This window comes from Sphaeramia orbicularis, chromosome 24, assembly GCF_902148855.1.
Source record: "Sphaeramia orbicularis chromosome 24, fSphaOr1.1, whole genome shotgun sequence".
Classification (NCBI taxonomy): domain Eukaryota; kingdom Metazoa; phylum Chordata; class Actinopteri; order Kurtiformes; family Apogonidae; genus Sphaeramia; species Sphaeramia orbicularis.
This window is the reverse complement of record NC_043979.1, coordinates 40,988,452-41,060,540: the sequence shown is the minus strand read 5'-3', so window position 1 is coordinate 41,060,540 and position 72,089 is coordinate 40,988,452. Positions and strand designations below refer to the sequence as shown.

The 72,089-nt window shown below is 37.1% G+C and overlaps 3 protein-coding genes across 6 annotated transcripts in view; 1 reads left to right on the top strand and 2 right to left on the bottom strand.

Moving 5' to 3' along the window:
- The window catches only part of wasf1 (WASP family member 1), a 247,721-nt gene extending 229,382 nt beyond the window's left edge, over nt 1-18,339 (bottom strand). Inside the window, exon 1 of one of the 4 annotated variants that reach the window (XM_030127872.1) lies at nt 18,086-18,339. The gene's annotated coding sequence lies outside the window, so the exon portion shown is untranslated. The remainder of the gene's footprint in view (nt 1-18,085) is intronic. The other 3 variants (XM_030127871.1, XM_030127873.1, XM_030127874.1) reach the window with 3 other exon arrangements.
- A 5,886-nt stretch (nt 18,340-24,225) lies between these two features.
- On the top strand, nt 24,226-62,158 carry cdc40 (cell division cycle 40 homolog (S. cerevisiae)). The gene is made up of 16 exons (XM_030129073.1): nt 24,226-24,408; nt 24,777-24,863; nt 25,466-25,595; nt 25,698-25,784; nt 25,903-26,042; nt 26,575-26,671; nt 26,791-26,930; nt 27,738-27,812; nt 28,404-28,449; nt 36,372-36,473; nt 38,335-38,450; nt 41,856-41,989; nt 52,032-52,108; nt 57,509-57,653; nt 60,648-60,887; nt 61,859-62,158. The coding sequence occupies exons 1-15, from the start codon at nt 24,226-24,228 to the stop codon at nt 60,823-60,825; spliced, it is 1,737 nt and encodes a 578-aa protein (XP_029984933.1). The 3' UTR covers nt 60,826-60,887; nt 61,859-62,158.
- An 8,802-nt stretch (nt 62,159-70,960) lies between these two features.
- The window catches only part of mettl24 (methyltransferase like 24), a 169,795-nt gene continuing 168,666 nt past the window's right edge, over nt 70,961-72,089 (bottom strand). The window contains exon 5 of the mRNA XM_030129322.1: nt 70,961-71,468. Within this exon, the coding sequence (XP_029985182.1) occupies nt 71,148-71,468 (321 nt within the window). The 3' untranslated portion in view covers nt 70,961-71,147. The remainder of the gene's footprint in view (nt 71,469-72,089) is intronic.

Below are 72,089 nucleotides of genomic sequence, written 5' to 3'. Positions count from 1 at the left end.
ACTTCAGGAATCTCCACCAGAGCTTTTGCCTGTGAATTGAATGTTCATTTCTCTACCATAAGCCATCTCCAAAGCTGTTTCAGAGAATTCATGAAGAAGACTGTGTGAGGAAAATGGTGGTCACACCAAATACTGACTGGTTTTCTGACCCCCCTGGACCACCCACTACAGTAAAAGTGCACATTTTAGAGTGGCCTTTTATTGTGGCCAGCCTAAGTCACACCTGTGCAATAATCCTGCTGTCTAATCAGCATCTTGATATGCCACACCTGTGAGGTGGATGGATTATCTCAGCAAAGGACAAAGGAGAAGTGCTCACTAACACAGATTTAGACAAATTTATGAACAATATTTGAGAGAAATAGGCCTTTTGTGTTCGTAGAAAAAGTTTTAGATCTTTGAGTTCAGCTCATGAAAAATGGGAGCAAAAACAAAAGTGGTGTGTTTATATTTTTGTTCAGTGTACAAGGAACAAATGATTAAATTTTGGTGGTGACTGGGGGGGTGGGGGTGGGGGGGACTGATCTGCCTTGGCGGAGGTCTGCGCTCTCTGAGTGCTTTTCTAGTTACTAAACGTTCTTTTATTGCACAGGTGTCAAACATGCGGCCCGGGGGCCAAATCCAGCCCGCCAAAGGGTCCAATCCGGCCCGCGGCATGAATTTGTGAAACGCAATAATTACGTACACTGAAGATATTAACAATCAGTGGTGTCAAAATCACTTTAACTCAGGTTCCACATACAGACCAATTAGATTTGAAGTGGGTCAGACCAGTAAAATATTATCATAATAACCTATAAATAATGACAACGCCACGTTTTCTCTTTGTTTTTTTGGTGTAAAAAAGTAAAAATTAAAAATGTTTACATTACCAAACTATACTTTTACAAAAAAAAAATGTGAATAAGATGAACAAATATGAACAAATTGAAATGTCTTAAGAAAAGTAAATGCAATTTTACCAATATTCTGCCTGGTACTAAAGGTTTTGTGTGATTGTAACGCACATGTTTAAATTATAAACTGATAAACTGAGGCAGAATATTGTTAAAATTGCACTCGTTTTTCTTAAGACAATTCAAATTGTTCATGTTACTCAGATTTTTAAGGAAACTTTGTAGATGTAAACCTGATCATAATAGAATTTTACTTTTTTCACTGTTATTATTTTACTAGTCCGGCCCACTTGAGATCAAATTGGGCTGAATGCGGACCCTGAACTAAAATGAGTTTGACACCCCTGTTTTATTGATTTCAAATGTTCACTTGTTTTACAGCTTTCCAAAAAACTATACTATCATAACCAAAATACTAGCGCTTTTCCTTCTGGTTGAAGATATTTTAGGTCTTCAAAAATGCAAAAATGCAAAATACAAAGGATTATTTCTTAATAACTGGTGACAAATCCCTTAACCCCTTTAGCCCTATCAGCCCGCCCGTGGGCCGCAAAAATTATATTAATATTAACCTACTATAAAAATATAATAAATCAGGACAATGGATGTTTTTTTCAACTTTTGCTCAAAGTTTAGACCCTAATGTTAATAAAAGTACATCAAAAGTGTATTTTTAGTACAAACTTTAATGTTCAAACATGATTTTTAATATTTGTGCGGTGAAATATACGCTATTAAAAATCTCCGACACGAACATTTAATTTATGCATATCATCGTCAATGCAGCCAAAAAAACAAACAGGCGAGGATAAAAAATTCCAATTTCTCTTTTAGTTTGTTACAGTTTACTCAGGCATAGTAATAGATACAATATTTTAGACAATGGGAATAGATTCTGTGAGGTCTGTAAATGTCCACAGACACCAAGAGCATCCATATGAACCTTATTATTGTGGAGTAATTCATTTACTTTGGGTATGTCTTAGGCGTTTTTCCCCTGAAAATATGGTTAAACAGGTTAAGAAATGTTAAATATAGAGAAAAAAATAATAATTTGGGAAGTACCATAAAAGTAGCACTGGGTCTTTATGGGTTAAATAGGGGATAGTCCGCAACTTTAAAAAAGGGACACTTACAAATCAGTTCCTAGAAGCAGATACTCTTCTTAGGAGTATGATTTATTTTGACCTTTAAAAATCAGAAAACACTGACAGACATGGCTCCTACAAAACAAGGTACAAGTATCTATTCAAATCAGCGAAAGCATGAAAAAATAACATCTGCCTCTGCTGAGCCCTGACTGCTTCCCATGCGAGGTCTGTTTGGGACTAGTTGAAAACCATTAGTGTTGCGGTTCATGAAAGCGGTGCAGCAGCTCTAGTGTGTTTGTCAAGCAGAGGACGGTTCACAGGTACAGCTGGTTGAATGGCTCAAGGGCCTGACTTTGACCTTCAGGGCAACGAATCGCATTCACACATCCACCATCTTGTGGTCCAGTCAACTGCACCGGCATGAGAAGAGAAAAAAAAAAAAAAAAAAAAAAAAGCAGAGCGATACACATATGATTTCACACTCCAGAGCTAAGCCTACACTCCTATACTCGACATGGTCTACACGATCGCTAACTGCACATTTTATTATCATTACTAACGTGCAGTATGTGAAAGCAAAATTTAATTAACAGACGTAGACTAGTGCTTTCATCCTCTTATATAATTGTGACATAGATGGACTCTACGCTCTAGGCATGTGGCTATAAATGAAAGCGTTATGTAAGGGACTGTTGTGTCTTAGACCATCTCCCTAGAAATGACTAAACCTGTGATGTTAGCTTTTATTTCATTATTCTCCATTATTTCTGTTTTAACCCATAAAGACCCAGTGCTACTTCTAAAGCAGTTCCCATTTGATATTTTTCCTCTAAATTGAACCTTTCTCAAGTAATTTATCACCATTTATCACAATATTATCCTCTGTGTTCTGCCTTGTTTCAGTAAAAACCAGGTATTTTCCTATATTTAATTTATTGCTTATGTAGCTGGCAGTTCATAAAAGCTCAGATTAACCCTTTCATGCGTAGTGGTCACTACAGTGGACAGCTGTTCTCTTATATATTTATGGATTTTGTTGTTTTAGTTCCATATCAGCCAACACAGTGGATACGCTTATGCATCGTCCCATACACTGTATTTCACACCATTACTGTAAATTTGCTGATCTAGATAAATCTGATCTGCAGAAACATGTTTGAATGTAAAAAAAAAAAAAAAGATAATTGTTATTAGACTGTGATTAACTATTTTGTTTTTTAAAGAAAACGTTTGTTTTGTTTTTTTTTTTGCAAATTATCTCCATGCAGGTATGTTTAAATGTGAAAAAACATCAGATTAGCAGCATTAAAAATGGTTTTTATTTCATAGTTTTCATGCAGTATATCAGTAAATACATGTTTCTTTGCTTCTTCAGCTGAGTGGACATTTTTGCAACTCCATGAAAAATAGACTCGTAAAAATTTTCCTTTTTTGTCATGCCTAAAAAGGAATAAAATGACTCAGGAAAAATATCTTGATTAAGGTTCTCATAATTAATGCATGAAAGGGTTAAAGTTGAGGGTTATTACCATACTTTCAAGACTATTGGCTGCTAGGGCTGTGTATTCGCAAGAATCTGGCGTTACGATACGAATCATAAACTAGAATCACAATACGATATGTCTAGATATATCATGAAACTGTTCTTTTTAAAAAAAAAATAAATAAATTCCTGGATGAATTGAATTACACCAGAAAAATGTACAAACACTAAACACATTTTTATTTGATCAGAACAGAAACTGATGCTATATCACAAAATTTTTCTCATTCTCCTAGTTTCCAAAAGAACTAACATCTGCCTCTCAGACGGTAAAAAGTGCTTTTCGGATGCTTCAAAGAACCATTATTTAATAAAACAGTTTTACATAATAATAAATAAGATATAAACAATAAAAAAAACCAAAAAACAAAAGTGAACCTCCGCCATATCTGCATTTGAATAAATACCTAAAAATATCAATACAGTACTTTTTAATATCAGTACAGTATTGTGAAATGAAATATCGCGATATATTGCGGAACACCTCACACAGTACTGTGGCAGTAGCAACTGCCTCATTCAGGGTTCCCGCGGGGTCCTAAAAAGTCTTAAAAGTCTTGAATTTCCAAATCTGCATTTAATACCTTAAAAAGTCTTTAAAAGGTATTAAATTTAAAATGCTGGGTCTTAACTTCTGTTGTCATAAACTTGTTCACTGTGTTGTGTTTAAATGTGTCTGTTAAATGTCCAAGCTGCAAAGGAAGTAACATTAGTCGACTCAGTTCCACCTGTTCCAACAATTTATATTGAAATTAGGAACCAGTTATCGCTAACTTTGCAGCCCCCAGTGAAAAATGACTCAGAACAGTGGGAATCAAGGCATAAATCAATACATTTTCCTAAATTCTAGGATACGATATATCACGATATATCATGATACTGTTAAAAAAGCATTTTTTTGTTTTTTTTTAAATGATTATTTCCTCGAAGAACTGAATTACACCAGAAATATGCACAAATACTAAACACAATTTTATTTGTTCAGAACAGGATCTGATGCTATATCACAAAATTTTCCAGTGTTCAAACTTAAATTATGTTTTACAGACATTACAGTTTAAGATCCTGTTCAAATGTTCATATTCTATGAGTTCAGAACAAACATCAGAACATTTTTTTGTGCAATTCCAACAACGGAACTAACATTACTTAATAAAAGAGTGTTAAATAATAACAAGTAAAATGTAAACCAAAAAAAAACAAAAATGGACCTCCACAATATCTGTATTTGAATAAATACCTAAAAATATCGATACAGTACTTTGTAATATCAGTACAGTATTGTGAAATGAAATATTGCGATATATTGCGGAACACCTCACACAGTACTGTGGCAGTAGCAATTGCCTCATTCAGGGTTCACGCAGGGTCTTAAAAAGTCTTTAAAGTCTTGAATTTCCAAATCTGCATTTAATACCTTAAAAAGTCTTTAAAAGGTATTAAATTTAATATGCTGGGTCTTAAGTTCTGTTGTCATAAACTTGTTCGCTGTGTTGTGTTTAAATGTGTCTGTTAAATGTCCAAGCTGCAAAGGAAGTAACATTAGCCGACTCAGTTCCACCTGTTCCAACAATTTATACTGAAATTAGGAACCAGTCATCGCTAACTTTGCAGCCCCCAGTGAAAAATGACTCAGAACAGTGGGAATCAAGGCATAAATCAATACATTTTCCTAAATTCTAGGATACGATATATCACGATATATCATGATACTGTTAAAAAAGCATTTTTTTGTTTGTTTCTTTTTTTAAATGATTATTTCCTTGAAGAACCGAATTACACCAGAAATATGCACAAATACTAAACACATTTTTATTTGTTCAGAACAGGATCTGATGCTATATCACAAAATGTTCCTGTGTTCAAACTTAAATTATGTTTTACAGACATTACAGTTTAAGATCCTGTTCAAATGTTCATATTCTATGAGTTCAGAACAAACATCACAACATTCTTTTGTGCAATTCCAACAAAGGAACTAAAATTATTTAATAAGAGTGTTAAATAATAACAAATAACATGTAAACCAAAAAAAACCCAAAAATGAACCTCCACAATATCTGCATTTGAATAAATACAAAAAAATATCGATACAGTACTTTTTAATGTCGATACAGTACTGTGAAATGAAATATCGGGATATATTGCAGAATCGATATTTTCTTACACACCCCTATTGGCCGCACCTGACTATAAGCCACACCCACCTCGTCTCCAACGTCTCACCATCGATTCATTGATGCCAAGCTAATGCGCAACAGCTCCATTTCATTCTTCGACAGCCAGATCGATTGTTAGCCCGGAAAACATAAATTAGCCGCATCATTTTTGAGCTGCAGGTTAACAGTGTGCGGATAAAAGTAGCGGCATATAGACTGGAAAATACGGTACATCAGAAACAGAGAAAACTGAAGAAAATAGTGACTTTTTCAGTAAAATCTATCATTATCTGAACATTAAACAAGCGTCTCCATCTACTGTCATTGATCCAACTCTATGGGTTTTACTGGTGAATCAATGTTGTAGAAGATGACGGTGTTTCCACGTTCACTACGGAGCCTCTGAACGTCCGAATGGGTCATATCTGATAACCATGAAAAGACGAAAAACGGCATTTTACACCAATTATTTGCATGTATTGATGAGATTAGTGAATCAGTCGGTATTAAACAGTTTAGATCAGTAGATACTTCTGGTCGCTGGTGGATGTTTGGGTCTTTATGGGTTAAACATAGTTTTAATTGGCTCAAACTGCTACCATCCCTTTTCTCTAGCACAGCATGTAATAGAGAAATAGTGATATGTAGTCTTTCAGTGAACCACATCCTCCCACAACTGAAAGTCTGTCTTCAGTACATCCTTCTTTTGCCAGTGAGAAATTTCCTTGCCTCAGTCTGACCCCTGTTCTGCAGCGATGATTCATCCTGGTGAGCCGAGAGTATTGCTTTGTGATAAGCATTAATGATGCAGATGAACTAACTGTTTAATAAGACGGTTAAGAGTAGTTTTCCTGCTGAGAATGTAAGTGAATTTGGCATTTCCTGCCAACCGTCGGAGACAAAAGGAAGGCGATCTCGCATTCACTTCCGAGCTTCGCATCGGAAATGGAAGAGAAAGCATAGACTCAAGGCCACTGCTGGGACTCGATCCAGCACAAATCAGACAAGCTTTGTACTCAGGACTCATGCAAATCCAAAGCGGTGCTGGATCCTTGCTGTGAGCTGTAAATGAACAGCCAAATATTGGCTCCTAATTGAAGGCAGCAGTTGTGTGTGTGCACAGGAAGTCCTGCTGTGAAACTGTGGACAAACACACTAGGACACTAAGAGGCTACTTCCCAGATCACTCTCTGTTCTTTTGTTAGCGCTTTTGTCGCTTCCCTTTAAGTGTTCTTATTAGCCTTGGCATTGCTCTTTTCATTTCTAAATCATGTCTAGTTTGTTAATCACTAAATGGTAAAAATATATGTATTACACAGTTTCTAAAACAGAGCTAACTGGCAGTATCTTCATGAGGTGGATAAAACCTGATGAGTGTAAGGCGTATAATGTGCCTAAAACGCCGGCTTTCATTTTCTACTTTACGCTCATCTCTAGTCCTTCACTGTTGCCACTTTTACACAGAGATCCCGGAAAAAAGATGAGATGGTGATCCCACCTTTTTGCCACCATTGACCGATTTCCACAGCCAAACCAAAGAGTAACAGAAGGTGAGAAAGGCTGGACTTCTACACAGCGGACCTCAGAGCTGCACAATATATTGTTGGAGCATCGTCATCGCGATGTACGTGTGCGCAATAGTCACATCGCAGGTACTGCAATGTAGAAGCCAAATGAACTCAGCGTGTTCTCATCTAATGCCACGTTTCCACTACGTGGAACCAGCTCGACTCAGCTCGGCTTGGCTCGACCGGGTATTCCTGGAGAGCGTTTCCATTATGAGATACTACAGACTTTACAGTACCTGGTCGTCATAGCGATGCAGCGTGTTATTTCCGTGTCATCTGTTCAGAGAGTTGCTGATAAACTCGCTCGTTGCATGTTGTCTCGTCTGAATTTTTACGTCGGCCACCTAAGACTGAATCTCCTCGACCGACCATGGTGTAGTTTTGGGCTGTTATCATGTAGATTAATGTACCACTATATTTACTGTCAACTTCCACATCTGTTTTTTGTAAAACGGCGGGTCACAGAGGAAACTCTCTGACCAATCAGTGGTCTGCAGTGTTTATACGTCACGTTTTAGTATCTGGTCCCCTGTCCTGGAACCTCGGCCGAGGTGATACCAAAAAAGTAGTACCAGGCAGAGGTCGCGTTAACCGAAAATATTCCGTCATTGACAGATTTTTTTTTAAAATGACGGAAAATTCTGAAGGCTGTCCGTCATTTTGACAGATTCAAATACTGAGGGTAATCTACTGTTAACCTTTCCTGCTTGGCTCCTCCGACCGTAGTCAGCGAGCACAGGGCAGATTTCCTCCAGGGCCGATGTCGGGTTAACTCCCTTGCCGGTAGTGGAAGACAGCTGCTTTTATTTATGCACAGTATATCGATGTTTGTACACTTTTTCCCTCTGTCCTCTTACACACTCATACTCAAAACTGCCACCTTGCTCCTTGCTCGACCACTCACACCATACGTTCACGCACGCACCACACACCGCTCTCGCACTTAAAGGAACACACACACACACACCAGTCTCATACTACCAAAGAAAGTTTTCACACAACACTGTGAACAGAACCTGTTCGCAGAATCGCTGGTCTGTCTGTCTCTCTTAACGAGGCATCAAACAGTCCATAACAGCATCCACCTGTATAGAACCAACAGCACCACTGTTCACAACTACACTGAATACAACAGCGGTACTTCTGTCACATGACTCACCGTTAGTCCACCTGTAGTAGACCCCCTGTCCAGTTGATGGTGAGTGTGAACATTAATCAGTCAGTGTCCAGTCTTGTGTCGTTGTTTAGCTGACTTTAGCCAAAATTAGATGCTACTTCTCTAGCGCAAACTGTGAAGACAGCCGAGTCTCCTTAGTTATTTTAGAAAGCCCAGTAAATATGATGGCATTGATAAATGCAGTGAAAAAAGAGGGACGGATGCGGTAAAGGATGACGGAAAAGCAAGGAATACGCCAGTGGCATTTGGTGTGCTATATATATGCATTTTCTACCTTTCATGTGTTATTTGATGGCATGTCAATTTGTGCGTAGATCTCTGGTTCATATAACCTGAACTCTAACCCTCAGTGCATAACACACCAATTATAAGTGGCGTATATAATTATGCGAGTCTTGATATCACGTTGGTTTATCAGCCAGCAGCAACTACAGTTGCTGCATCATTGAAATGTTTTTGAACATTAAATACTACTAAATATATCTCTTTATCATTAAAAAATAAAAATTTGAAATGACGGATAATAATATGTTATGAAGGAATTTTTACGACCCTGTCCGTCAAAATGACGGACAATAAAAATGTCTAGCGCAACCTCTGGTACCAGGTACCAGATTTCAGGTCCCTTTTCGTAACGGAAATGCAAAATAGGCCGAGCCGAGTCGAGCCGATACCACGTAGTGGAAACGGGGCATAATTTCAACCTGGCTACCTGACACACACTGCGCACAACGACCCACCAATCACAATCATTCTTAATCAGCTTGCCAAAGCAGACGACGCCCCCTGTACACAGAGTGAGTCACTGGAAACAATATTGAAAAATGAGCAATGAACAAGAGAAAATCACTGAAAACGAAGACTTGGTGCCAAAAAGAAACCAACGTCAGGTATCTGGAATTATTTCAGCAACAAGAAGGATGATATTAAAACACGTGTTTTGTGTCGATAGTGCCTTGCAGTTGTTGCCACAACAAGAGGTAACACAACTAAAGTGTTTGACCATTTATGTCAGCACCACAAAGCTATTTCATATCGCAATATAGATTGCATGGTTTAAAAAAAACCGCAATGTCAGTTTTTTCCAATATTGTACAACCCTAGCAGACCTGCTTTCCAGAATCAAAGGGGCGGTGACGTAACTTAGCGTATAGTGTAACGTATAATTTGCACGTCGGAAATACCCCAAGCATAGCGGCGTTGTTAACCTCTTCAGAATCAGCCCGTCTTTCACTGTTCCACAAATGTTAGCGTGGATAGAGTCCTCCACCCGAAGTGACAACAACTCGCGGATCTCGGCGTCTCCCCAGTTCAAGATCTTTCTAGTCGCGTTGGTGTGTTTGTTTACTGTACACAGCCCACGCTCATTTTTAAATCCTCTCAGCGCAGGGGTCGCACATGCAATACGTCATCAAAACGTCACACCTTGGTTATGGAATGAGAGGTGATCCTTTTACATAGCGTTCTGGAATCATGATTCCACCTTTATCAGGGCTCTGTTACTACCTCCAGAGGTGTTACAGAGGTGGGACCACATGATCCTACAATTTCATTTACACAGACATCATTCTGGAATAAAGGCAAAATATCCCCGTAACAGAAGCGCTGTATAAAAGGGTCTTGTGTCTTCCCGTCAACCTCATCCTTACTCTTCCATGCAGTGCAGTCTAGTGTACAGAGAGGAACCACAAGAAAAATGACAGCTTATGAATATCCTAATGAAAATACAGTGTGTCTGTGATCGAATAGGAACATTTAAGTCTTGACGAGTAGGAATCAAGGTGCGGATAGGATAAGCGTACCATGTCTCCAATTTCTTCAACCTCTATCAATCAACATCACCACGACGACTGGAGCATCGGGCGTTCCACCTCAATAAGAACCCATCAATGAAAGAACAGCGTAAAAAACAGAGTGAAGGAAAAGAAGAGGCAGACAGATAAAAGGAGTGCAGTATTTTGCTTAGCTTTGCATATTCAAATGTAGTAAAAATATACACATGCACCTGCAGAGATCTTTTTTTTTTTCTTTTTTTTTTATACATACAGGCACACACTCTTACTCTCAGTCTTAGGCCCGAAGCCACTGAAGAGATCCCTATCCAGTTTTCTCCTGGAGCAGACCAAAGCTCTGTTGTCCGAAGGTAGGTATCAGGCTACATTTACCATCCAAACATACACATGACACCAGGGGAGTGGCGCGACCAGTCCTTAGGTTACCCCATTGTGCAGCTTATTTTGGCTTTCAGCTGAGAGAATATGCCAGGTCAGTCACAGGACACCACGCTGCTGTGAGCCCGAAAAAAAAAAAGAAAAAAAAAAGAGGGAAAGTACTGTAAACAATATAATTTAAGGCTGTATTACAATGTTTTTCCCCCCTGCGTCCCTGGGTGTAATCATTAAGACTGTATTACCACTAAAGTCCTTACCTTAAACAAATACTACTTCCATTTCCTGTCAGTCTCAGTTTCTGTTGTCGACACGTAAAATACTGCAAGGCTTAAGAGCAGGAATACAAAACAAAGCCTGCACAAAATAGGATCAGAGGCTAACATTATGCGGTGAGTGACAGAAATCAAACACAGCAGTTGTGGTTCTGGGTGTTTGGCAGTAGAGGTGTTGCATCATACCCAGCACACTATATGATACAGATGGATGGAGACAAACGCTTAAAAAATATCAGAGAAGTGACAGGGAAAGAAGAAACAGAAGCTGCTAAGAGAAAGGATAAAGTACAAATATAATGGAAAAAGACAGAGAGATAACGCTAGGAAGAGATCCTCCAGGTACAGCGAGTAGGGGTTGAAATGGGGCTGTTTTTGCCTTGTTGGCAGAAGAAGAGACACCGTCGGACAGGTCTATTTCAGAGACACACTAGTTGCTTTTCCATTGGATATATATGCAACATTTTACAGATATTTACTAAATGTTGAAAAAAACAGAAGTGCATAATGTCGGTTTTCTCTTAAATCACTAATGCGATAATTTGTTACGAGTTGTCATTCCATAAACATGGCGACGAACATAAATATCTGTTGTTTTGAATCTAGAATGCTCGTTACCCCTCAATCCTGTAATAAATTAAAAAATGATTTGGTTTCCTCGTGTGTTTGTTTTAAAACTCTTTTTCTTCACTTGTTGTAACATCCATCAATATCTGGGGTTTTTTGTTCACATGACTCTAGTCTAGAGGTTTTCCTTTCTTTTTATATAAATGTTTTTGTTGTTTGGTTTTAATGTTATATTCAAAATAAATAAACAAGCAAACAAAAAGATCTCTCCATTGCAGTTTTGCAAGACACACCAATTTCGCAATGGCTGAAAACCACCTCTTGCAAACCCAAAAACTTTTCATCAAAAAAACAAGAGTTTTGGTGAAATTGTCGTTTCCCATTAGGCAAATTTTTATGTGCAAGTTATATTCGCGCAATTTCAGGGTCAATGGAAAAGCAACTAACTCATAGAAAGACCTGATGTTAACCTCTCATCCTTTGGGTGATAGTAAAAAGTAGACAAGGGGAGGAAGGGTCAATGGCATTAATAAGAGAAAACGGTAAAATATAGGGAATAGCGCAGAAGGAATATTGAAGGAAGAAAAGAAAAGAATAAAATAAAGATACACACAAGTGCTTGAAATCTGTGGACAATTTAGGCATACAAGTGTGGGGGGGTTAGGTATCCTTCTGCTAGAAAACTATGGTTTTTCAATTTAAAACAAAGGAAATTTTACATCATCGTGGACAGCTGTTATTAGTACTAAGATCTGTGTACAAACATTGGAAAAGCTACGACAAAAAAAGTCGGACAAACCATGATGTCACCCATTGGTTTCTGAAATGCAGTTTGAAGTAAATAATGTAGGGATGCACCGATAACCACTTTTTTCCAGACTGAGTACGAGTATGAGTACTTACATTTGGGTACTTGCCAATACTGAGTACAGATACGAGTACTTAATAATCCCATTCCAGTTCTTAGTTCCTTTTGTAAATGTGCTTTATTGTCGTTGTCATTAGTCTGACTGGAACAAAAGTGCTGCTACTGACATTTAATGTGTTGGAATGAGCGTTTGTCAATTAATCCACCAGGGGGCGCTGCTCTGAATTAACCATAGTGGACAAATACCACAAAGAAGAGTAAAGTTTTTTTTGAGAAGAAGAAGAAGAAAGTCAGTAATAACAAACATGGAGACGACAGAGGCAACACTAATGTGATGCTAATATTGCAGCGTTTTCGCTGGTAAGGTTTAACAGCTTAGCTTCAGCAGGAAGAGAAAAGATAAATGAGTGATAAGTTTCGTGTTCACTTCCGCTGGCGGCGGTCCGCACCGCTCCGTACTCCCAGTGGTATTCTCTGTCTCCACCAGCACCTGGAAAACAGGTGGAATGTACGCAGAGGACGGACAGAACGCTGCATCTGTATCTGTAAAGTTACTTGCAGTCGGCGTTACTTTTATCACCGTCGCTTATTTTGAAAAATCTCCACACTCTTCACATTCCACACACATTATTCCATGTACCTGCTGCACTGAACTGTGAACGTCACACGGCCGTAAGTGGTATCGGTGCATTTGTATCAGATTACTTGTACGAGTATGAGTACACACACTGAGTATCGGAGCCGATGCCCGATACTGGTATCGGAGCATCCCTAAAATAATGTATGATTTGGCCGTCATCATGTTGGGTTTTTGGAGCTGGAAATGACTATATTTGAACAAAAGGGGCAGAGAGAAAGGTTCATTGTAAGTTTATGGGGGCCAAGATTTTTTATGGGGGCCAACTGTAGCGGTCGTCATTGGTATTACAAATTTATTGACTGATACTGGCTTCATTTTGGAGATGAGGTGTATGAATAAACGATACCTGAACAAAATTTGCTCAAAGAAGTCCACTAGTGACAACGATTACACCTTGGAAATGTTATATATGGTGCCAGGAATGTAAAAAAAAAATATATGCACAAGAAAAACAAAGACGCAAATGATCTTCAATTAAAACAGTGGTTGCATTGGATGTTCGGGAATAAATAAAGACAAGATAGTCCCTTTAAAAAATACCATGTATGGAAACAGATAAAGGAGGGACGGAGGTGGTGGAGGCAGAGGCAGTGGGGACACAAGGAGCACCAGTCAGACGGGATAAACTGAGCCCTGGTGTCCCTCCGTCAGGCCAGCTCAGTTAGACAGAAGCAGTATTATAGAGGTCTGGGCTTGGCCAAGAGGAAGAACAATAGTCCCAGTGTGCCGGAGCCTCTGGAGCATCCTAACAGCTGGGAGATAGGAGGTCTGTCAGTGGCTCCTCTAAATGGCATGTAAAACGGACAGTACACGTCGCACAATCATAAATTCTCCCCACCATTCCCAGAATCCCTCCCACTTTCCGCTCAATGCCAAGCACCTACCACTCATTTTACTCTCATCCTTTTCTCCTGTTTTTTTTTTTTTTTTATATTCTCTATTAGGATGCCCTCAGTGCCCTCCTCATCCCTCCCAACCTCCGAAAAGACAAAAAAGAGCAAGAAAAAGAGAGATATTCTTCTAGCTAGCATGAGAAATTCAGAAACTGGCAGACGATCAGAGCAATGTCAACAAATAATGGGGGTCCAAAAGCCTCAGCAGGAGGCATGCCAAAGCTCTTCTATCACAAGGGCCTCTGAAACACGAGGAAAAAAAACATGAGAACTGCAAACTGTGCAGGAATGTCACCACTTGGAGCAAAGAGTTCAGAAACAGCACCAGAAAAAAACTGCGACGATACGTTCTGTTCTGCTCTATTCTGGGTATACGTATCTGTAGGTAAAGCCGTGCGCTGAATAAAAACAAACCACTATTTGTGTAACAGGGAGCAGGTTTACGTCTGGACCTGTTAACATTACACCTGTGTTTAATGATTTCCTGCAAGCGCTCAGTCCTGGCAAGAGTAGAGGCGAGGAACACGCCAACAAACTTGCAAAAAAAAAAAAAAAAAGAGTAACCCTCAACCATAACGACTACTATTATGAAGGCAACTTTAAAAATCAACCAGTCGCGGATATTTTACGTAGATATGCGTGATCCCTCTGAGCTGTTTTGAAACTTACCCTATAGTTTCCACTCAGTCATGTGATAGTTTGGATGCCACTGTTGCACACTGATAAATTTAACAGCTGCAAGGGAAAGGGCCTCAGACATGTTTTGTTCAAAAAGGCTGTGCTGCTTTCACATATAGTCTTCTATGCACACATAGATAATTAGGCTTTTTGCATTTCGTTATATAACTGCCCAGAAAGCATACGAGCAGAGACGTGTGGCTAATTTGTAACGCTATAGAATCTACGCTTTCTTGTTTAATTATTATATGATCTGCTGAATTTCAACAAACTCCCTCCCATGAGACAATTAATTTTACAGTCTTTTGTCTTTAACCTCACTTAAAAGTAGGTGAGGATGATTACAAAAAAAATACACGTACATACACACTGCCTGCAGTCACTTCAACATCATCCACATCTACATCCCTCTTATCCTGCGTCTCTCAAGAATTAGCATCAAATTTGAATCTTGTGTCGGTACTAGAGAGACGCCGACTGAAGTTATACCCCACTAGGAACACTCAAAACAGGAACAAGACCACATGTAGACTTTAACTACAGCTCTAAATGAAATGCATGCGTTATAAACTACTGAACTGAACACATATATCCATAATGCACTGCTCTTTTACCACTTCTGTGTTTAACCCTTTCATGCACAGTGGTCACTCCAGTGGACAGTTCTTCCACGGCTGTTCTCTTGTATATTCATGGGTTTGGTTGTTTTAGTTCCATATCAGCCAACACGGTGGACGCTTACGCACCATCCCATAATACACTGACATTCAGACCATTACTGTCACTTTGCTGTTCTAAATAAACCTGATCTGCTCTTACATGTTTGAGTGGAAATCAATTGCTAATTGTTATTAGACTGTAATTAACATTTTTCTGGAAAAAAGTTTTTTTTACCTCCGCCAGAAGGTTTTGTGATCGCTTTGCTTTGTGTGCGTGCGTGCGTGGGTGTTTGTTTGTTTGTTTGTTAGCAAGATAACTCAAAAAGTTATGGATGGATTTTCATTAAATTTTCAAGAAATGTTGATACTGGCACAAGGAAGAAATTATTAAATTTTGGTGGTGATCGAAGGGAGGGGGGGGCAGACCTGTCTTGGCGGAGGTCAGCGCTCTCTGACTGCTTTTCTTGTTTTAAAAATGTATCTGAAAAAACTGTTGCATTATGCAGTTTCCAATCAAGACAATTTTTTACTGTAAAAAAGCTAAAACTGTCAATTGCCTAGGTCTCAGAGGATTTTATCTTTATGAAATGAGTAATAACTAATATTAGAGTATGATAAAATGTGAGAAAACAGTAGCAATTTAGCAATTAGCGGCATTAAAAATGTTTTTACGTCATAGTTTTCACACAGTACAGGGTGGGGAAGCAAAATGTACAATATTTTGAGGCAGGGATTGAAAGACAGTGTATGACCAATTAGTTTATTGAAAGTCATGAGAATTTATTTGCCACAAGAAAATGGACATAATAGAAAATGTTTTTATTCTATGTGTCCTCCTTCTTTCTCAATAACTGCCTTCACACGCTTCCTGAAACTTGCGCAAGTGTTCCTCAAATATTCGGGTGACAACTTCTCCCATTCTTCTTTAATAGTATCTTCCAGACTTTCTGGTAATAGTTTTGCTCATAGTCATTCTCTTCTTTCCATTATAAACAGTCTTTATGGACACTCCAACTATTTTTGAAATCTCCTTTGGTGTGACGAGTGCATTCAGCAAATCACACACTCTTTGACGTTTGCTTTCCTGATTACTCATATGGGCAAAAGTTTCTGAAAAGGTATGGATAATAGTGTTAGGTATGATTATGACATCAATATATGTTTGGTTTCAAAACAACTGACGTAGTGTCTGCTGAGAAAAAAACACCTAAATGTTCATTGTAAATTTTGCTTCCCCACCCTGTATATCACTTTCTGATGATGAGTTTTAAATACATGTTTCTTTGCTTCAAAAATTAAACACATGGTGTCCAGCTGAGTGGACATTTTTGTAACTCCATTTAAAAAAGTTACCAAAAAATTCAATTACATTTTTTTCCATGCCTAAAGAGGAATAAAATCACTCAAAAATGTTTCGACTAAGGTTCTCATACCATTGGTCTACATTTTTTTTAGAAATGATTTGCTTCAGAGATTAAATGTACTAAATGTTACGTATTTTAATAAGATTAATTGGAAAATAAATGACAAAAGTGCCGGTTTGCTGATGTTTTCAAGGTATATGATTAAGTGTTATTACACATATATATTGATTTATGTACATTTATATAATAGTTTTATAAATCTTCCACTAAATAGAACCTGTAAAGTGAATGTATTCTAATGTGCAGACAGTGTTTTGAAGTAGATCTTGTAGCTCTGAGACAAATATTCCTTTTGAGTCAAACCCATTCTGTCGTTAATTCTTGAATTTCACATTTTGACCCAAGGCTGTATCTTGGAAAGTTTAGCCAACCAGCATTTTTGACTTGATTTTTCTTTATCAGTGACTCTCATGTGGTCATTACTTTTATTCTGGAAGCATTTTCCTTGTAGACCAGTGTAATTCATGCACGAAAGGGTTAAACAGCAAAAGAATTACATACAAAATAGTTCCCTGTAAAACTATAGATATAAAATACAAAATGTTCAGTTCAAGTGTCTGGTAAGCTCCTGACCAGACAGCATCACACGAACTGGCATCATGTAACGCAACAAATATCATCTCTTCAAACTGTGAGCAGATATAAAGGATGATGCCTTGCACAGCAGTCACTAAACACTGCTCTTCATGCCCACTTTTCTTTGCTGTACTTGAAGTAGTACAAAGAAGGTTTCAGATTTCACAAAGCATGATTTTCACTGGGCTGAAGCTGAAGGCTACCATCCCCCATGACTGCAAACCAAGCTTGCTGGAATAGACCCCAGCCCCTATCCACTGTGAGGCAAGTCAATGCATTCTTAGTGGGAAAATTAAATCACGTCGTGCCAATGCCAGCGGTTTGTCTAATCACACTGTAGCAGAATTAGACCCTACCGCCAAAAATGACTAATATGAAACGCATTATTAAAGATTATTTCTGCAGCATGCTTAATACTGTAAGATGATTTGCTGGCTATTGCAAATATTTGCTCTCCGGTTTCTCACCAGCATGATGATATTCCTCAGACTGAATATGTCAAGACGCTGCAGAGAGGGCTCATGCAGATGTGGAGCTTTGTACTCCTGCACAATTTCAGCACTCTTATTATTAAAGTGCATATTTATTCATGCACATAAACGCATATAGTCTGTGCTTTTAGAGGGTTTGGAGTACTTTGCACTTCTAACCTTGTCAACATTGCCACGTTTTGTCACCTGTGCACTGGGTTAATACGGTAATGTTACAGTCAGTGATGGCCAGGCAGTGTTAGATTACCAAGTGCATTTTAAGTTTAATGTTATTCGAGGGAAAACAGCTGATATATGCAGGGTATTTTCACTGTAACATTACTAAAGTCCCATCTTGAGTTGAAAATGTGAACATCAGTGCCAAACATACATAATGTGCAAAAATAAATAAATAAATAAATAAATAAAATACCTGATTCGTTTTTTGGCGTTCTTCTTATTTTCTATCCATCCTTACTGTGCAGCAGTGCAATCCAGCGTGTCAAAGCATTTAAATCCCCGGGTTGAGTCCATGATTGTACTGTGTCTGATCTCACTGTTAGAATAAATGCACTCCTGCTGGAAGAGGCGGCGGCGAGGAAGAGTCCAGCCACTTTTTCCAAAGGGATTTTCTGAAAAAATATTAATTAAATAAGGATTAAAACCCGGTCCTATCAGGTTAGCGGTGGGTTTTATAGCATATCAATAACACGTAGATTCAGTCGTTCGAAGGGGAAAATATTCTTTCCGCTATAAAAAACCGAGAAATTGTTTTTATTCGTAAGAAATGCTCCCCGTTACAGTTAGTGATAATGGTACGTACCACTCTATTGTTGGGGCGCGAGAAAGCGTCCCGTGCAACTGCTGTGCTCGTGGAGGCTGGAGGAGCGCGTGCAGTATTGGGTAGGTGTAGCAGTCCGTCACGTTGTTTTTGCCCAATCGATTACAAGTAAAGACGTCAACATGTTTTGTTTTGTTGTTTTTTTTGTTTGTTTTGTTTTTTTAAATAGAAAGCTGGATTTTTTTTTTTACTTCAAAACTGAAGATATTTTATTTGGTTTCTTTATTACTGATTTGTTTGTTCGGAAATGGTTTATTCTTAACCCTTTCATGAATGAATTATGAAAGCCTTAATCTAGATTTTTTTCCATAGTGTTTTTATACCTCTTTAGGCATGAAAAAAACAAAAAAAACAATGCATTTGATTTTTTTATGAACCTGTTTTTCATGGAATTACGAAAATGTTCACTCAGCTGGACACCATGCCTTTAATTTTAGAAGTAAATAAACATGTATTTACTGATATACTATGTGAAAACTATGAAATAAAAACATTTTTAATGCTGCTAATCTGATGTTTTCTCACATTTTAACGTGCATGCATGGAGATAATATGCCAAAAAAAAAACAAAAAAAAAACAGTCTAGTAACAATTACCATTTTTTTTACACTCAAACATGTTACTGCAGATCAGGTTTATCTAGAACAGCAAAGTTACAGTAATGATAGCGTATGGGATGATGCACAAAACAACAAATCCATAAATATACAAAAAAAACACCTTTGATCAGCTGTCCACTGTAGTGACCACTATGCATGAAAGGGTTAATTTCATTTCCTTATTAGCTAAAGGTCATATACATATAAGCAGATTTGCCAATCAGAAACCCAGCTTTGAGGTCTTTAAATCTGATTTGAAATCCTGCCTAGGCACACTTAACTTTTAACAGTGGCAGCACCAAGGGGGGGCATGGGGGGCAAATGCCCCCCCAGTTGCTGTCATGTCTGCTCCCAGACTGTGTCTGTCTTTTCTGTTTTCTCTGTCATTTCCTGTTTTATTTTGTTAAGTTTCCCTCATGTGTCATGTCTGGTGTCTTTACTTCCCCTCCTTGATTGTTTCACCTGCTCCTGATTACCTGACTCCTCCCTGATTATCTCCACCTGTGTCCTATTGTCTTCCCTCCCTCTTGTGTATTTAAACCCTGTGTTTTCCCCTGTTCCTTTGCCAGTTTGTGTTCTACCTTTGTGTGCTCACTTACCAGCGTTTTTGGATACCTGTCAGTCTGTCTGCCCGTTTCGACCCGTTTTGCCTTCCGACCACCGATTCTGCCTGTTCCTCGTCTGCCTGCTCGTCTGGTTCTGACCTGGTTCGTACTTCGACTTCTGATTCTGCCTATTCCCTGATTACCTCAGCCTCCAACGTGTTACCTTGTGTTTCGACCCTCGCCTGGACCTTGACCGTGAGTAGCCTTTCCCTCATGTCCCGTTGCCTCCTGAATTGCCCTCCTGTGTATGACCTGGCTTGTTTTTTGACTATCCTCTGTTTTGCCCTAGTCGGGGTGTTGACAGGAATCCTCCGGCTCGGCCGTGCTGACCATCCATATTCCCCGCTCACAGCCCGGACGAAGAGTCCAGTATCACACGCCTTCACAGACGTGTTAACTATTTTGTGCTGTGTTTTTACTACTGTGATTGTGTTTAATAAACACTCTCAATTGGTCATCTGCGTTCTGGTCTTGCATTTGGGTTCAGCCTTTGTACTAGTCCCATTACAGTTGCCCCCCCACCCAGATTTGAGCAAATCTTTGGGAAAATTTGGGCAACAAAGAAATATGAAAAATCCGTCAATGAAAGCGTACATAACACATTTTGATCCACTTATAGTACAAGTTAGTGTACCTAAGCCTCCAGATGTTCTCAGTGATTATATACATGTGCATGTAGTGGAAGCCATTGTATACATACGTTTTGTAAGTAAATTTTATTTATAGAGCACTTTTCACAGACAGAGTCACAAAGTGCTTTATCAATTCAAATCAGAATCAGATTAAGTTTACAGAGACCCAACAGAATCCTTCAGGAGCAAACACTTGTGACTGGTGACAGTGGAAGGAAAAACTTCCCTTTAACGGCAGAAACCTGGAGCAGACCCAGACTCCTGAAGGATGGCTGTCTGCCTTGACCAGTTGGGGTTAAAGAGAGAGAGTGAAGGAGGAGAAAAGAGAGAGCGATAGAGATGTAGAGAGACGGGGTGGGGGGTGGGGGACGACACATGGAGTACGTTATGATGAATACATAGAGTGTAATCAGTCTGTGGTGGTCCTGGGTCAGGTGGGAGACTAAAAAGCCTTTTTGAACAGGAGGGTTTGGAGGTGTTTCTTAAAGCTCTCTACAGAGTCCATGGACCGTAGGTGTAGAGGCAGGTCATTCCATAGACGTGGTGCCACAGCTTTAAAAGACCTGTCACCGCGTGTGCTTTTGTTTGATTAGTTGGTTAGGCTATTAGTTTTATTTTGTTTTCAACATTTATTAACTTGCATACATTGGCATTGCTGTTTGTTTGCTGCATGTTTTTCTGACGTGTTTAGAGAAATATGTTAAAGTAGATTGTACCTATTAAATAATCATAACAAAGTCTGAGTTGTTCATGCTGTAGTTTTTAACAAATACCTTGAATACATTAAGTATTACCTGATTTTACCTAAAATGACCCTCTATATATAGTGTAACGAATAGGCTATACATCAAATATATATATATATATATATACACACACACATATACACATATACACAGGGTGTCCCATAAGTCTCCATACATAGGAAAAATAAACGTTTCTTGACATAAACCATTTTTATTTATATAATATACTCTATATGACTGCCATTTTGTCGGGAACACATTTCAATGCGTGTCCTCCACTGCTGAAGAACTATAAAGAAGAAATATAAAGAAATACATGTGAGAACCATATGTATTATGTCTCCTATGTATGGAGACTTATGGGACACCCTGTATATTACAGCCGCTAAAGCGCAAAGCGTTAATTTTGCACTATGCACGAAATTTTTTTGTCCACCCCCCCCAACATTTTCTTTGCCCTCCAGTTGCCCCCCTCTTTTAAAATCCTGGTACTGCCACTGCTAACCCTAAAGCTGTGAAGACTAAAGCCTTATGTGACAAATTTAAGTTGTAATTTATTTATTTATTTTAATTGTATTATTTTATATATATATATATATATATTTATTTATTATTATTATTATTATTTTTTTTTTTTTTTCTTGTTTATTCCTTTCTATTTTATTTAATTTACTTACCTATTTATGTAATTGTATTTAATTTCTTCCTGCCTCACCTCGAGCCTTATGTGTTTTTTTTTGTTTGTTTGTTTTTTCCCATGCCATGTTCTGGTCTATGTGTATACAGTATTATGTAAATAAAGTATGAGGGGAAAAAAAAAAGATGTCAATTTTCACTCACTGTACATCACAACATGTAATCACACAACCACCTCTGTTGAAATTTAACCTTGCTGACTCTGAAGTTTGACAAATTTGTTTTTCTGGCCAAAACAGAGTAAACAACCGCAATATACAGGGTTTATTCCCCCAAAAAAATGTTGTCTCTGTTCCAAATGTGATATCTTATTGGAATAATCTATTTCCAAACTTAAAATGGAAGAAAATCTGGTGTTTACCCGCTAAATATTTAATAATAAACAAGATAAATGAAGTTTCTTTCAAATTAATTCATCGTTCCTATCCTTCCAAACTATTCCTACAAAGATATTAAAAAAAAGATATCAGTGTAAATTGCTCATTTTGTAATCAATCAGAAGAAAATGTGTAACTTCTGTTTTGGTCCTGTCCCTTTTCAAATATTTTCTGGCAAGATGTCTGTTTTTTTATTTGTCAAAATATAATTTCTGATTTTTCTTTTACTTATTCAAAAATATTGTTTGGTATATGCTCATATCCTGCTAATAAATCAGATCAATAATACATAATCAATTTAATTATATTTTTGGCAAAATACCACATTCACAAATGTAAATTCTCAAATCTCAAACCTTCTTTTTTAATTTTTAAAATTGAGCTTACCCAGTATATTTCAAACATTCAATACTCTAAAAATAGAAAAGCTATCAAAACCACTGATTTATGCAACAGATTTGAACTTTATGTAATTTTTTTCTTTTCTTTTTTGTTTGCATGGTTTGTCCCCTGGCTATGTTCTGTTCTACTCATGTCTTATTAGTATGTTAATATTGCATTGTACTTGTCATGTCATTATTGTACTTTATACAACATTAAATAAATAAATATGTTGGAGAAAAAAAAATGTAATCACACAGAATTTGTCTATAATAATAAATACATTTTAAAAAAAAGCTCCAACACCCTGTTTATTTATAAACAATTCTTTAATTTTGACTGAACTCTCTGTTGCATTTATTTATTTCTATTTGTTAGATTTGTTATTTTTATTTATTTACTTCTTTATACTATTTGTATATTATGCTTTTTATCTTTAAATCTATGCATTATTTCTTAAACTTATATGTTCAAATGCTTTTTCCTTTTTAACATCTTGTTTGTTCAAATTTTTTGTTCTGTATTCTCAAATGTTTTCAATAAAGTTGAAAAAAAAAACATGTAATCACACAACTAATAGTAATTTTTTCTTTCTCCGTGGCGAAAAGCTTTATTTTTATGAAGCGTCCCAGTCGTTTCAGATGTTAATTAACACTTCTGAAATTAGAGGAGGTGGATTAACACTTTCATGCATAAATCAAGATTTTTTTTTTTGAGTGTTTTTATTCCTCTTAAGGCATGGAAAAAAAAACTGCGATTGAATTTTTTATTAACCTATTTTTTATGGAATTGCAAAAATATCCACTCAGCTGGACACCATGTGTTTAATTTTTGAAGCAAATAAACGTGTATTTACTGATATACTGTGTGAAAACTATGAATGAAATATTTCAAAATGCTGCTAATCTGATGTTTGGTCACATTTTAACATACTCTAATATAAGTTATTACTCACTTTATGGAGATAATATGCACAAATTTTTTTTGTTTTGTTTAAAAAAAACAACTGTTAATTACAGTCTCATAACAATAACAAGGAACTAATTGACACTCAAACATGTTCCTGCAGATCAAGTTTATCAAGAACAGCAAAGTTACAGTAATGGTATGAATTGCAGTGTATGGGATGATGCATTTAAGTGTCCACTGTGTTGGCTGATATGGAAGTAAAACAATAAAATCCATGAATATACAAGAGAACAGCTTTGAATAAATGTCCACAGTAGTCACCACTATGCACGAAAGGGTTAAATTTAGGAATGATTTTCTTTAAAACATAAAACGTCCCCAAACTACTGAAAATGCTGTCTAAATTGTTATTTTAAGTGTTGGTGCTTTATTGGCAATCCAGAAAGAAAGATTAAAAAAATATATATTAATAATAATAATAATATTAATAATAATAATAATAATAATACAGATAATTACACTGATGTAACATGTAAATAAACAGGTCATGACATTGGAGAAGTTGCAGAAAATATTTTATTTTTCAGCTATTACCGTCTGTAACACTAATATTTGCCTTTTTAGATGCAAGGTTTATTGGGCTATAATTTTATATTTTGTTTTTAAATTATTATTTTGGTTTTATAACTATCTAAACTCAGTGAGTGAGAGCTAAAATTAATAATTTATTAAAACGTCATACCGGAAGTACCGCCCTCCTACTTCTGCTGGATTCACAACATTCAAGATGTCTGCCGCCATAGCTTCCCTCGCTTCGTACGGTAGCGATTCTGATTCCGAAAATGAGTCGGAATCTAACACTAGTGCCGAGATAGTGGACCCGGACGCCACGGCTCACCTTAAACCTTTGCAGTCTACCCCAATGATGTCTTTAGCCGTGCTCAACTCTGCTCCGGAGGTCGCCGTTAAGGTAAGCTAATATAGCTAGCTAACTTTAGCTACTTTATACGTTACGAATACTGGTTACAAATAGCCTCAGTGTACTTATCTTTACCATCCTTTATCACATAACACTAGTTGGTCTCAACTGTTAACATAAAGTGGAACTATGAGTATATCACGTGTACGTTGAGCTGTTGTTATTATCAATGTCAGAGAATGACATTAGCATTAATTTATAAACTTAGTGGCGCGCAGGAGGTAGTTACAGTTATACCTGACAATATTGCTCTGCAGAAAAAACAACTAACAAACTAGTGTGCTTACTGCTAACATTTAATAGAGGGGATTTTATGATTGCCCTTTTGCTGAACATTGTGCATTTTTTTTCCATCTCAGGAGGCTGTAGAAACTGGCACACACCTGGACCCTTCTTTGAAAGAAGTCACTTATAATCCATCCTATGAAACCATGTTTGCACCAGAGGTGAGTTTCGTAATCAACATAAGTGAAATATACCTTAAGATACTGCTTTGCCTATGTAATAGATCTAGTGATATTTGATTGAATATTTGATTGGGCTGTAGAAAAGCCCAGGGACAGGAGTTGAAAATTAGCACTGGCTATAAACTCTACATGCATCACATCAGCTGCAAGTCTGTAACTATGTTTGACTGCATTGACCCCATCAAATAAGTAAATAAATAATTTTAAGAAATGCTTTATGTCATGAGGATAAAGTGTAGGGTCAGTTTTATATCCTGCGGTTCCTGAATGCTTATAAGACTGGTTTAGATGAAGGCTACTGAGAGCTCTTCTCAGCTTAAGTTCTCCCGTTTGTAAATAACACATTATTTTTAAAATGTCATTGCATTTCATTAATTCTCCAAATTGCTGTTAGTATCTATTATAACAGCTGTATTTTGGTAGTGATAGCAGATCTATATTTTCTATTTCTTACCTTAACCTGGCCTTTTTCACATTAGTCAAGAAGGTGTTTTCAAATGTTAAATGTCTATTTTGCATGAATTAAAATAGTTTCACATCTTAAACTTGAATACTGACAGAGGTATTTTGTTTTCTCTTAGTTTGGGCCTATGAACCCATTTAAAACTCAGCAGATGGCTGCTCCAAGGAACATGTTATCTGGTTATGCAGAACCTGCTCATGTCAACGATTTTATGTTTGAACAACAAAGGAGGACATTCTCCACCTATGGTAAGATACTGTGTGACCTTTGTTGATTGATTACTGTGATCGATGCATTGACCTTGTTTAAATTTTAATGTGTTGTTTTACAACTCTCCACTATGCCAATAGGTTATGCTTTAGATCCATCTGAGGACACACACCAAGTTACCACTAATACCTACATTGGAGCAGTGGATGAGGCTGAGAAAAATAAAGGTAATCACAAGTAACATTGTGTGTAGTTTAAATTTCTTGCATGAATCAGATGTAATTATATTTATATCAATTAGTAATGTCCATTGTTTTTTTTTTTTGTTTTTTTTTTTTAAATAAGGGCTAACTGTGTTTGAGAGTGGACATAAAAAGTCAGAGAAAAGGAAAAAAGTCAAAGGTGGAGATGCAGGAGAGATCGAAGGCTTCCTTGGACCATGGGCAAAATATGTAGATGAGAAGGATGTGGCCAAACCATCAGAGGTAATGCTTGATCCATCACATAATTTATGCTGTGTAATTTCTTCATGGGCGTACGTTGTAAAAACACAGTGATTCCCAGTTTTTATATTAAGAATGAGCAACAGGATTTCTTTACATCTCTAGGGTTTTCTGTAGGTTTTCAGACAGCTCGGGAGCTATATGGGTTGTAGTATTTTTTTTCTAAGTTAGGGGATGCCCAAGGTACATAATAGGGACATTTTGGCATCCACCTGGATGAAGTAGTTAAGAAACCCATAAGTTCACATTTTGGACACTTTTTACTTCATATCTCTGTATAAGATTCAGAGCATATACTTAAGAACATCTTATACAGTTGTGACCATTAGATGTGGGAAAAGTTATTTAGCTAGTTTTGATGCTCCCCAGGAACTGCATCAACATTCCATTGCGTACATATTAATGTGACTTAGCTGATGCCTAAAATGTCGTGAGTTCTGCATCTGAGCCTCATCATGAAAACCTTGATCTCATAAGATAGCTCTCTGTTACTGTGATTAATTTTATTTAACAGGATGAGCAGAAAGAGCTGGATGAGATCACAGCTAAGAGGCAGAAGAAGGGAAGGAATGAGGAAGAGGCTCCAGGAGAGGAGAAGACTATTCTTCATGGTACTGTGGTCTTCTTTAACTTACACTTTTTAATGTCCTTTTCCATCAGTTTGTAAGTATTACATATCTATATACTGCTACCCTTTTATGTGGAATTTTCTCTTTTTTCATTTCCACAGTTAAAGACATGTATGATTACCAGGGCAGGTCATACCTCCATGTCCCACAGGATGTGGGCATCAACCTGCGCAGTGCAGAGGCTCCAGACAAGTGTTACCTGCCTAAAAAACAGATTCATGTCTGGTCCGGACACACCAAGGTCAGTGGAAAAGGCATAAAGTATTTATGTATACGTCATACAATGCAATAATTACCAAGATTCTTAGATTAAAGCATTTTAATGGCTTGCTACTTGTGAGTTTTGTAATTTAGTCAGCAGTTTGATGTCTTTCTAAAATTCAAGACAAGACAATATTCCTGCGGAGGTGTCTGTGTACGCTTGCAGAGAAAATTCCATTATGCAGTCTTTTCAGTCAGTAAAAACCTCCTGGGTACTTTAGAATTAAAATGATAACACGTCCGTATACAAGCAGCTTGTTCCTGAGACTAGATCCGAGATTATTCTGTCTCATTCAAGACACTATCTTTATAATTCAAATATAAAGGCAAACACTGGGTTATTTCAGGAAAGATCTGATTCAAGCCTCAGATCTACCAGCCTGCTTCAGGGAGCGAGAAATCACTCATGTCTTAAATTGCCTTCTATCCTTTTTGTGCAGGAAGTTACAGCCTTCAGAGTCTAATTTGAGATACAAAGAGGTTTGAAAAGATAATAAGTGAGGGGAAGTGCTGATGTTGAGATAATAGATGGCCCATAGAGTGGCACAGAAGTTTTGTGAATTTGTCATGTCTTATTTGAGAAAGTTTGGTAACTTGAAAAATGTCCTCAAAATTGAAATACTTCATGGTAAGACTGTCTCGGTTTTCAGAGCTTCATGAAGCAGCAATTACCTTTCTTGAAAACTGCCATTCTTGCAAAGAGGCTTTAGAACCAAATGTTCTTGGAAAGTATTACCATATTTTAGACAAGGAGACATACGGTTAATCGTTTCTTTATACATTTCAGGGCGTCAGCGCTATCAGACTGTTTCCCAGCTCTGGTCATCTACTTCTGTCCTGCTCCATGGACTGCAAGATCAAGGTAAATAGTCTGATAGAAAAGTATCCTGCTCAATTTTATATTAATTTACTCAACAGTTTTCTCATTGGTTGTTAATATCTTCTATGATCCATATACAATGTGTGTCTTAACAACTTTTACAAGTACATACAGTGGTGGAAAAAATTATTAGACCACCCTTGTTTTTTTTTTTTTTCATTTTTTTTGTTCATTTTAATGCCTGGTACAGCTAAAGGTACATTTGTTTGGACAAATATAATGATAACAACAAAAATAGCTCATAGTAGTTTAATTTCAGAGCTGATATCTAGCATTTTTCCATGGTTTTCTTGATAATAACCACAATCACTTCAGTTCTTACATCAATATCTATGGCATTGTACTGACAAAAACAGTGCTTTTAGGCATTCCATGTTTTCTTTTCTGTCTGTTTTAGTCACATGATACACAAAGGAGTTAGTACGTGATTGCATAACCATTGTTTTTGATGACTTTTGATGATCTAATAATTTTTTTTCTGCTACTGCATATGGGTACATTGAGTTTTGTTTTTTCTGTTGAATAACAATAATTACTAAATATAATCTTTCTGTTCTAATTTCCTTTATACAGTTATGGGAAGTGTACAATGAGAGGAGGTGTTTCAGGACATTCATTGGTAAGTAAGCAATACTGAACTTGAAAATCAGTGGTAAAAAATACTACTAGAAACTTGCCACCAGTGTAAATTTTTTTATAATTAGCAACGTCTGATCAGTAAACATGCTGACGTGAATTATGCTAAGGCCTGAAATGCACCCTGCCGTTTGGGAAATACACGCTAATGACAGACTGTGAGTTCAGCATTACTGAGCACTAATAACATGTCTGCTGACCGATGACAGAAAGTGTGGACTTTTTTTGGAGTGGAGAGGGCCTGGAGAGGTTAGGGTAATGCATGCAGGTCACTCTTACTCGCTTCTCAGAGACAGCACGCTGTCAGAATAGAGATTGTTTGCAGTCGTGGTTCTGCTTGTCAGCTCCTTCACAGATTATGCATAATTCAGCAGCCCAGGGGCCGACGAGAACGAGGGGCAAGGGGAGGGCACAAGAGACAGAGAGGAACAGGCGAACGAGACGAGAGGCACAGCCGAGGAGTGAATAAACAGGAAGAGCGAGGATGGATGAGGGGTTTGAGAAGAGCAGAAGACAGAGACGCAGGAGATTCTTCATCACAAGTGTTAGAAATTAGAGGCCGTGAGGTGGAGAGCATGGAAGGGTTGGTGCTTTATGTTCATTCAGTTACTGTCATATGATATTAACTGTTTCTACAGGGTTCCCGCGGGGTCTTGAAAACAGGGTTCGTACACAAGTATGGAACAGTATGGAATTTGATTTTATACATTTCCAGGTGGTGCAGTGATTAGCACTCATGCCTCACAGCAAGAAGATCCTGGGTTCGATTCCAATGCCAGTCAGTGGGGGTGGGAGTTTGCATGTTCTTCCCATGTCTGCGTGGGTTCTCTGTGGCTTTGCTGGCTTTCCCCTGCCATCCAAACACATGCACTGATAGGTTAATTGATTCGTCTAAATTGCATAAAGTGTGAATGTGAGAGTGATCGTTTGTCTCTATATGTTCAGCCATGTGATGAACTGGCAACATGTCCAGGGTGCCCGCCCGCATGTCCCCGCCTTCGTCCATAAGTAGCTAGGATAGGCTCCAGCAACCCCCCCGTGACCCTAGTGAGGATAAAGCAGGTTCAGATAATCAATGGATGAATGAAATTTCCAGGTCTGGAAAAGTATGGAAAATGGAAACAAATGTATGGAAAAATATTAATGTTTCCAAGACTGTTTCCACTGTTCTATTTTCTAAAACATCAAATTATGAATATCTATAAAAAGAAATGGATCGATCTGTTTTTTTCAAGGTGCTAGAGCAGCTAAAATGTTTGTGTGAGAGCACATACAGTAGGCTACGTGTCCCAGAAAAAATTTGGACAGATTGACAAGCCTTCTGCTCTTATCCTCCTCCAACCCATTTTAAGGCCCGCCCAGGTGTCGTCAAGTTTCACCGCTGCTTTGACAGACAGGTGATGTCCACACACTGTTCATGAGCGAGCTATTCAACATGCCTTGTATGATCGTTGGCAGAACTTATAATGGGTAGATGTAAATTCTCTGATGACTGGCTCATAAATCCCAAATATAAAGACTGGTTGGAATTTTTTTACCAAGACATCTTGAAATTAGGTTCTGGAAAAAGTATGGAATTTTGAAGGAATGTGTAGGAACCCTGTAAAAAGTCTTAAAAGTCTTGAATTGACAAATCTGCATTTAATACCTTAAAGAGTCTTTAAAGGTATTAAATTGGATATGGTAGGTCTTAAATTTTGTTGCCATAAACTTGCTGGCTGCATTGTGTTTAAATGTCTGAGCTGCAAAGAAAGTAATGTTAGTCGACTCGCTTCCACCTGTTCCAACTCAACAATTTATATTGAAATTAGGAACCAGTTATTGCTAACTTTGCAGTCCCCAGTGAGAAATGACTCTGAACAATGGGAATGAAGGCGCTGGAGTAAATAAATACATTTTTCTAAATTCTAGAAGTCACAAATTTTTTGCCAGTATGTGAAATAAGCTGTGAAAATGGCATTAAATTACATTCTAAGTAGTCTTAAAAAGATCTTAAAAAGTCTTAAATTTAAGGTGAGGTTTTTCTTTATGTACATTTAGTTGATCTCAGGTGTTTTTATTGAAATTCTTTGTGTGTTCATGTCATAACTTAGAGTTCCATTTCATTATCATGTCAAAGTCAACATTTAAATTGAATTCTTATTTTTTGTGTTGCAACAAGAATCTACAAACGCTTGTTGTCTTTCAGTGCTTGTTACTTATCAAAAATGCTAAGTAACAAAGCACAGTTCCATTACATTAGGTTGGGGGGGGACGTGCATGAATGAATATGCATGTCATTATGTGTTCCTGTTTGGATGCAGCCCGGGACAAAGGCTATGCTTGATTACTCGTGTGCTTTGCTCTCAGTAGTTTGTGTGTCTGGCGTGTCCCCACAGTAACGCATACACCACGGAGGCTTTCTGCAGCGCCGGCACTGCCTTCGGTCTGCCAGCAAGCCGGGTTAGACTAAGCAAGCAGGCAGGCAAGCGCTTAGCCTCAGTGGGCTCTGTTATCGCCGCGGAAACAGTGTAGCCCCGATAAAAGCGGCTTTAACAAGGGAGGTGTCTGAGTGCGCCGAGCCCACAGGGAATACACATCACCTACATGCTATGAGAAAAAGCCAAAGGGTTGCAAAGATTGAGGCTAGGCAAAGAAGAAAAGGTGAAGAACAGTTGAAAAGACAGATGATTCTTCCTCCTTCTCTGTCCTCTCCCAGCTCATTTATAGATTACATTTCCCTCCTCTCCCAAAGCCTACTTTATCCGTCTTCCACAACATCCCTTATTGCTCTTAAAGGTGGCGTGAGCAGTTCCTGAGACAGACTGATGTTTGAATGCACCTGTCAAATAAACCCCAGTGCTTCCTTTAGTGCGCCTTAAGCAGTTCCGTCCGTTTTCGTTGTCTTACAATAAGTAAGTAAAGTTTTGTTTATATAGCACTTTTTAAAACAACATGTTACAAAGTGCTTCACATAAAGGAGAGAAAGATCAAATCAAATTTTAAGCCAATTTACAGAAACCCAACAGAATCCTCCAGGAGCAAACACTTATGACTGGCGACAGTGGCGAGGAAAAACTTCCCTTTAACAGCAGAAACCTCGAGCAGACCCAGACTCCTGAAGGATGGCCGTCTGCCTTGAGCAGTTGGGGTTAAAGCGAGAAAGTAAAGGAGGAGAAAAGAGAGAGCGATAGAGATGGGGAGAGGGGGGAGGTAGGGGGAGACGCATGCACAGATGACTGAACTAGAACATCTATAGAACAGTATAATAAACACTGTCGTAACTATATGGATAAGTGAGTGATGATGATGAAGGTAGAGAGAGGCAGGACCACAGCAGCAGGTCCAGAGATGATCTTAGGAAAACCTGTGATGATCCAGGGAAAACCTGTGATGATCCTGGGAAAACCTGTGAGGTGATAAAGCACAGAGACTCCAGGGAAGAAGTGAAGTCAGTAACATGAATTCACTGGGGCGTAAACAGAAGAGATTTAATGAAAGGCTTGTTTATAAAAGTGAGTTTTTAAGAGTCACTTGAAGGTGTCTATAGAATCTGATGATCTGATATAATGGGGAAGACTATTCCAGAGGGTTGTGGCCAGAATTGCAAAAGCACGGTCACCTTTTGTTGAGAAGTTGGAGCGGGGGATGGATCGGAGGTTAAAGTCTGATGAACGGAGTGGTCGTGACAGTGAGTAGGGAACTAGGAGGTCAGAATGTTGGGCCACGATAAAATGTTTCAAAACCGTTTGATATGAAGCCAACCATCAGACTGAACTGGTTTGCCAGTAGGTCAGCTCTTAACTAGAGGTCAAGGGTGTTAAGGATGGACAGTCCACTACTTTTTGATTCATAACTTTTGAACCAGACAAGTTTAAGACAAATATTACACATAATTGGAAAGGTCTAAATGCCATCTTAAATATACTCAAAGGGTAAAATTTAGTTTCAAATATACACGACAAACAAAAAGTTGAGCATTTTTTAAATTTTTGGGCTATTTTTTCAGTTGGGATTCTTGCACAGCGCTTTTTACTTTTTTTGTGTGTGAATTGAATTGAAACACATTTTTTTTAATGAGCAGACATGGTTTTTTTTTTTTTTTTTTACAAATGACAAAAATGACAAAAAAAGAAATATCCTTATCTTTTTGTTTGTAGTGTATTTATTTATTTATTTATTTATTTATGTATTTCATTTTTTGTTTATTTGTAGAAACGTCATACAAAACTTCACTTTCGGGCACAATTCAATATCCACACATCAAATTTGAATGAAGATGGTAATCCAAGATTTTTAGTGGAATATAGAACAAGTAAAAAAGAAAGAAAGAAAAGTGGTTTGGAGGAGAGGGCTTAATCCTCTACTTCATCAACAAGATAAAACACACTAAGTTGTGTATGTTTACATTAACCTAAACAGAAATGTATATCATATAAATGTTTTCACATAACTGATGTATTCAATTCACATCAATTACAGATTTGACATAGTTTGTCCATTTTGACCAAATAGTGAAAAAACTATATGTTTAAATGAAAAATATCTAAAACTACTGCGTCATGGATGGACAAAAAATGAACGTCTATTTTTTGCAAGAATTGCAAAGTTCCCATGACATTTTCATTCTAAAATGTATTCAGTGTATACCTTAAACCCTCTATTTTACAACCTAATAATTGGTTAGAGGAAAAAAAAAAAATTTAATCAGACCTAAACAGGAAAAGTTTTGACAAATGGCAGCGTCACAGATGGACAACAAAAGTAAATATCAAATTTAACTTTTTTTTTTTTTTTTTTCCAATTATCAATATCATACACTTTTTTTTTTTTTTTTTTCTACAATATTTACAACATACAAATAATATTAACATTATTTTCAAATGTATTTTGCATAGATATATGCAATAATTAATTTTAAACTGGGTGTTTAGAATATGACATAAATAATATAATAGTCAAATATTTATGAGAGTTTAAAAAATAAACCCAGACTGACGGCAGAAAAATGTCACTTTCCAAATATTCACACTCATAAAACTCCTCAAAATTTTTTTTCTCATTTCAAAATACATTTTCCTGAAAATATAAGTAATTACCTACCCAAAAATATAAGTTTGGTGTAGAAAATTTTTTTAAAAAATTTTTTGACCAGATTTTAACCTTCCCTTGACTTCGCTCTAGAGTAGAAATAAGACTCCCAGAACCCATGAATGAGAGTTCCAGCCCATTTGGTTGCAGTGATGCACCTCTAATTAATCTGCATTGGCAACTACTAATAAACCCTGAATAATGACAAAGAAGAAGCAGGAGCAGCGCAGCACTGTCTTCAACACTGGCTTTGCAAAACCAAATCAGCACTGCATGTTGTCTGTGTTTTTTTGCTTACCTCTATCATCAGCTCCAGATCTGCTGCTTGGTCATTATATAGTAGTGCACTTCTAGTCTCTTATATTCTCTTCTTGTGTCAAAAAGGACATAACTTTCCAATCAGCAGACACAACATGCACGCTGCGCATCCCCTTCTCTCTTATGAAATGTAATCTTTGTGTGCGTCGCTGACTTTGTCACAGCAGTACATTGTCACAGCTTATTAGCTAACAAACATAATATTATGATTGTCACACTGTCATATCGCTTATGACTAATGCACAGAACATATATTAGAGATGCAAAGCTGGAGTCAGTATAGTGACGCTGTCAGTACAGGCAGCTGATGTGGGAAACTTTTTCACTTGCTAGAAATGTCATAATATCAGTTCAGCCAGTTTTTTTTTTACATTTATTACCTCCGCCAAGGAACGGCGGAAGTTACGTTTTCACCGGGGTTTGTTTGTCTGTCTGTTAGCAAGATAACTCAAAAAGTTATGGATGGATTTTGATGAAATTTTCAGGATATGTTACTACGGGCTCAACGAATAAATGATTAAATTTTGCTTTTGTGCTTTTCTAGTTTACAAATCATTTAAAAATACGTACGCAATTTGTATTCATAATTTACAGCAAGATACAGGGTGGGGAAGCAAAATTTACAATATTTTGAGGCAGGGATTGAAAGACAGTGTATGACCAATTAGTTTATTGAAAGTCATGAGAATTTATTTGCCACAAGAAAATGTACATAATAGAAAATGTTTTTATTCTATGTGTCCTCCTTCTTTCTCAATAACTGCCTTCACACGCTTCCTGAAACTTGCGCAAGTGTTCCTCAAATATTCGGGTGACAACTTCTCCCATTCTTCTTTAATAGTATCTTCCAGACTTTCTCGTAATAGTTTTGCTCATAGTCATTCTCTTCTTTCCATTATAAACAGTCTTTATGGACACTCCAACTAGTTTTGAAATCTCCTTTGGTGTGACGAGTGCATTCAGCAAATCACACACTCTTTGACGTTTGCTTTCCTGATTACTCATATGGGCAAAAGTTTCTGAAATGGTATGGATAATAGTGTTAGGTATGATTATGACATCAATATATGTTTGGTTTCAAAACAATTGACGTAGTGCCTGCCGAGAAAAAACAACTAAATGTTCATTGTAAATTTTGCTTCCCCACCCTGTATGATTTTGTAAAAAGGGTAACCCCAGCAGCTATCCATAGCTTATAAACGAGGGCCCAAGACATATGCATAAATGAACCCGTTTCAAGCTCCTACACTGGAAATGATCTGAACATTTACTACAGTAGTCAGTGCACAAGCATTAGTACACAATTTTTAACACTTCCTGTTGTCACACTAGTGGTAGACAATCTTTTATTGCAGAAAATCCCATATAAGGCTGCACAATATTGGAAAAAACTGTGTTTTGTTTTTTTTTTAACCCTGCGATAAATATTACAATATGAAAAAATACTCAGGAGGATATAATAGCTGTGTGGTGCCGATGTAAATGGTCAAACAAATTAGTTGTGTTTCCTCTCGTTGTGGCAACAGGTGCATTTCACTATCGACACAGAACCCGTGTTTCAAGTGTCATCGTTCTAGTAGCCGAAATAATTCCAGATAATTGATGTTGCTTTTCTTTTTGGCACCAAGTCTTCATTTTTGGTGATTTTTCCCTTTTTCGTTGCTTATTTTTCAATGTTACCAGCGACTCACTGCATGTGCAGGGGCGTGGTCTGCTTCGGCAAACTGATTAAGAACGTTTCTGATTGGTGGATCGCTGCGCGTAGTGTGTGTCAGGCAATGTGACTATTGTGCACACGTACATTGCGATGATGATGCTCAAACGATATCCTATATTGTGCAGCTCTAATCCCATATCAAATGGACTAAAGTAACGGCTGTATTTTTTACAGTGTTGCCTCGTGGGTTGTTTGTAGCATTAATGTTGCTAGCCTAGCAAGTATGTTGAAGCTTGTTTTTCAACACAACACAAACATATTTGGTCTGTCCACTAGAACCTGCAGGGGATTCTGGGACATTATTTGCTGCTACAGAGGAGCATAAAGTCACAGTAGCTGCGAACTTAACTGAGACAGTCTCCTGACAGCTTTCCTGAAGAAATGAAAGAGACAAACGGTTCTGAATGGAATTAAATCTCTGCACTAACTTAATGAGCTTTTGATTTTATAGCTATTGTCTAAATGTGTTACAATATTGGCGCAAAATGAGGAAAAATGCATGGTTTTCAATCAAATAAAAACCTGCCTCACTGACTAAAGCCTCCAGAGAGTTAGGGAAAAGCTTTCATGTTATAAAAGGTGAAGAGAACTATGATTATCACATCATACCAGGCAGCCTTTTGGATTAGATTAATCAGCTCCACCTTTAACCAGGTTTCACATTCCTCAAATGAATGAGCGTCAAAAGAAAGCAGTTTGCAAGGATTTGGTAAAAAGACTGAAGACTGTGAAATGATGTTGTTTCCTAAAGTGAATTTATTTTGTATTTAAACTGTGTAATTTTCCTCTCGTTCTGGTAGGTCATAGCAAAGCAGTGCGAGACATTTGCTTCAACAACAGCGGGACACAGTTTCTCAGTGCTGCCTATGATCGCTACCTTAAACTATGGGACTCTGAGACAGGTAGGTACCATCAGATACCATCACACATTTGCATTTTATCCAAAACTGACTCAAATTCTGATGAGAAATGCCATCAATAACCCCATGTTTGTCCAAAATATCTACATCTGCAATGGTAAATCTTTAAATCTCTAATATCTATGGTATTTTGTTCATGTATTCTTTTTCATTTAATATTTTTTGCTCACTTTGCTCAGTTCTTGTTCTAGTTATTGTTATCATTATACAGTTGTGGGAAAAATGATTAGATCAAGTCATCAAAAACAATGGTTATGCAATCAAGTACTAACTCCTGTGTGTATCATGTGACTAAAACAGACAGAAAACATGGAATGCCTAAAAGCACTGTTTTTGTCAGTACAGTGCCATAGATATTGATGTAAGAACTGAAGTAATTTTGTTTTTTATCAAGAAAACATGGAAAAAGGATAGATATCAGCTCTGAAATTAAACTACTATGAGCTATTTTTGTTGTTATCATTATATTTGTCCAAACAAATGTATCTTTATTTGTACCAGACATTAAAATGAACAAGAAATTGAAGAAAACAAGGGGTGGTCTAATAATTTTTTCCACGACCGTATATTGGTTAGCGATCATCACTGTAGCATTCCGTTTTTCAGTCTTATAATATTCTGTGAAAGGATTATTACACTGTGATACTGTGAGTGATTCTTAATGCAATATATAACAAATGCATTGGGTGTCCACCACTGTATGTGAAAAATAGAAGCAGATTCAACAGTTACCATCATTTCAACTCTAAATATAAAAATTATTACTATAAAAAAAAAAAATTACTATATAAATTATGGGTGTCAAAATCAATTAATTAATCATGATGATTAATCTGATTAAAAATTTGAATGTTATCAACCCATCTTCAGCGCAGAATGACTCTGAACGTCTCTTCCAATGCATTTTGGGCATTTTCTCCACAACTGTAATAATCACCATTTTTGTTTTTGTTACTATTGTTGATATTTTCTGGTGAGGGTCTTTGCCACCTTCTTTTTTTCTTTTTTTCTCCCCCCTTTGCTCTTTCCTTCTGTTCTCCCCCTTTCTTCTCCTTCCCCCTGTTCCTTCCTGTCAAGTCCGGCATCGAAATGTGGTTCAACAAAATCCAAAATAAAGACAGTGGAATGTCAAGGGGAGCCTCATATACGTTATGAAGTTCCCCTTGGCAAAGCACATTTGTTCAATGCAACAAGGCAGCCAGATCACTACTCTGCTCTTATGATGCTGGACAAGACAAGTAAAAATAAATAAATAAATAAATAAAAATGTAATGGTAAATCTAAATCCTCACTGCCCACCTGTTCCCCAACTCCAAACTGCCAGTCCAGCAGGGGGCAGGCACGGGTTAAAACCCCCACTTGTTGCCAACAGGATCTCCTTTGAAACCACCTCATCCCACTGCTTCTAAAACCTTTATTTCACTCCAGTGTTAAATGAAAAGGATTTTTTACTTTCCCTTTTGCCGACTAGATTTCACATTTTGTATGAGTATAACTTTATTTATACGATTTACTTTAAATTTGTCCTAAAGCGGTTACATTTCCTGGCAGCCGTACAGAAATAGTATCACATATTTTGTTGCTGCTGTGGAAAGTGTGTCTGAATCATATTGTAATCATTTCATTTCATGCTTTCCCGGTACTGGCGGTGGTAGCATCATTTTGGTGATTCACCTCTGTTCAATAAAAACAAGAAAAGTAATATTTCAGTCTAAAAGCTAAGCCGCCCGTAGAGACAGAGCAAAGTCATTCTCTTTACATTTTAAACAATTTGTGTGCGCCTTTATGGAACGCCATGTGGATTATTCTGGAGCTCTGATTTTCAATTTGCTTCCCTCCGCAGGCCAGTGTATCTCACGCTTCACCAATAGGAAGGTACCATACTGTGTCAAGTTCAACCCAGATGAGGACAAACAGAACCTTTTTGTGGCCGGCATGTCAGATAAGAAGATTGTTCAGGTAAAGCTCGCGTGTTCTGCACCGCAACCAGTTCAGTTCATCGGTTTCATGCGCGTTTCCCACCTGGCCCAGCAGATGCACACACGAATATACCTCTGTGCCCACAGGAGCATAAAATACACTCGTCTCATCTTCCAGCTCAAGTGTGTGTAGTTCTGTATTGCATGAGGTTCAGTGGCTGACAGGACTAGAGCAAGTCATTAATCACAGCCAGTATTAAAGAGACAAAGGTGAAAAAGTATGGAGACCATGACTACGCTGTCAGACTGTAAGATGAAATGATTTTAGAGCAGGTTATCCTGAAACTTTATCAAAGACATATATTCTCTCCTGTAACCTAGTTTCATGTTTTCATAATTCATAATCTAAGAATTACCATAAAAAAAGCCATATTTAGTGTCTGCTTTAACCCATTAAGACCCAAACAGCCACTGGTGACCAAAACCCTCTCCCGATCTAAAATGTTTAATAACTTCTGAACCACTAAACGTATAAATACATTGAAATAATTGATGTAAAATGCAGTTTGTCATCTTTTCATGGTCATCAGATATGACCCATTTGGACGTTCAGGAGCTCCGTATAGTTACCGTGGAAACACTGTCATCTTCTACAACATTGATTCACCAGTAAAACCCATGGAGTTGGATCAGTGACAGTGGATGGACACACTGGGTTTATGTTAAGTTAATCATTTATTTTATTGAAAAAGTCACTTTTTTCTTCAGTTTAACTTACTCTGACCTTTTATTAACATCTACAGGGTGGGGAAGCAAAATTTACAGTATTTTGAGGCAGGGATTGAAAGACAGTGTATGACCAATTAGTTTATTGAAAGTCATGAGAATTTATTTGCCACAAGAAAACTGACATAATAGAAAATGTTTTTATTCTGTGTCCTTCTTCTTTCTCAATAACTGCCTTCACACGCTTCCTGAAACTTGCGCAAGTGTTCCTCAAATATTCGGGTTAACTTCTCCCATTCTTCTTTAATAGTATCTTCCAGACTTTCTCGTCATAGTTTTGCTCATAGTCGTTCTCTTCTTTCCATTATAAACAGTCTTTATGGACACTCCAACTATTTTTGAAATCTCCTTTGGTGTGACGAGTGCATTCAGCAAATCACACACTCTTTGACGTTTGCTTTCCTGATTACTCATATGGGCAAAAGTTTCTGAAAAGGTATGGATAATAGTGTTAGGTATGATTATGACATCAATATATGTTTGGTTTCAAAACAATTGACGTAGTGCCTGCTGAGAAAAAACAACTAAATGTTCATTGTAAATTTTGCTTCCCCACCCTGTACATGATCAGTAAATTAAATATAACAAAACGTGATTTTCACTGAAACAGTGCAAAACACAGAGGATAATATTACAATAATTGGTGATAAATCACTTCAGAAAGGGTACATTTTGAAGAAAAAATCATATGGGAACGGCCACAAAAGTAGCACTGGGTCTTTATGGGTTAAAGTTACCATGGAAACACCGTCATCTTATACAACATTGATTCACCAGTAAAACCCATGGAGTTGGATCAATGATGGTGGATGGACATACTGGGTTTATGTTCAGTTAATGATAGATATAGCTGAAAAAGGGACTTTTTCTTCAGTTTTCTCTGTTTCTGATATAATAACCTTTGGATTTACTCTGAGTTTTTATGAACATCTACATGATCAGTAAATTAAATATTGAAAAAAACTTGATTTTCACAGAAGAAATGCAAAATTAAGATGATAATATTACAATAAACAATGATAAATCACTTAAGAAAGGGGTAATATAGAGAAAAATTCATTTGTGAACTGCCATAATAATAGCACTGGGTCTTCATGGGTTAAAGTTACCGTGGAAACACTGTCATCTTCTACAACATTGATTCACCAGTAAAACCCATGGATTTGGATCTATGATAGTGGATGGAGACACTAGTTTTATGTTTAGTTAATGATAGATTTAGCTGAAAAAGTGACTTTTTCTTCAGTTTTCTCTGTTTCTAATATGATAACCTTTGGATTTGCTCTGAGTTTTTATGAACATCTACATGATCAGTAAATGAAATATACCATACCATACCAACTTTATTTATAAAGCACTTTAAGAACTTTACAGCAGGCCAAAGTGCCGTAAATAAAGAAAAAAAACTTGATTTTCACTGAAGAAACGCAAAATAAAGAGGATAATATATAATAAATAGTGATAAATCACTTAAGAAAAGGGTAATATAGAGAAAAATTCATTTGTGAACTGCCATAATAACCCCATGGAGTTGGATCACTGACGGTGGATGGACACACTTGTTCCATGTTCATGATAGACTTAGCTGAAAAAGTGACTTTTTCTTCAGTTTTGTCTGTTTCTGACATAATAACCTTTGGATTTACTCTGAGCTTTTATGAATGTGTACATACTCGGTAAAGTAAATGTAGAAAAATACTTGATTTTCACTGAAGAAACGCAGGGTAAAGACATCAAATTCAACATCAAATTTATTTATATAGCGCCAAATCATAACAAAAGTCCTTTCGTGACACTTTACATATAGAGCTGGCTGGAACCAAACGCTCAAGCCAATTTACAGAAACCCAACAGAATCCTCCAGGAGCAAACACTTGTGACTGGTGACAGTGGTGAGGAAAAACTTCCTTTGAACAGGCAAAATCTTCAAGGATAATATTATAATAAATAGTGATTGATCACTTAAGAAAGGGGTAGTATAGAGAAAAATCCATTTGTGAACTGCCACAAAAGTAGCACCGGGTCTTTATGGGTTAACTGAAAATAAGTAAAAATGTTGACTGTTACAAAGCCCCCCCCCCAGAAATGTCCAGATGAACAGGAGTCATTATTGCAATATCTAGGAAAGTAATCAGGGTTTCTACTAAATCATGTAGCCCTCCTCTGGGTTTTGAGAACAGATGGCTGCTCTTGTGACTATCCGAAGGGTAAAATAAAAAGCAGCATAAATAGAATTAGATGTTAAGTATGTTTGGACACAAATGCGCCCTTCTGGTTTACCGCCTCGAGCTCTGTTCCGCTATATGTGGTTGCCTTTCCTCTACTTACGAATGTGTATAGTGTCTTCCAAAATAATTGCTTTATCACAAATCCTTATCATTATACAATTGCAGTTATTTCATTTCATCGGTACAGTAAAAACTGCTTCCATAATGAGTCTCCCGCAGCCCCAGTATTTAAATGTCTGCTTGATTCATGGCTAAAACAAAACAAGCAGCTAATCAGCGCTGCAAACTAGTGAGAATGTGCTGTGGAACCTCCAGTTGGGAGGGGATATGTTGATCCATTTTTATTAATCCAGCTTTTTTTCTTTCTTTTTTTTTGGACTTGTTGGCTTGTTTACCTACTTACTTACCGCCTTTTTCTGTCTTTCTCATAGTGGGACATCAGGACAGGGGAAGTGGTTCAGGAGTATGACCGTCACTTGGGCGCGGTCAACACCATCACCTTTGTTGACGAGAATCGGCGGTTTGTTAGCACATCAGACGACAAAAGTCTCCGTGTTTGGGAATGGTGAGTAAAGACTGAAATACTAATGTGCTGTTTGGACATTTCGCATGTTTCCCAGAGCCTGGCCATGTGGATTCACACAAGGCACATCATTACCAGCGCTGAGGAGCAAATAATGAAACAGGCTGGTAGTTATGTTTGGAGAAATTAATTAGTTCTGCAGTGTAAAGTCAGAGCAGGGAGCTGACTTTTGATAATTAAAAAACAAGGAACTGTAGAATAAAAAAAAGGTGCACAGAGAGTGACTTGTGCTGTTTAAATGCATTGTATGTGGATGAAGACGTACATTTGAAGTAAGGGAGTAATAGTACAGACAAATTTCGGTTCAGTAGGGCTCTGTAACTACCTGTGGGATATTTCTATAAAATATTGTTCAGTCATTTGTTCGTTAACAGGCAGCCCACATGTTATGTATTTTGGTATTTTTTGAGTGTTCAGTGTTTGTTTATGGCAAACACTGTAATTTACTGAGCGTCTTTGAACGCCTCGCAGTATTCCATGAGGTGCTGTGAACATGACCTCACAGTAACACCTCAGCAGAGGCACGGTGAAGGAGAAGAGGAGGAGGTTCACTGGATTTTACCAACTTGAGTTAAAAAATAAAAACCTTCTTGCTCTAAAGGAACCCGTGAACTCTTGTGCCACAAAGCTGCAACAAACCAAAAACCGAAGGTGAAACTTAACATGCTTCAAACATCCGACCCGGCTTCTGTGCATCCGTTATACTCTCTGTTGTCATGTTTTGGGGTTTTTTTGCAGCGGCACTGAGAATGCGCTGCTGAATGTATATAAAACAGGGATAAAACTAATTTCTTCCAGGGGCTGCATTCAGCCAAATTTGATCACAGTATCATAAATTATAATTACTTTTTCTTTTTGTTTTAGTGCAATAAAAACATTGTTATTAAAATATTTACATTTACAAACTATCCTTTCGCAAAAAAGTGAATAACCTGAAAAACTCAAATTTTGTAAGAAAAATAAGTGCTGTTTTAACAATGTTATGCCTCAACTTCTCATTTGTACATTTGCAGGGCTGTGTGTCGGCAAGAATCTAGCGATACGATACAAATCACAATACTAGGATCACGATATGATATATCACGATACTGTTAAAAAGGCAATTTCTTTCGCTTTTTTCTTTTTTTATGATTATTTCCTTGAAGAATTAAATAACACCAGAAATCTGCACAAATACTAAACACATTTTTATTTGATCAGAACAGGATCTAATGCTATATCACAAAATGTTCCTGTGTTCAAACTTAAATGATGTTTTACAGACATTACAGTTTAAGATCCTGTTCAAATGTTCATATTCTATTAGTTCAGAACTAACATCAGAAGATTTAGTTCAATCCCAACAAAGGAACTAACATTATTGAATAAAAGAGTGTTGAATAATAATAAATAAAAAACAAAAACAAAAAAACAAAAATGAACCTCCACAATATCTGCATTTGAATAAATACCTAAAAATCTCGATACAGTACTTTTTAATATCGATACAGTATTGTGAAGTGAAATATCGCGATATATTGCAGAACCAATATTTTCTTACTGCCCTATACATGTGCATTACACACAATATTATACAAACATTTGGTAACAGGTATAATATTGCTAAAATTTTGGAGTTTGGAATTAAAATGAGAAGAATGTCTCATTCAGTTTCTCATTTGTCCAGGTCATTCTTCTTCTTGGTAGTTCTTCGAGGTTCAGCTGGAATAGATTTGCTTCGAAAGAGGAAAACTAGTCCAGTTGAACCTAGAAAAATGGAGTTGTCACTATTTGTAGGTTATTATGCTATTATTTTACTTTAGATCAAATGGATCTGAATGTGGAACCTGAACTAAAACCAAATGCGACACCCTTGATTGTTAATATCTTCAGTGTAATTTTTGCACTTCGCAAATTCATCCCAAGGGCCAGATTGGACCTTTTGGCCCCTGGGCCACATGTTTGAGACCCACAGAGGAAATATATAGTGGAAACCCTGCACATGGGTTCTGCCTGTGTCCACCCTGCTTCCCTAGTGTTTGCGTTCTTCACATAGGCTACATTTATTCAATCGGTACACCTCCATATTGTATCGAAGGCCCTGAACAGAAACTGTTCGGTACAAATGAGTGCACCGTTACACCACTACTTTGAAGTACAGGCTTAAGCATATCCTGTCCTGTCTCATAATAAAGACGTAGTAGGCATCAGCAAACCTTTAGCTGACCCTTCTGTGCTCCGTTCACCCAGCTGTTCCACTAATCTGCTCTGAGTCATAGCTCGACTTTGCCTGCTTTACATTCATCAGACGCTCTATAATTTTTTTTTCCATCCCTGGAGATAACATTGTACATTAACAGTGTTCCGGAGTCTGGCCCTCGTTGCCAATTGTATATTTTAATAAATAAGCATTTTAAGATGGTTCCACATTTACTACTTAATTAGACAGAGAGATGTGCAGGATCAGATGAAGTTGAACAAATTATTCCATGTCTTTCACTTCATACAAAGACATGTACCATACATTTATTATTAATTATATTATTGTATAGTTATTAACCCTTTATAGTTCACTCATAGAAATACTCAGAAATTCAACATCTCAGCCTCTGTGTTATTGGAGGACATAACAAGACTATTACTTTAGAGAAATGTTTCCATATATATATATATTTTTTTATTATTATGTAGAAAATCAAGGTCAGGTGAAGTTACTTCATTTGGTTCCTTTCCCGTAAGTGGCAACAAAAAAAACAAAATCCAAGATTTAAGTATAAACAAGTGGTACCAGGCACAACAAACCCCGCCCCTTGCACGTTTTGTTGTGTATTTTGGCATTGATCCAGCTGATGTCATCATGTCTATGCGTGTGGAGATGTCAGCATATCAGTTGCCTCTATATATGTGCCAAGTTTGAAGTAAATTGAAACAAAATTTAAGTTTTTATAGACATTGGAAATTTTGCCCATTATAAGTGAATGAGAAAAAAAAAAGATTTTAAAAATTCATAAAAAATTTAAACTTTGACGTACTTTTCCCAAAATATAATCACATCTATTTTGGGTCACTGGCAATCTGTTAACCAAATTTGGTATGAATTCAACCAATAGTTTTGCTGCTACAGTGTTAAACAAAGAAACAAACCGAATCAAAAACAATGCCCCTTTCCTCCCCTTTGGGGGGTGGGGTAAAAATACAAGAAAACACATGTAAGTTGAAAGGAACATGTATTCTAGAACATGACTTTTAGAACATTAGACCAACATAAGTGCTGATCCAGACCCCTGTCCACATCCACATTATCCCTTTGAACATCATTCCTTACATTAGTACCATTACTTCATGGTAACAAAGCAGGTACACTCACTGTTCCTGCAGAGGTGGACCTTACATACCCTGGAGACCACATTGTCACCGTCCTCAATGTAACTGTTGCTGTCACTGTCTTGGAAATAACCAAAAATAGTCACTTACCCGATAAAGGGTTAACAAAATCATGTAAACTTTTTTGTTTTCTGCAAGTTTATTTATTTTTAGAAAATCGTCCTTTCATGTCCCTCCGCATTCATCTGTACCCTATCAAGAGAGACCACCAAGAACCGCTTGCAAATTAGCCGAGGGTCTTGTGGCGATAAACAAACTTTGGTATTTGTTGTACAAGACTGATAAATATTTAAAGACCAGCTGATAAAGGAAGCTTCCTGTGGTTTCTTAGAAGGGGGGCATTTTCTTCAAGGATCACCATTTGTTTAGTTTATCTCTCCCCTACCACCTCTTCTCTTTCTGTGTCATGAGATTTGACGTTAAAGCTGCATCAAATGTCAACACAACATGAGGCAAAATAACAGAATCCCCAAGAGGAGGGACTCACATGGCCTGATTTAGTGCAGCGTGGGAGCGATCGGGCAAAGCAGAGTGTTTGGCCAGAGAGCGGCTTCGCTGTCCGTCTTTTTCTCCCACGGATACCACCTGACTCTTCAACTTAACCCCCTTTGTGAAAGCTGCTACATGGCAACATTAGGCTAAATTTACCCATCTCGTATCGCCAGAATAGAAGCAGAGGTTGGCAGAGCAGAGCAGGGCAGGGTGAGGGAACCGCGGGTGGTTGGAAACAATTGCGAGGCAGTAGATCGACAAGTCATTCACATCACGGCGGAAACACCCACACAAATTTAAAATTCCATCCTTGTTTTCACTCACATACTCATGAGTATTCTACTTTATCTTTAGCAGAGGTTTATCAGCACGGAGCGCAAAGTCAATGCATGCGTTGGCGGAGGATTACAATCAATATAAAATGTGCTGCTCGGTGCCAACCAGGGGAATTAACGCCTGATCATAAAGACATCGCTCATAAAGCGTTGAAACGGTGGGCTTAGTGGGACTTTTGGGATAATGATGATGGATTGGGAAGAAAAGAAGAAGAGAAAACTGCAAAATAGGGGACGCTGAGCAAAAAACTTGGCAATCTGTCTCATTCAGCAAAGTTTTACGTAGCTTATAGTATCTAGTTTACAGACTTTTTTGCACTGCCAACTATATTTAATCAAGGATTATAATCAGCCTTTTGCAGTATTTTAAGTGAACAGTTACATTTGTTTAATGTCCTTTTTAGGAGTGAAAGCTCACATCTCTGACATTTTTCCAGCAGTTTTATGCCAAATTTCCACAGCAGGTATAGGACTAATCCCAAGTCACCCCTTACTCCTACTTACCCCTACCCCTTTGACCTTGCACTTGGCACTACCCCTTGAAACGGAGCTGCAAGGGGTAGGGGTTGAAACTAGAGCTGCACAATATATCATTTGAGCATTGACATCGCGATGTACGTGTGCGCAATAGTCACATCGCAGGTCCTGCAACGTAGGACGCAAATAAACTTAACGTGTTCTCATCTAATTTCAAGGGTACCTGACGCACACTGCATGTCGTGATCCACCAATCACAATTGTTCTTAATCAGTTTGGAGTGAGTCGCTGGTAACAACATTGAAAAATGAGCGACGAACAAGAGAAAATCACCGTAAACGAAGACTTAGTGCCAAAAAGAAAAGCAACGTCAATTATCTGGAATTATTTCGGCTACAAGAAGAATGATACTGAAACACGTGTTCTGTGTCAATAGTGCCTAAATGCACCTGTTGCCACAACAAGAGGTAACACAACTAGTTAGTCTGGCCATTTACGTCGGCACCACACGGTTATTATATACTCCTGAATATTTTTTTATATCGCAATATATATCGCAGGGTTAAAAAAAATCACAATGTCAGTTTTTTCCAATATCGTGCAGCCCTAATTGAAAGATTCGACTATGAAATGGGACAACCCTTCGCGACCTCTTATGTCATCAGCAGTCATCGATGCCACTATTAACAAATGCGACAACGTTCTTTCCGAAAGTATTCACCATGCCGCCAGTAGCTGTAACCGTCTCTGTTGCATGGGCTTTGGTCATCTTTTTGCGGCTGTGAACTATAAACTGCAGAAATGCGATCTGTAACTAGGGGTGTGTATTGGCAAGAATCTGGCGATACGATACAAATCACAATACTACGATCATGATACGATACATCGTGATATATCATGATACTGTTAAAAAAGCAAATTTTTTTGTTTGTTTCTTTTCATTTCCTGGAAGAATTGAATTACACCAGAAATATGTTCAAATACTAAACGCAGTTTTATTTGATCAGAACAGGATCTAATGCTATATCACAAAATTTCTCTAATTCTCCTAGTTTCCAAAATAACTAAAATCTGCCACTCAGACAGTAAAAAGTGCTTTTAGGATGCTTCAAATGGCCATTATTTAATAAAACAGTGTTAAATAATAATAAATAAAATATAAACAACAAAAAAACCCAAAAATGAACCTCTGCTGTATCTGCATTTGAATAAATACCTAAAAATATTGATACTGTACTTTTGAATATCGATACAGTAACGTGAAATGAAATATCGCGATATATTGCAGAACTGATATTTTCTTACACCCCTATCTATAACACATTGACACAGCATTAAATAGTCGATCAAATGATTAAGTTGTTTACGAAGAAAATACGTACATTTATGCGTTTCTTTCATCACACTGCTGCACTTTTTGGCTGTGTTTACCTCCATCTTGCCAACGATTCGAACAGAATTATGGGAAATTTCTCCTACCCCTCTGTTCGTAGTGTGGTTGTGAAATATCTCAGTTTCGAGGCCCTTCCTCTCCAACTAATCAAGAATCAGGACAACACTACCCCAAAACAGAGGGGTAGGGGTAAGGGGGAGGGCGAATTGGGATTGGGCCATAATGCTCTGAAAGTTTTTATGTTAAATACACAAAAATGCTGCTTTTTCTTCTGGTATTGTTCCCAAGTTCGAACAATGTGAAACACAGCCAAAAAAAAAAAAAAAAAGCAATCAGTTATTATTTATTCATGAATATCCCAAGTGTATAGATTGTTTGCCATGTGTTTGTTTTGTTTTTTCCATCACCCGACTAAATGTCCCCAGACAAAAACAATATTCACACTGGTTATTGCTGGAGCTCAGGAGAACAGATCTGATAGCTCTGTTATCCTTTTAGTATTTAGCTTGGCTTGTCTGCAGACATTGGCTCGTACAAACCCAGAGGCCCCTTTAATGTCTGGCTGTCTATGTGTGCAATAATATGTGTGAGTGGTGTTTTATTTAACCAACTCAGGTTTGTAGCCCATTTTTAGTCTTGTACACGTTGCAGTTGCTTTACTCCAGATGTTCCTCATCACAGAGAGACTGAGACTCTTTAAGCAGCTTGAAAGATGAGTTCACGACTGCAGCTCTTTAGCAATTCCTTAATAAACAGACAAGAGTAAAGTAGGATGGCACATTAGTTAATTTATAGAGGGCATTGAGCCTTTCAAGCAGTGGCCCCCCCAGACTATGGAATGTACTACCACTGTCACTTTGCCCTTTAAACTCTCTTGAGTCTTTCAAAAAGTAGCTGAAAACTTTCTTGTATTGACAGGCTTTTAGGTAGGTGCAGGTTTTATGATAGCTACAGGGTGCTTGCTCAGGTCTTGAAAGTCTTAAAAGGTACGGAATTTTGAAACGCTATTTTCCAGACCTTGAAAAGTCTGGAATTTTGTATGAAAGTCTTAATACAGTAGTCGAATTTTAAAGTATGCTCAAAGGTACGTAATCTTGTAAGGCTTACAGCAGTTTGTACACAGACCTGTATATGTTAACATTATTATGAATTTGTTAAATTTGTTACTTTATTATACGTCCATCCATCTATACATTCATGCTTTTATACTTCCGGCTGTACTCTAGTGAAACTTGTTTGTGTGATATCCATGTAATTTTGTGAGTTTCATATGTTTCTGACAGTAAAACATCATTTACTGCCAATTACTTATTCATTCATTCATACATTTATTAAAATTAACTTTTCTGCTGCACACAACAGGTACAATCTAAACTCAAAAAGTAGGCACACAAGTATAAAAGTACATAAAGTCAAGGTCTAACAGTCTGGAAAAAGTTTGGTTTTGTATCCCTGAATTGGAGTTTTGGCGATATAATGGATTTACCCAAAACGCCGCCACCAGATCCACCACTGCCGGGTATCCTTCGTGTGAACGTGATAATTACGACAGATTTGGTTGGATTTCTTATCCCTTGATAACCAACATAGGGGACCCCTAGTGGAAGAACCCTATCGATTTCAGCTTCTCTATGAGAATTATAAGTCATCCAAATGGGGGCGCTTTAGTTGAAAATCAATTTTTTGGACATAAATCAAGCAATAATATGAGAAAAGTGCTATATAAATTAGTGATGTCCCAATCTGGATTTTTTTGCTTCCAATCCGATTTTTTTTAGGATTAGTTTTGCAGATACCGATCTGACACTGATCCTATACTGACTTTTTTACAATGAAATTTAGGTTAAAATTTGGGGTCATTATTTATAGGTTATTATGCAATAATTTTATTTGAGATCACAGTTGGGCTGAATGTGGAACCTGAACTAAAACAAGTATGACATCTTTGACTCTCAATAACTTTAGTATAAATTAGAACCTTTGGCCGGCCAGTTTTGGCCCGCGGGTCATATGTTTGCTACTGCTGTAGCGCATCTATGGACAGGTCCATCCAGGTATAATATGGGGGTGTGTTCTGCGGCGTAAGTCAGATCAGCGGGTTGCTCGCAGGGCGGGTCAAAAGAATGTCAGTTTATTTGCAGGATGGGTTGGTTCGGGTCAAATACTTCCACAAAGTCCCAAGAGTTGAAAAAACCCTGACTCGCGCATTACCACCACACGTACCTGATAGAAAAATTCTGTGATATACTCTGAGACAAAAGACGGAGTCACTGGATTCTGGAATCGGAAGATTTTACTTGGAAGGAGTCAAGCACATACAGTGAGATGCAGCAGTTGACTGACAACAGGAAGTTCAAGATCTTAGGAAAGAACATGAATGTTACAATCATTGGACCAATTGTACAAATATTATGACGTTGATTAGGTTCACCATTGGCTTAGGTATTCAAAACACGGTGATGCATGGGTTCAGTGACCGCATTTGTACTCTTCCTCCACCTGCCCCATGGCCTGATCTCCTCATAGGCAGCAGCCCGCTCTGGACCCAAACTGGATGGACAACAAGTACGCTTTGGTCCCAAACTAGAACAAAACAAGCAGATAGCAAAGAAATGGTAGACGTATCCTGAGTGGATATGTGGATATTTGCATTCTTGCAAAATGTCATCATAATCCATCCATGACTTGTGCTCTGGACACCTGGTATTTACAGGATATAGTCTAATAGCCTAATTTTTCTAACAGTACCTCATAACGAGTATGTGCAGAGTGAAAGTGAAACTTAGACGCTTTGCTAATTCCTCTAAGCCCTCCACCAAAACCGGGCCCAAATTGGCCTGATCTCATGACTAAATCCAATTTGATCTTCTAAAAAATGCCAGATTGGCCGCCGATACCGATCTTTAGATCAGATCGGGACATCCCTAATGTAAATAAACTTTATTATTATTTTTACCCATACTTTGTGGCAAGTCCCATTGGTCATTTATTTATAGACGACAGGAGAAACTTAGTGCAAAGTAGGGATATAACGATTACCAGTATAATGATAAACCGTGGTAAAATTCCCAATGGTTAGCATTACCGTTTAAATTCTAATTATCATGATAACCGTGTTTGATTACTGCACTTTGAAAGACAAAGAGAGAGAGAGAGAGACCCGGTCCAAGCACACAGAGAGAGAGAGAGAGAGAGAGAGAGAGACTTTCTATCTATGAAAAAGAAACTAAAACAACTCAAACCTGAAAATGGTCAAACAATGGCCATAAGGTTCCATCATTAATGCACATTTGTATGTTTGATGTTTACATGTTAATATTTGAATGTCTGCCAAAAGAAAGTACATTGTGCCTATTTTTTTTTTTTTTTGTTCAAAATACAATGTGGTCAAATTATTTCATTGTGTGTATTGGTACTTTTTGAACAATTTGAGCACATTTAAGCAATACCGCGATAATAATGATAACCTTTAGTCACAATAACCATGATATGAAATTTTCGTATCGTTACATCCCTAGTGCAAAGTTTTATTGGCAGACGCACAAACACTTCTGCAAACCACTCAAACTCACTTTCACGTGTCTACGGAAACAGAAGACAAAAACGAAAGCGCGCTAAAAGATTGACAAAGGGATTAATGAATAATTGGTTGCCGGTACAGTTGACAGTGCAGCATCAAACGCTTCTCGGAGATAGCTGGAAGTTATTAACACGGTGAAGCTGTAATGCTGCCACAGTCTAGTTCTTCACCGTAGCTATTTTTCCGTTCAGTAACAAGCCTTCAGAGCTGGAGCGGAGCAGCTGCGATATTACACAAACGACAACTCTGCCACTGTTTTCCCTTTGAGTTCTTCTCGCTTCAGGGTTCTCAGGTTGCTCTGTCATCTAGCGTTTAACCCGTCTTCAAATGTACTCACGCTGCTCTGTGCCTTTTTTTTTTTTTTTTTTTCCTTCTCCTTTTCAGGGACATCCCAGTGGACTTCAAGTACATCGCCGAGCCCAGTATGCACTCCATGCCAGCTGTGACACTCTCTCCCAACGGTGAGCAGTCAAATCAAAACACTCACAGTTGAGCACACAGCACAGAGGACCCCGGGGAGTACAAATCTACACTGCCACATTGCAGATTCCTACCTTCCAGTTTGGTCAGTGTTCAGACAAATAAAATCAGGAACGGGCCCAGTTCAGCTCTGCGGTTTTATTTTGAGAGGTGATTTTTTTTTTGTTTTGTTTTAGGGGATGGTTACAGTTCGGAGATACGAGCGACGACAGGCATTTTTGACGCTTCGCTCTCAGCCGTTTAAAGCCTGATCCAATTCACATCATTTGTCTGTTTACTTTGGGTGTGCCAGCTGTCAAAAACACCTCACTCGGCGCTGTTAAAACGCTGGAACGCCTCTTAATGCACACTGTTGTGAGGGAATAAACCGCAGAGCTCACAGCAGCCAGCAGTTTCGATTAATGACATGTCAGTGCGCATCAGAGAAAGATGAGAGGAGAAGCGCGAGATAAATAAGTGTTTGTTTCTCCGACTAATTTAATGATTCGTCTTTGTGTCTCTAGAGGTTTTCTCGCGTGGAAACTTTATTTCGCTGTGTTTTTAGCAGTGACGAGTGAAAATCAGGGTTGGTACGGGGGCTTGAAATATTTGTAAAGGCTTGAATTTCAATGTTGTGTTTTCAAGGTCTGGAAAGTGCTTGAATTTTAGTTTAAGTGCTTGAAAGTGCTTGCATTTACAGTCGCGGAAAAAATTATTAGACCACCCAGTTGTTTTCTTCAGTTTCTTGTTAATTTTAATGCCTGGTACAACTAAAGGTAAATTTGTTTAGACAAGTATAATGGTAACAACAAAAATAGCTCATAGTAGTTTAATTTCAGAGCTGATATCTATCCATTTTCCATATTTTTTGGAAATAACCACAATCACTTCAGTTCTTACATCAATATCTATGGCATTGTACTGACAAAAACAGTGCTTTTAGGCATTCCGTGTTTTCTTTTCTCTGTTTTAGTCACATGATACACACAGGAGTTAGTACTTGATTGCATAACCATTGTTTTTGATGACTTTTGATGGTGTAATAATTTTCCTGCCACTGAATAACTCTGTGATGTGATATTATTTATTTATTTTTAATATTAACTCTATCAGGTTAGATGCTAAGTCAAAGCTACTCACAGAGGTGACACATTTTGAAATATAAAGCTTTGTCAGAAAAGAAAATTACAAGGTGCTCTCAAGTCAAATCCAGATACATTTTTATTTTTAAGTGGCTTCCCTTTTTTTTGGACAAAACTTTGTGTTCTCTTAATTTCCAAACTTTGCTGTTATTAAACATAACTTTAGATGTTTATAGCATATTACACGGTCATGGTTTGTATGGGTGCTTGAAATCCTTGAAAATGCTTGAATTTCAATGTTGTTTCTTCAAGGTCTGGAAAGTGCTTGAATTTTAGTTTAAGTGTTTGAAAATGCTTGCAATTCTAACTCTGTGATGTGATTTATTTACTTTTAATATTAACTGTATCAGGTTAGATGGCAAGCCAAAGCTACTTACAAAGAGGTGATACATTTTAAAAAATAAAACTTTATGTCAAAAAAGAAAATTACCAGGTGCTCTCAGGTAGATTCCAAGTACATGAATGCCAAGTGGTTTCCCTTTTTTTTTTTTTTTTTTTTTTTTAAATAAAACTGTGTTCTCTTTTAGTTTATGAACTTTTTGCTATTACGAAACATAATTTTAGATGTTTATAGCAAATAACATGGTCATGGTTTGTACGGGTCCTTGAAATCCTTGAAAATGCTTGAATTTCAATTTTGTATTTTCAAGGTCTGGAAAGTGCTTGAATTTTAGTGCTTGCAATTATAGCTCCGGTATGTGATTTATTTATTTATTTTTAATATTAACTCTACCGGGTTAGATGCTAAGCCAAAGCTATTTGCAGAGAGGTGATACATTTTCGGGGTGGGGAAGCAAAATTTACAATGAGCATTTAGTTGTTTTTTCTCAGCAGGCACTACATCAATTGTTTTGAAACCAAACGTATATTGATGTCATAATCATACCTAACACTATTATCCATACCTTTTCAGAAACTTTTGCCCATATGAGTAATCAGGAAAGCAAACGTCAAACAGTGTGTGATTTGCTGAATGCACTCGTCACACCAAAGGAGATTTCAAAAATAGTTGGAGTGTCCATAAAGACTGTTTATAATGGAAAGAAGAGAACGACTATGAGCAAAACTATTACGAGAAAGTCTGGAAGATACTATTAAAGAAGAATGGGAGAAGTTAACCCGAATATTTGAGGAACACTTGCGCAAGTTTCAGGAAGCGTGTGAAGGCAGTTATTAATAATAATAATAATAATAAACTTTATTTGTATAGCACCTTTCATACAGAAATTGTAGCCCAAAGGGCTTCACATTGATTGAAAAAATACAATATTAAAATACATTAAGATTTGATTAGAAATACAGTAAAATAAAAATAAATATAAAAACAGAAAATATTTGATTACACATAGAATTTTTGAAGTGCAAGAAATAAGATGAAATTTGAAATACAATAAAATAAAAAATAAAAACAGAAATACAATAAAATAAAAATAAAAACCGCACATTCCTGGTTCCTGAATCGTGACCCCATTTTTATCTCCTTTCAAAGGCTAATGAGAATAAAAATGTTTTTAATTTGGTTTTAAATATAGTCAGTGAACTGGCTTCTCTAATGTCTTTTGGAATTGTATTCCATAACTTTGGTGCATAGTTAGTAAAGGCTGCGTCCCCCATTTTCTTTGTAATATTTCTGGGAGTCGCTAGTAACCCTGCGTTTGATGACCTCAGTGTTCTAGTTTGTACATAATCGATCAGTGAGTTTGCAATGTAACTTGGTCCGGTTCCATTTAGAGCTTTTATACGTGAGGAGTAGTATCTTCAAATCAATTCTGTAGGTTACCGGTAACCAGTGCAGGGAAACCAACACTGGAGTAATGTGCTCTCTCTTCTTGGTTTTGGTTAATAACCTAGCTGCAGAGTTCTGAATCAGCTGAAGTCTGTCTTCTCTTATTGAGAAAGAAGGAGGACACATAGAATAAAAGCATTTTCTATTATGTCACTTTTCTTGTGGCAAAAAAATTCTCATGACTTTCAATAAACTAATTGGTCATACACTGTCTTTCAATCCCTGCCTCAAAATATTGTAAATTTTGCTTTCCCACCCTGTATGTCAAAAAAGAAAATTAGCGGGTGCTCTCAGATCAAATCCAGGTACATTTTTAATCATAATCTTTGTCCTGGTGTGAGTGTGCCTGAAGAACGCCAAGTGACTTCCCTTTTTTGGATAAAACTTTGTGTTCTCTTTTGAGTTCTGAAGTTTTTGCTATTATGAAACATAATTTTAGATGTTTACAGCATAATACGATGTACATCTTTGTGATAAAACGTGAAAAAAATAAATCATGAGTATATGTATTCCTGTAGATACGTATTTGACCATAATGATAAGGTGCCGTGCTGGAAAAACTTGAAAATGGACCTTCAAAGTGCTTGAATGTGACCTTGAAAAACGTCCCTTCTTCAGTCAGACTTCTGCTGCATGGCGTTATGTTCAACTTTCTGCTTTTGTCATCCCTTTCGTGTACTCTCACCGTCATGCTTTTTTTTGTTCTTATTTGTCCCAACATGCTCCGTTTTTCTACAGCGCGTGAATAATGAATCGCTCTCAGTGGGAGTCCATTCAGTTTTCCCTGACGCCTATATGGCACCCAGCCCCTCTTGGCATCACATCCCCCGTGTCTCGCTGTCGTAGCTCAAAGACTTGTATGCGCTGCAGAAATCGGCCAAGCTGTTGTTGTTCTCCCGCACCTATCGCATTTGACAATTGTAGACAATTTTTCCATTATGTTTCGTAAGGGAAGATGAGACAGGAGCCCACACATGCACGCACACTAACATTATATCTCTTTCTCATAGCACATTAATAATTTCCATCATGTTTCCTTTCAAGACGTGCAGCGAGTCGTGTAATGCGTCGACACTGAAGGGCTGCCTCTTATCGCTGTGTTGTGACTTTGAGAGCGGAACGTTGGCAGAAGCTGGAATGCTCTATGAAGTAGATTTCAACTGAGCAGTGACTGATGAAAACCTTTTTTGCATTTTTCTCTTAAATTGCCTTCATCTTTCCAGTGTAATGATGGTGAAATGATGAGTTCATAGCTCTCGTTTTTGTAGTGCAGTCCACTCAAACTCAGATTTGTTTTCGGACTGAATTTTGTCCATCTGGCATTTCTTTCTATACATTTCTGTGAATGCTGGTGAAAATGTTTGACTCTGTGTCAGGGGTCTCAAACATGCGGCCCACAAAATTCCACAGTCAAGGTTGTCGAATTTGTTAGTTCAGCTTCCACATACAGACCAATATGATCTACAGTAAAAGAATAACAGCAGAATAACCGACAAAAAATAACTGACTCCGTATTTTCTTCTCAGTTTGATGTGAAAAAAAAAAAAAAAAATTACACTACACCTATAAATTATGACAACTTCAAATGTTTGTCTTTGTTTTAGCGCAAAATATAACATTAAATTATGAAAATATTTACATTTACAAACTATCCTGTAACAATACAGTGTGAATAATCTGAACAAAATTTGAACAACCTGAAATGTCTGAAGAAAATTAAGCACAATTTTAACAATTTTCTGCCTGTTACTAAGTGTTTAGTGTCTTTGTACAGGGTGTCCCATAAGTCTTCATACATAGGAAAAATAAATGTTTCTTGACATAAACCATTTTTATTTATATAATATGCTCTATATGACTGCCATTTTGTTGGGAACACATTTCAATGCGTGTCCTCCACTGCTGAAGAACTATAAAGAAGAAATGTAAAGAAATACATGTTAGAACCATATATGTATGGAATGTATTATGTCTCCTATGTATGGAGACTTATGGGACACCCTGTAGATCCATAATACACATGTAGAAATGAAAAGTTGAAAACAATTTTTTTTTTTTTTTTTGCACTAAAACAAAGACAAAATTTGGAGTTGTCATTACTTATAGGTTATTCTGTTATTATTTTACTGGTCCCCCCCCAAATATAACTATGCGATTAATCATGATTAATCGCAGAAATCCATGCAATTAATTGTAATTAAAATTTTAATCGCTGCCCAGCACTAGTTTTTTTTTTTTTTTTTTTTTTTTTTTTTTTTTTTTTTTTTTTTTTTTTTTTTTTACACACATATATTTGACAAAACAACAAAAAATGAACAAACCAACGTTGCTGGGTACATTATACATATTTCAACACATTTCCTTTATCCAGTCTTTCCGAAAAGAACTGATATTTGACCTCACTGATACAGTAGAATTGTGTTACTATTACAAACTGCCCATGTACTGTACTTCTTGGCTCTTTCTAACCCTAGGTAAATGGCTAGCGTGCCAGTCTATGGATAATCAGATTCTAATATTCGGAGCCCAAAACCGCTTCAGGCTGAACAAGAAAAAAGTCTTCAAAGGGCACATGGTGGCTGGTTATGCCTGCCAAGTGGACTTCTCTCCAGATATGAGGTAAGCATTTACTTTGAAACTCTATTTTTGACAAAATGTTTGCGCCGGGAGACGAGCCAGAGAGCGTCTCGACAGTTGCCGATTAGTTTAACGCATAATTTGACCAAGTTTTGACCAATTCATGCTCTGCCAGAAAAAAGAAAAGAGGTTAGCGGAGATTAAATTACTGTCTTTTAATTTCATTTCATTTTATTCATTCATTCCAATCTAAATGATTGGAAAGGAGCAGGATGAAGAAAACATATAATACCTGCCCATTTCTTGAAACATCTGCTTCCATCAGATAAGTTGCTGTTACAGTAATTACAGTAAACAGTTTACATGATAGTCAATGCAAATAAAACAAATCCAACATCCATAAGTTAAATTATTTCATTACATGCTTTTGTAAAGCTTCTCTATTTTTTCCTTATGCAAACTCTTAAACTGAAAAATATTTGTCCAGCTCTTCTCTTCCACTCCCAAAGAATTCCACATTCCGACACCCACAACGGAAATGCACATTTTCTTTACATTAGCCCGAACCCTTTGCTGTTTCAAATTAAACCTCCTTCTATGTTCTTCATCCTGTGATACTAAAACAAATAATCTCTGCAAATTTACAGGCAAAAGTCCGTTTCTTGCTCTAAAGACAATCAACAATGTCCTTAATTCATCTAATTCTTTAAACTTAAACAATCCTGATTTAATAAACAACTCATTTGTATGTTCCCGGAAATTAACGTTATACATGATTCTTATCGCTCTTTTCTGTAATAGAAACAATGGCTTTGTGTTACTCATATACAGGGGTTGGACAAAATAATGGAAACACCTCAAAAAATCAACAAAATATAATTTAATATGGTGTAGGTCCGCCTTTTGCGGCAATTACAGCCTCAATTCTCCGAGGTATTGATTCGTACAACTTGTGAATTGTTTCCAAAGGAATTTTAAGCCATTCTTCAGTTAGAATACCCTCCAACTCTTTTAGAGACGATGGCGGTGGAAATCGACGTCTTACTTGAATCTCTAAAACTGACCATAAATGCTCAATAATGTTGAGGTCTGGGGACTGTGCCGGCCATACGAGATGCTCAACTTCATTAGAATGTTCCTCATGCCATTCTTTAACAATTCTAGCTGTATGGATTGGGGCATTATCATCTTGAGGTGAAGGTGTTTCCATTATTTTGTCCAACCCCTGTATGTGTTGCCCAGAAAATTAAATGATCAAATATGTACGGTTGTGTTGACATTTCAATGACTACAAATGTGTTAGAACACGTTCATCTCACAGACGAGTTCGTTCAGAATCAGCTTTATCACAAATCAACAGACTCCATGTTGTTCACTTCTCATACATTCCCGTTGCGCTGTTTTCTCATTCCATCTCTGCTCAGTGCATTTGTCCGTAGACGCTCAGTGTCCACGCACTTCAATGGGACTGAGTGGAACAGTTTTTTTCATTGCCTCAAAACTGGACGGTAATTGGATAAATGCTACAATGTTGTCCCGCCCCCAGACGCCGGGCGTCTCTGGGGGCGAATGGAGCTGTGGGCGGAGCTCGGCCTGGCTGGACGCCAGGATCCCACGTGCTGATTGGAGGATCGGTCGAAAGGCTGAATCCCGTTTAATTGACAGCTATTTTGAGATCTCCTCCTTCACTGACACAGTTCAGTTTAATACCGTCGCACATTCTGCTGTGAAATCGAGAGAGAAACCACTACGAAATTACTTGTTTATTTCTTGCACTGTAAATAAAACACACTCATTGTACTTCCTTGTTTCAATTTAACATAATTTCAGTGTTTTCTTGTTTCAGTTACATAATTTAATCATTTCTTTGAGTTTAATATTGTTTTGTAGATAGTTAAATCAAACAAACTGTCGGCTAGGTCGGAGTGAAAGGAGCATCTGTTGTTTAAAAAGGCTGAAGTCTTACACCCACAACACAATGGGCCGAGGCCGTCTAAGCAGCCTAGCTCTGCCGGACATTCAGAGGACACTGGTCCAGTCCCTGGAAAAGACGCCTACTTGACGCCTACAATAAGGTCACTGACCATTTTCTTAAAAAGGAACAAAGGGCCGAACGTATGTTTAAATAACTAGACAATTTTTTTTGATGTAAGCCGACAATGAGCTTCCCCTGTCTGAAGGACAAGCAGCCGCCACTGGTGTTGCCCCATACTTCAGTACAATAACTGAAATATGGCAGAATAAGTGAACAATATAAAATTCTCATTGTTTTATAATCCAACACATATTTTGCTTTACTCAGAACAGAAATATTTTTAGACACCTTTTTTTTTTTTAACATAAGCAATATATGGCTTCCATGTTAATTTATCGTCCACTATTACACCCAAAAAACGAATTTCTGAAAGTAATTAAATAGCTGCTTTAGTTGTTTCTAATAAGGCGGGTAGGGTGCAACGAAGGGAAAAAAAAAAACCACTGAAAATATGAAGAGGCGTAAAGAAAATTAAATGCATGAGGAACTTTATCGCAGTAAGTGAAAAATAAGTGTTAAAAGTGTTAAAACAGGTTGAAGTCACAGTGAGGCTAAATTACACAGCTGCTCAGACACATGCAGTTAATTTCGCCTACTTCCTGTTCTCTGTGTCTCGTACCGCCGTCTAAAATTGCCTTCAGTTGCTTCTAAGCCGCGGATCAACAGCCTCTTCATATTTCCTAATGTATACGTTCATCAGGCAGCGCAAACTAGGACAGTCCAGCAGCCTAATTTTAGCAAAAAAAACACCAATTAAGGCCTGTTTTCTCCCCCCTCTCCTTTTCACCCACCGCCACCCACGTCTATGTGCAGGTGTCCTAACTTTCTCTCAGTAGCCATGGCAACGCCGCAACTTCTGGCTAAATGAAATATCAAAATACACACTCAAACCCTTTGGCAGGTGAAGAGGAGACGGAAGTGGATTTTAGCGAAGGGCTCGGCACTCCCTCCGCTCCTCCTCGGTTCTCATCTTTTCTCCTGGATGTGTTTGTTTCCACCAGCTACGTGGTGTCAGGAGATGCAGACGGAAAGCTGAACATCTGGGACTGGAAGACCACCAAGCTTTACCACAGGATCAAAGCTCACGACAAGGTGTGCATTAGCGCCCTGTGGCATCCTCACGAAACCTCCAAGGTCATCACCTGCGGCTGGGACGGACAGATCAAACTGTGGGATTAGAGCGCCTAAGGATGGGGGGGTGGGGAGTAAGGGAGGGGTCTGACAAAGATACAGAACCAGGTTCACTGCAAAAATCCAAATGTAACCAAGTGTGTTTTTCTCATTTCTGGTCCAAATATCTCCTCACACTTCAAATAAGACATAATCACCGAAAGAGGAACTTATTTTTAGACAATAGATCCTGAAAATCTTATTTCAAAAAATCTTACCTAGATAGTATTCACTTGTTCCATTGGCAGATTTTTTTTTTGCTTGTTTCAAGATTTTTTTGCTTAATTCCAGATTGTCTTACTTTTTTTTGTTTAATTCAAGAATTTTTTTTGCTTAATTCAAGATTTTTTTTGCTTGATTCAAGATTTTTTTTACTTAATTTAAGATTTTTTAAATTTTGCTTAATTCGAGATTTTTTTTTTTTGCTTAATTCAAGATTTTTTTGCTTAATTTAGGTTTTTTTTTTTTTTTTTTTTTTTTTGCTTAATTCAAGATTTTATTTTTTTTTTTTTTTTTGCTAAGTCCAAGAATTTTTTTTGCTTAATTCAAGATTTTTCTGTTTTTTGTCTTAATTCAAGATTTGTTTGGATTAATTCAAGATTTATTCATTTTTTTGCTTAATTCAAGATTTTTTCTTTTTTTTTTTTGGCTTAATTTAAGATTTTTTTTTTTTGCTTAATTCAAGATTTTTTTTGTTTTTTTGCTTAGTCCAAGAATTTTTTTTTTGCTTTATTCAAGATTTTTTTTTTTTGCTTAATTCAAGATTTGTTTTTTGCTTTATTCAAGATTTTTTTTGCTTAATTCAAGAATTTGTTTTGTTTAATTCAAGCTAAAAAAAAACTGCCAATGGAACAAGCGAAAAGTACCTTGGTAAGATTTCTTGAAATACGATTTTCCAGATCTATTGTCTAAAAATCAGTTCTAATATCTCACTGAAAAGTTACTCTTTAGGTGATTATTGTCTTATTTTAAGTGTGATGAGATATTTGGACTAGAAATGAGAAAAATACACTTGGTAAAATTTAGATTTTTTTTTTTCCAGTGTTCTATGAATTTTGTTAAAAGCCACAGGACTGGTATCCAGTCTTATTGTAACGGCGTATTTTTTTATTCTATCATGAACGTGTGCTATTTGTACTTCGAAAACATGTACACAATGAACATGTGCGTACTTTAAAAGTTGTTACTACTGCAAAAAGGTATGTACAGGTGCACTCTGTTTTGTTTTTCATTTGTAAAGTCATCCTTAGAATACATCTGTGATCTTTAGCAAAAGTTAATTCTCTTTTGTTTCACTATGACTTTGTGGAAATAAACATTCAGTAACTTTTACTTGTGATAAAAACTTTCACCTCCTTTTTTATTTTTTATTGTACCTCCACTTTTTTATTTAGTTTGATCGTTCAGAATTAAATAGAACATTGATAAATCACAGACAGTTCTTTGTTGTTTTATATTTATTGAAGAATCGGCTTTTTTTTATTAGACTCATTTTTGATGGATATTATTTTGAAGGTGTGCGGGCCATTTTTGACAGTTTTAGAGGATATTTGTTGATCATGTTCTGCTGCGGCGGAGATAAAGGATGAAAGTCTATCAAACAAAAGAAGAAAATAAACTGACGGTTACAATTTGTTGTTGTGCGGATTTGAATTTTTGTTTTCTTTTATAATCTAGGAAGCTGAAATATGCCAAAAATAATTGGGGAGATGTCTTTTTGTTACTCTCACCTGCACATTTTTATTGAAATATGTAAGCAGCACACACTGTCTACAGTCAGTGTGGTTATATGTTTTTTTTTTATTGTGTTTTTATTACCTTCGCCAAGTGTAACGGCGGAGGTTATGTTTTCATCGGGGTTTGTCTGTCTGTCTGTCTGACAGCAAGATAACTCAAAAAGTTATGGAGGGATTTTCATGAAATTTTCAGGAAATGTTCATACTGGCACAAGGAACAAATGATTACATTTGGTGGTGATTTGGGTGGGGGGCGGGATTGATGTTTGTCTGTCTGTTAGCAAGATAACTCAAAAAGTTATGGACAGATTTGGATGAAATTTTCAGGAAATGTCGATCCTGGCACGAGGAACAAATTATTAAATTTTGGTGGTGGGGGGGTTAATGAAAATTTCAGGAAATGATACTGGCACAAGGAACAAATGATTTGATTTTGGGGGGATGGGGGAAGGGTTTGTTGTTTGTTTTTCTGTCTGTTAGCAAGATAACTCAAAGTTATGGAAGGATTTGGATGAAGTTTTCAGGAAATGTCGATCCTGGCACGAGGAACAAATTATTAAATTTTGGTGATTTGCTGGGGGGGGTGTTTATTTGTCTGTCTGTTAGCAAGATAACTCAAGTAATTATGGGTGGATTTGTATGAAATTTTCAGGAAATTTGATACTGACACAAGGAACAAATTATCAAATTTTGGTGGTGGGGGGGTTAATGAAAATTTCAGGAAACGATACTGGCACAAGGAACAAATGATAAAATTTTGGTGGTGATTGGGTGGGGGGGTTGATGAAATTTTCAGGAAATGTTGATACTGGCACAAGGAACAAATTATTAAATTTTGGTGATTTGCTGGGGGGGGGGGTGTTTATTCGTCTGTCTGTTAGCAAGATAACTCAAGTAATTATGGGTGGATTTGGATGAAATTTTCAGGAAATGTTGATACTGACACAAGGAACAAATTATCAAATTTTGATGGTGATTTGGGGGGGGGGGTGTTTGTTCGTCTGTCTGTTAGCAAGATAACTCAAAAAGTTATGGAAGGATTTGGATGAAATTTTCAGGAAATATTGATACTGGCACAAGGAACAAATAATTACATTTTGGTGGTGATGGGGGGGGTTGATGAAAATTTCAGGAAATGATACTGGAACAAGGAACAAATGATTTGATTTGGGGGGGATGTGGGGTGGGTTTGTTTGTTTTTCTGTATGTTAGCAAGATAACTTAGAAAGTTATGGAAGGATTTGGATGAAATTTTCAGGAAATATTGATACTGGCACAAGGAACAAATTATCAAATTTTGATGGTGATTTTGGGGGGGGGGGGTTTGTCTGTTAGCAAGATAACTCAAAAAGTTATGGAAGGATTTGGATGAAATTTTCAGGAAATATTGATCCTGGCATGAGGAACAAATGATAAAATTTTGGTGGTGATCGGGTGGGGGGGTTGATGAAGTTTTCAGGAAATGTTGATACTGGCACAAGGAACAAATTATTAAATTTTGGTGATTTGCTCGGGGGGGGGGGGGGTGTTGTTTATTCGTCTGTCTGTTAGCAAGATAACTCAAGTAATTATGGGTGGATTTGGATGAAATTTTCAGGAAATATTGATACTGGCACAAGGAACAAATTATCAAATTTTGATGGTGATTTGGGGGGGGGGGGGGTGTTTGTTCGTCTGTTAGCAAGATAACTCAAAAAGTTATGGAAGGATTTGGATGAAATTTTCAGGAAATATTGATACTGGCACAAGGAACAAATAATTAAATTTTGGTGGTGATGGGGCGGGGGTTGATGAAAATTTCAGGAAATGATACTGGAACAAGGAACAAATGATTTGATTTGGGGGGGATGTGGGGGGGGTTTGTTGTTTTTCTGTATGTTAGCAAGATAACTCAAAAAGTTATGGAAGGATTTGGATGAAATTTTCAGGAAATATTGATACTGGCACAAGGAACAAATTATCAAATTTTGATGGTGATTTGGGGGGGGGGGTTTGTCTGTTAGCAAGATAACTCAAAAAGTTATGGAAGGATTTGGATGAAATTTTCAGGAAATATTGATCCTGGCATGAGGAACAAATGATAAAATTTTGGTGGTGATCGGGTGGGGGGGTTGATGAAGTTTTCAGGAAATGTTGATACTGGCACAAGGAACAAATTATTAAATTTTGGTGATTTGCTCGGGGGGGGGGGGGGGGGGGGGGGGGTGTTGTTTATTCGTCTGTCTGTTAGCAAGATAACTCAAGTAATTATGGGTGGATTTGGATGAAATTTTCAGGAAATATTGATACTGGCACAAGGAACAAATTATCAAATTTTGATGGTGATTTGGGGGGGGGGGGTGTTTGTTCGTCTGTTAGCAAGATAACTCAAAAAGTTATGGAAGGATTTGGATGAAATTTTCAGGAAATATTGATACTGGCACAAGGAACAAATAATTAAATTTTGGTGGTGATGGGGCGGGGGTTGATGAAAATTTCAGGAAATGATACTGGAACAGGAACAAATGATTTGATTTGGGGGGGGATGTGGGGTGGGTTTGTTTGTTTTTTCTGTATGTTAGCAAGATAACTCAGAAAGTTATGGAAGGATTTGGATGAAATTTTCAGGAAATATTGATACTGGCACAAGGAAGAAATTATCAAATTTTGGTGATTTGCGGGGGGGGGGGGGGGGGGGGGGGGGGGGATTGGTGTTTATTTGTCTGTCTGTTAGCAAGATAACTCAAATAATTATAGATGGATTTGTATGAAATTTTCCGGAAATGTTGATACTGGAACAAGGAACAAATGATTTGATTTTGGGGGTAGGGTTTGTAGTTTGTTTTTCTGTCTGTTAGCAAGATAACTCAAAAAGTTATGGAAGGATTTGGATGAAATTTTCAGGAAATATTGATACTGGCACAAGGAACAAATTATTAAATTTTGGTGGTGGTGGTGGTGGTGGGGGGGGGTGGTCTGATCTGCCTTGGTGGAGCTCTGCACTATCTGAATGCTTTTCTAGTTCGGAATACAGTTAAATCCGGGTTCACCTACAGGGAAGCATCCACCCATTTTTCCTCCCCCCTCCTCCACGCAGATCCTATCTTTCCCTTTCTTCCCTTCATTCCTGTGCTGCTTCTCTGGGTCTTGCTGTGTAAGCTGCTCTAATGTGCTCCCACAGATATCCTTTTACTGTCAGCCAGGCACGATCTTTCATCTAACTGGCCCATTTAACATCATGTATCCATTTCCACTAATTCTGCTTCTATCGGGGGGCTGATGTTGACCCGTGCACAGCGCCGCCGTCGCTCCACGTTCCCGTTCAGTGGAAAGGTTGTTTAATATCGGGCTGGAGCGCTGGCTGTGGGCCAAGTCCAGATATGGCTGCGATGACAGGGGTGACTGTGACCGGAGCTGACCCCCAGCCAACAACAACAGCGCTGGGGGGTAGAACACGCAGAGCCTCTGGAGGCAATTACTCCTGCCCAGATACATGGTCCAGGTCGTTACCAGGCCAGGGGAGGAAGAGAAGTAGGAGCAGGGATTTTAAGATTTATCCAAAAAAACAAAAAGAGGTCAGGACACATAAGAGCGATGTCGGACCACTGAAAACACTTTACACCAGGGGTGTCAAACATGCGGCCCAGGGGCCAAATGCGGCCCGCCAAAGGGTCCAGTTCGGCCCCTGGGATGTTTTTGCCGAGTGCAAAAATTCCAGAGTCTTGAATTAAATAAGCAAAAAAAATTTAGCTTGAATTAAGGAAAAAAATCTTGAATTAAGCAAAAAAAAAATCTTCAATTAATTTAAAAAAATCTTCAGTTAAGTAAAAAAAAAAATCTTCAATTAAGCCAAAAAAATTTCTCAAATTTAGTAAAAAATCTTCAGTTGAGCCAAAAAAAAATCTTCAATTAAGTTAAAAAAAAAAAAAATCTTCAATTAAGCCAAAAAAATCTTCAATTAAGTTTAAAAAAATCTCGAATTAAGCCAAAAAAATCTTCAATTTAGTAAAAAAAAAAAACTTCAATTAAGCCAAAAAAGTTTTCAATTAAGTTAAAAAAAATCTTCAATTAAGCCAAAAAAAATCTTCAATTAAGTAAAAAAAAATCTTCAATTAAGCCAAAAAAAAAATCTTCAGTTAAGTTAAAAAAAATCTTGAATTAAGCAAAAAAAAAATCTTCAATTAAGTAAAAAAAAAATAAATCTTGAATTAAGACAAAAAATCTAGAATTAACAACTTAAATTTTTCTTCTTTGTTTTAGTGCAAAAAATAACATTAAATTATGAAAATATTTACATTTACAAACTATCCTGTAACACTAAAATGTGAATAACCTGAACAAATATGAACAACCTGAAATATCTAAAGAAAATTAAGCACAATTTTAACTCTTTTTCTGCCTGTTCCTCAGTGTTTAGTGTCTTTGTAGATCTGACCCATAATGCACATGGACAAATGGTAAGTTGAGGAATAATATTGTTAAAATTGCACAAATTTTTTTTTAATGTTTTTTAATTTAAATTTCAGTTGTTTTTTTTTTTTTTTTTCTTTTTGTTGATAGTTTATAAAAGTAAGTGTTTTCATAATTTAATGTTTTTTGTACACTTAAACAAAGACAAAAATTTGGAGTTGTCATTATTTATAGGTTATTATGTTATTATTTCACTGGTTCGGCCCACTGCAGATCAAATTTAGCTGAATTTGGCCCCTGAACTAAAATTAGTTTGACACCCCTGCTTTACACTAAGGTCCACTTATTAAGCATTAAAGTTCATTACCTTGAATATAAGCAGCACAGTGGGTCCTTAGGGTTCCTGCAGGGTCTTAAAAAGTCTTGCATTTGCAAACTGGCTAAAGCAAAAAAAACGCTTTTAAAATTCCACTTTCAACAGTGAAATTAACTTTTTTTAAAAAATCATATTTCATTTTTTTCCCTCAGTGAGCCTTGAAGAAACCAGATGATTACGTGAGCTTAAATGATGTATAGTATTGAAGAAATCCAGAAGTAGAACCTTTAAAATAATTATAACAAAAGGAAGAACATCAATATTTAATGAAATTAAAAGGAAAAGCAACACTTTTTTCAGCTTTTTAGATAACACTGTAAACACAATTAGCCTTAAAGACAAAATGACATGTTTATTGCAGTGATATTTATGACAAATTATTGTGATATTTGTCGTAAGTGTTTTCTAGCACCTTAACTTTTGTTCGTATAGTGTATTTAAGTACTACTATTCCCTTAACTGCTGACTGTCAATAACCTGTAGTTACTGTTTGTTGAGAGTAAAATGAAATACGTCATCGTCTGAATATGTTTTGTTCTGTATGGACTGAATGAGGTGGTAATAATACACAAATAGAAGTTCTCACTTAACCCTGGGTCATATCTGATGACTATGAAAAGATGACAAACTGTTTTTAATCAGTTATTCCTCCAGTATGCCGTCCAGCAAGGCCCTTACTAAGCACCAAGTGTGCCTTTTTCGCACACCCAAAATTTTCATACAGTTTGTTTTTAATTCTTTTACACTTTTTTCTATTTCATCAACTTGTGCCGTAAATAAAAATACCAAATACTCAATAACTGTCACATTTTTTAACCCTTCAAATGCTGTGTTTGTAATGTAAACAAACCATTTTTTTGGATGCAAAAAACACACAAAAATTTTTTTTTTCCCATTATACTACTTAAAAATTGGATCACATATTATTTGATTTTTTCATCCTGGCATATATCAATGATTAACTCCAACATTGGTTAATTTACATTATTATTTTTGGCGCTAGGTCAAATGTTCAAAAATACTAGCATTTGTCACCAAGTGTGCGTAAAATGCACACCTATAAATCAAACTGTTAAATATTATATAGATTTATTTTTCTGCTCTAATTTGATTTTATTTTTGTAAATCAAGCTCAGCCCTAATCATACATATCAAATGGAAGAAACAGTGCGTTTTAGGCACACTTAGGAGACAGATGCTAGTCTGGTAATTTTCTTTTGTTTACAATGTGCACATTTTAGTTGGTGGCCAGAATTTTAAAGACTGTGCAAAAATGAACAACTTTTGAATTCTAACCTTATTTAAATTGTGAAAAATAATATGAAGTTTTTTAAAATGAAGTGCAAAGTGTGTCTAAAAAGGCGCACCCGGATACCAGAGAGTTATTTCCATGAATTAACAGCTTTAGCGGTTTAGAAGTTATTGAAGATTTCAGATCCGTAGATGATTTTGGTCACCGCTGACTCTTTGGGTCTTTATGGGTTAAAGTCCTATTACACTGGGTTACAAAAAATGTTTTTTGCAAGTTGTCTAGGTTTTTTCAACTGAATTAGGACCATTTTGCACCACTAAATCCAAACTGACATCTGTTTTTTTTCAATCAAGTCAGGTTTTTTTTGCTAATTTGATTTTGAAAAATTTGATCTTCTCACAAAATATAATAATTAATACCAAAATAAGATTGGTAAGCACACTTTATGAAACTTGTGACTTGATTCCTGTTAGGTACAATGGTGTATTCACTGCAGATGTAGCAGAATACGTCAGGCTTATTTTTGCAAGATCTTCTAGTCGAAGCCATTTCATTCACCTGTAATATTAAAAAAAAAACATTAATCATAAATTGGGAAAAGTAAAATCTTCCGAACTCGTTTATTGCAAGAAATATGAAAGAATTTTGTATCATATGATGTGAAAATGCCCATAAATGTAAGCAAAAATGTTCAAAAGCCAATATGTAGCATAGTTCAGAAAGTTGACCTGATTGAGCAAAATTAATGTGATTTTTGACTGCAGCACACCAAAATTATCCTGAATCAGCTCAAAAAACTTAAACAATACATTTGTTGCTGACTAGTGTTATTGTAGTAGTTCTAAATATGTACTTTTATTAGGCCCATACTGACCAAATCATATGAGGATCATAATTAATGTAGAGAAGAAAGTGCAGTAATTTGGAGGTTACTGAGGGGAAGCTGTTCTTTAAAGGCCTAGTAGTTGTAGAACAGGGTCGACATTAACCCTCCGGTATCCGGGTGCGCTTTTTAGGCACACTTTGCACTTCGTTTTAAAAAACTTCATATTATTTTTCACAATTTAAATAAGGTTAGAATAGAAAAGTTGTTAATTTTTGCATGATCTTTAAAATTCTCGCCACCGACTAAAATGTGCACATTGTAAACAAAAGAAAATTACCAGACTAGCATCTGTCTGCCAAGTGTGCCTAAAACGCACTGTTTCTTCCATTTGATATGTATGATTAGGGCTGACCTGGATTTACAAAAATAAAATCAAATTAGAGCAGAAAAATAAATCTATGTAATATTTAATAGTTTGATTTGTAGGTGTGCCTCTTACACACACTTGGTGACAGATACTAGTATTTTTGAACATTTGACCTAGCACCAAAAATAATAATGCAAATTAACCACTGTTGCTGTTAATCACTGACATATGCCAGGATGAAAAAATCAAATAATATGTGATCCAATTTTTATGTAGTATATTGAAAAAAAATTATTTTTGTGTGTTTTTTGCATCCAAAAAATGGTTTGTTTACATTACAAACACAGCATTTAAAGGGTTAAAAAAAAATGTGCCAATTATTGAGTATTTGGTATTTTTATTTACAGCTCAAGTTGATGAAATAGAAAAACGTGTATTAGAATTAAAAACAAACTGTATGAAATTTTTTTTGACATTATTCCACAAGTGTGCGAAAAAGGCACACTTGGTGTTTAGTAAGGGCCTTGGTGGACGGCATACCGGAGGGTTAAATAAGGTTAGAATAGAAAAGTTGTTAATTTTTGCATGATCTTTAAAATTCTGGCCACCGACTAAAATGTGCACATTGTAAACAAAAGAAAATTACCAGACTAGCATCTGTCTGCCAAATGTGCCTAAAACGCACTGTTTCTTCCATTTGATATGTATGATTAGAGCTGAGCTGGATTTACAAAAATAAAATCAAATTAGAGCAGAAAAATAAATCAATATATAATATTTAATAGTTTGATTTATAGGTGTGCATTTTACGCACACTTGGTGACAGATGCTAGTATTTTTGAACATTTGACCTTAGCGGCAAAAATAATAATGCAAATTAACCAGTGTTGGAGTTAATCATTAACATATGCCAGGATGAAAAAATCAAATAATATGCAATCCAATTTTTATGTAGTATATTGAAAAAAAAAAAAAAAAGTTTGCGTTTTTTGCATCCAAAAAAATGGTTTGTTTACATTACAAACACAGCATTTGAAGGGTTAAAAAATGTGACAGTTATTGAGTATTTGGTATTTTTATTTACGGCACAAGTTGATGAAATAGAAAAAAGTGTAAAAGAATTAAAAACAAACTGTATGAAATTTTTTTTTATTTTTTTTTATTCCACAAGTGTGCGAAAAAGGCACACTTGGTGCTCAGTACGGGCCTTGCTGGGCGGGGTACCGGAGGGTTAATAAAGCATAAATAAAGGATTTATAGTCACTACAAAAAAAACAAACAAAAACAAACCAAACACTATGCAAGTAATGCCCTTAAAGTTTATCCAACTTTGCACATTTGTGTTGTTGCAGTTCAGTTTTCGCTTTTATCGGACAGTCTGACATTCATTCGGTTTTCCACTGCGTGTTGACCCAGCCTAACGTGTAGGCGCTGCTGGCGTTCAGGACGTTCTTATGCAGGAAAAGGTGCGGTTTTGTGGGGTCGCTGTGGACGTGAAAGAGGCGGAAGTTAGCCCGTTCCAGTTCCTTTAGCAGGCTGAACCAGTAGCGCACCACCGAGGGGTTGTCCCCGGGCACCTCAAACCCCGCCCAGTGTAGGTGGAGCTCCAGAAGCAGCTGACCCACCGAGTCCACAACACCTTCCAGGATTAAATTTTCCAAAATCTTCCACTCGGCGCTTTCCATGTCCGCCTTCAGTACATCCACCTAGCGTAGAAAAGAGAAAGAAAAAAACAGACACTTGTAGATGTTTTTTTTTTTTTTTTCTTCAGGTAATAAATGAGGTCTATTATCGCAGTGGAATGACACTAAACTACATGGAGTTATTGGACGCAAAACCTATTAAAAGATGAAAAGCAGTAAGTGAAGCCTGGCCTTTGTTCTTGCTCCAGTGATGTTGGTGATGGATTGAGGGAAAGAGCAGTTTGACAAGGCATGCTGGGTAAGAGCGCCGAGGAAATGCTTCAGAAGATGAATGTTAATAGCAGCCGCAGGTCACGTTCATGTACAGAGGCCCACGTACGCCCACACTTTAATGCACATCCTCTGGACCTTGGGTATCTCCTAGGACTTCTGGATTAATACAGAAGGCCGCGGTCTGACCCTGAAGGTGTTCGGAGTCTCATTAGTGACTGCGTTTTTATTCCGTCCAGGTTTAACGAAGTTTCCGTTAGCAGCTCGTACATCACAGCGGCATTTAATGTAATTGTACGACTTCGAGAGGAACGTTCAGATTAAGACTCAGAGGAATCGCATGTTGGATGAAGAACCTGAGACACAGCGGGGGGGGGGGGGGGGGGGGGGGGGGGTGTCTTTACTGAACGGAGA

What these genes read in the sequence shown, in the direction of transcription:
- cdc40 (XM_030129073.1), top strand. Translation starts at nt 24,226, where the DNA reads ATGTCTGCCGCCATAGCTTCCCTCGCTTCGTACGGTAGCGATTCTGAT. An exon ending in GGAGAAGACTATTCTTCATG is followed by an intron (nt 26,672 to 26,790) that starts GTACTGTGGTCT and finishes TCATTTCCACAG; the next exon opens with TTAAAGACATGTATGATTAC. An exon ending in CCATGGACTGCAAGATCAAG is followed by an intron (nt 27,813 to 28,403) that starts GTAAATAGTCTG and finishes TCCTTTATACAG; the next exon opens with TTATGGGAAGTGTACAATGA.